This window comes from Impatiens glandulifera, chromosome 1 (assembly GCF_907164915.1).
Source record: "Impatiens glandulifera chromosome 1, dImpGla2.1, whole genome shotgun sequence".
Classification (NCBI taxonomy): Eukaryota; Viridiplantae; Streptophyta; class Magnoliopsida; order Ericales; family Balsaminaceae; genus Impatiens; species Impatiens glandulifera.
Genome location: NC_061862.1, coordinates 105,057,037 through 105,129,125, shown reverse-complemented (window position 1 = coordinate 105,129,125; position 72,089 = coordinate 105,057,037). Strand labels below are relative to the sequence as shown.

At 30.2% G+C, this 72,089-nt stretch overlaps 1 protein-coding gene and 1 pseudogene across 1 annotated transcript; both read left to right on the top strand.

Annotated features, from left to right (window-relative positions):
- The first annotated feature begins 32,859 nt into the window (after positions 1–32,859).
- LOC124919492 (protein FATTY ACID EXPORT 4, chloroplastic) lies at positions 32,860–40,494 on the top strand. Its single transcript, XM_047459737.1, has 4 exons — positions 32,860–33,263; positions 33,368–33,432; positions 40,000–40,087; positions 40,174–40,494. The coding sequence occupies exons 1-4, from the start codon at positions 32,972–32,974 to the stop codon at positions 40,281–40,283; spliced, it is 555 nt and encodes a 184-aa protein (XP_047315693.1). The 5' UTR covers positions 32,860–32,971; the 3' UTR covers positions 40,284–40,494.
- Positions 40,495–60,357: 19,863 nt separating this feature from the next.
- The window catches only part of LOC124939327, a 20,148-nt pseudogene continuing 8,416 nt past the window's right edge, over positions 60,358–72,089 (top strand).

Genomic DNA, 72,089 nt, shown 5'->3' with positions numbered 1-72,089 from the left:
AGATGTAGATGTTTATCCTTTCGACAATCGTGATGAAGACGACGATCCAAGCGAAACGACGTCATTTCGGGCGAATTTTTGGAGAACGCGAAGCACTCCATCACCGTTCCGTCAGCGCGCGGGCATTACGTCCGTGTTGGAGGAGATGACATTGAGCGACCGTTTGATGATCCGTTATTTCGTGTACGCGTCTTCTTCTGCTGCAATCATTTTTGGATAAAGGGACATATTTTTTTTTCAATCAATTCCTATCCTCGTTTCTTTTTTGCGAGATTGAAATGAACTTTGATCCTTTTAAATGAATCATGATGTATTTGGATTTAAAACGTGTTCTAAATGAATTTAAGACCATGCATCAAACATTTATTTTCTAACCATATGCGTTTAACCTTTTCAACAACAATTAATTTTGTAACCGATATTATATGATCCTTGAAATATGATGAAAATAACATCTCCTTAAAAAATCAATCTATCATTTAATTTGAGACTACAAGGTTCATTTATTATCTTTTTAAATCCACGAGCTAAAATTAAACTAATTCCTTGTCTTTTTCTTAATATCAAAAAATAATTTTCTATTATTCCAAATATGTGTACTAGCTCCTCAATCTATTAAACATAATTGTTTTGAATTGTTTAAACTATTCATTTATATTGTAATTTTATATTCATTATAAAATGAAGGATAAGTATAGAAAACATAAATGGTTTGAAGTTGATTTCAGTATTTTTAGCATACAAGTTACCTCAGCTCTAGTATTCCTTTCAATTAAACTTTTTATTATGTCGCGCATTATCTTTATTTGATATTGTGAGAACACTGTTTTTCATTGTTGTACTGAATTTACAACATTTTCCTTTTGTTGTTATCCCTTCAATATGAAAAGTCAATTAGTGTGAAGCATCCCTCTTTAGAATGATATATTTTTTCTTTTGTCATTGTTGTAAGTTTTACTATCATTTTCTTTGAATCTCGTTGAGTTCTCTTTTTGAAGTCTCTTCCTGTCATAACAAATTATAAGTTGGATTGTTGGATGTTGATGATTTATCAAATTATCCAACATTCAAGAACATCTTAAAGGCCTCATATACACTCGATAAAAGATTCATAACCATAATACTATCATTTAGATTCTCATAAGAATCATCCATACCCATCAAGAATAGCACCATATTATATTTTTCATGCCTAGCCGAAACTTGTTTTTCCAATTTGCATCCCACACAAGTTTTAATTTGAGATTTATCACAAGAACATATCTGATGCGGTTTAAGATGCAATAACTCATCACAGTTTAGATATACCTTATAATAATATTCTTCTAAATCAAGATCATCCTACTTTGCTATGCGTTTATTCTTTTTGACTCGATACAAGGTCGAGTCATTGTTTCCTTCATACATCGCCTTCACTTCCTTCCACATCTCTAAGGAAGTAGTCGTCCTCTGAAAATAAATTCTCTTATTTTTGTTGAATGTGTTAATTATCCATGACCGGACCATTACATCAATCATTTTTTAGTGAATAGTATCTTGAGGTACAATGAGGACTATGAATGATCCATCATTATAACACGTTTTCATTTTTTTAGTAAGTGTCAATTGTATGTTGGTAAGCCATTCGAATTAGATTTGGCGGGTCAAAACTATGTGAGTCAAAATTACTCATGAAATATCGCTGAAATGAATATAAAGAGGATCAATGCAGTTTCGTTTCAGTTTCGTTTCAATGGTGTCATTGGTGAAAAAACTTGAACAAGAACTTGAAATGGAACTTAAACCAGATCAACTAAGGAAGTGTTTGATAAAACTGAAAAAATAATATTTAAATTCTAAACACTATATTTTAAGTACTTAATGACTTAAATATATATAGATAAAAAATTGAATAACAAAAAAAAAAATTGAATCAACTAAGGAAGTGTTATAAAATTGAAAATTAATATCTGAATTCTGAATACTAAATTTTAAGTACTTAATAACTTAAATATCTGGAGATAAATATTTGAATGATCAAATAAAAACATCTAAACTTTTAATACTCAATATTTGAATTTGTTTGATAATATTAAAAAAAATATTTAAAAAAATATATATATAGACTATTATACCCTTATATATTAATTATATTGGTTAATAATCCCAACACATTAAATTATAATTTTTATACATTGAATATTAAATATTAAATAATAAAAATTAATATTAATATTTTTTTAAATTATATAATAAATTTTGAATTTATAAACTTTTCATCTTTAACATATATAAGAGAATAAGAATATATATATTCTCATTTTTCTTTTTTATTTCATAATTAGTTTATATTTAATCAAAATTTTATTTTCTAAACAATATTTGAAATTAATCTCATAATATTAAAATTTTATGAATTATGATCAAAGAGAAGAATAAAGATGTCTATGTGTACTTACATGGAGAAATAAATGAAAATTTTAATACAATTATATATATATATTAATAATTTTATTAAATTTAAAAGGATGAGTGATATTTTGGTAAAAAAAAAATTAAGCGGTGTTTATGTTTTTTTTAATTTTAAAGTAAGATTGATATTTTAGATTTTTATTTTTAACATATTTTCATTTAAATCTATAAAAATAAATAATTTTAAATATACGTTTATTAAATAAACTTATATTAACTAAATCATTAATTTATTAAATTAAATGATAAGTCAAGTTCTCAAAACTTTGTGTCTAAACATTTTGTATGATCTTTATAATTTGGGTTACATGAGTACAGGGCTCGTGAAGGAGATTTTCGTTATCGAAATCGAATGTACCATCACTTACCAAAGATTCTTGAGAGTGCAAGATCACCTCATACTCCCATACCATGTTAAACTTTAATCAAGAAATTGAAACAAGATGAAGTAATGTTATTAATAGCGAGAGCATGAATATGTTTTGTATCTGCCGATCCTCGTGTTATAAAATAGAAATTAGTCCTTGAACTAGTGATACATATTTTTAAAGGTGAATAAACCTTACAAGGTAGTCATTTGTCGAAAGTTAAGATACATCAAAGATACTCCAGAAATTGAAAAAGCGAGAAATTATGGTCTATCCAGAAGTAATTTTAAAGCTGAGTTGAGATTACTCACTCTTGAATTGTGTAAAAACATATGTTCCTCCTCAAGAGGTTTGAAAAACTGAGAATTAAGCTCCATTGTGACATTCTTTGGACTATTAGAATTGCTATGAATTTGATATATGGTGATAGAACGAAACATATTGAGATTGAAAGGTTAGAAAATTAATTCTTTATACTGACTTCAAATTGCCGACATTCTCATCAAATCCCTACATAAAACAACCTTTAAAATTTGTGTTCCAAGTAAGGGATGCACAATGTAAATATTATTATTTTATGTAGAAGTTATTGGGGTTAGTGGAAGTTATCATAACCACCCACTAACACATTGTTTGTTTATGTTTATCCATTAATACTGCTCTAATGATTGTTATAAGAACTTCATGAACAACAACGGACCAATATAGATCAGGTGGCATAGCATTAATTAAAATAACATAAAACCTGAATTAAGACAAATGATATGGTTCATTTTGACCGATAGCTTGAAATATTTCATGATCTGCATTAAAAAATATTTTGACAAAAGATTTCATAACCAAATTTTATAAACCTCAGTTGTAAGTGCCTTACTGAAACTAAATCATATTTTATTACTATCATAATGTTTTTGGAAAACCGTTAAGCCAACACCAATCCTCATTTTAGGTCAAACGAAACAATTAAAATCTTGAACAAATAAAGAAACTTTGGCAAGCATTTGCAATCAAACTCGTAAATACTTCTCCTCAAACATATTTGTTATTCTACCTACATCTAAGAAGACTTTTCATACATATATGAGAATTTCAGCTTTTTAGCGTGTAATATCTGCATCTTTTTCACCAAATTTTGAACCTTAATTTCATATTTCTCGTTGAAAGTATCTTAATCTTTTTCACAAAGTTTTAGTAGATCGGCTTATAATTCTTTATGAAGGACAATATTTGCATGAAATTGTAGCTTTCCAATATATTTATTAAAGAAATAATTATAGATTTGAGTATGAAGAATAGAACCACAAAATGACATGAAAGAAGCTCTTCAAATCAAATTGTTTTACTCAATCTAAAGTAAGAAAATAAATATGTCTATAAATTAGCTAAATTGTATGAAAATGCCTATTTAAGCCAACTACCTCCAATTTCAAATTGTTCCCAAGAGAACACAATGATAAACCAAGAACAATCTAAAGATTTATAACATCAAACGCTAATGTTTATTTTTCTCTTTGTTTTCTATTTAGTCGGATAGATTACGAAAGGACATACACCACGTTTGTCTAACCTAATTCAAAGTAGTAAGTCCTACTTAAATATTCTTGGATGATATTTCAGAAAAGAAAATTGAGCCTATTAATTAAAGTCAAAAGGTTATTGATCAAATTAAAAAAAACTCAAAAAATCTACTTTGTGTCTTTTCTTAAATATGGTAAATGGAACATCATCCTCTTTTAAGATTATTTAACACTGCATATCTCATATCTAGTAGAAATCTGATCAATGAACACTAACATTAATTTAATTTAACAACGGGAGAAAGATAAAGATAAAAATCATTCTTACTAGCTGATTGAGTGGGTGTTGAATACCCCTACCTAGCTACAAAAAGAATAATCAACTTAATTAGTAAGTTTTAATTGCTTTGTTACGAGATACAAAAAAGTTATGGAGAGTCACTTAAATTTTTTTTAAATATAATAAAAAAAAAATAGTTAATCCGTATATTTGTATACATCTTCAAGTTACAAAAATTAATACTATAAACTGTTGTTATTTTAATAACACGATGAGTAAAAAATTAATGTCACAAAAATTATCCTAATAGGATATCAATATGTTGTTATAAAAAATTTTAAATATAAGATAAAAATACAGTCAACCACTATTTGTTCTTAATTATATCTCTTAAAAATAACAAATGACTTGTGCACAATGTTAGCAAATGATTACCAAGAAAAAATTATAATCCAACTTTTATGTTATTTTTCTTAATTAAGTCTCTCAAAAAAGAATTTTCATAAATAAAAATAAGAAAACTTATTATTTAATAATATAGTTTATAAATAAGTGGTTAAGAAAATGGTCATGAATGGATTGCAATCATGAAGATTTAGATTTGGTGCCAATATAAATAACTTAATCAATATACAAATTAATACACAATACAAAAAATATTATTACAAAATTATAAATATAATTCAATAATAACGAGTGATTTAATGTTTTAAATATTATTTTAAACGACGTTAATATTAAATTTGAGTTATTTGAATAAGTAAAATTAAAAAACATTATTTAATTTTTTTTTGTTATTATCACATCACTTATTTTATTAATTAAAATATTAAAATTTTATATTTTATATTTTATTATTATATATTAATACATTTTAAATCTTTTAATTAAAAATAAATTTTAACTTTTCAAAATTATTACCGATAATTACTTTTTAAATAATTTTTTTTCTTCTTAATTCGAAACAGACCATCTTAAAATCACCATGTTCTATATCATAGAAAACAGTTTCATTTCTCTAAATGTAGAATAAAGTCTTAATAGGTTTGGATTTTTAATAACTATAACTTAAATTAAATATTATTTTATTCTATTATTTTTTTTAAATTACTTAATTTATTAATAAAAATATTTTAATTTAAAAATAAATAAATTATGTTATTCTTATATATTAATATATTTTAAATTATTTTATTAAAAAAATTGTACCTCAATAGTAACCTTTTAAATAATCAATTACGTGTCAGGCCTAAGAATTACACTGTAGTCATGATCGTTCATGTGTCTTCTTTCATTTCTAATGACAACACATTGTCGGCACTGGATCTATTTTAATTGGGTTGGTCTGATAATAAATTATTAAATAATCCAGGGCTTCCTGTTTGTTTTATAAAATTAATTAGCATTTTGGTTATTTAATATTTTATTAATTATTTATTTCTAAATATTTATTGTATGAAATTAATATTTTTATAATTTAATATTAGATTTGTTTAATTATAGAATATTTTAATTATAAATTATTTTACTAGTAGGCTTGAATTTTATATAACAGCATGTATTAACATATAATTTAAAGAAAACAGATTATATAAATAAGTCATTTAAGTTAATTATAATACAATTTTTTTTAAATTAAGGACCACTAGAATTACACCCTACAATCATGGTCATCTTCTTTTGTTTAAAGCGTTTTCGATAAAATCGAATCCGTAACATTTTAGTCTCTAAAATCAACTTTTTTCTACCGAGCCACTCTTTTGAGATAAAACATAAACTTATTTTTGTAACAAAGTTATTATATTTGCTTGGTATAACTTGAAATATATAAATGAAATTAAAAAAAAAAGTTAAGAGCAATTTTTTTTCTTTAGGGTATCACAAATCTTGAGACTGCTAATGTCTATTTAAAATAATAATTATAATTCGTTCTACTGATTTGGAAAAAAATAATCGGTTTGACTTATTATTGATCAAAATCATGATGAAGATGATACATGTGTTTTTCGCACCAACTTCGTCGATAATATTAATCAACACAAATCAATTTATAGTATTACAAATATATTTACTTTTTATATTTTATAAAACTTTTAAGTTTATTTTTTTATAATAATATTAATTTGTAATATATTATATTATATTATATTATATTATATAAAATATAATATAATTTTTTATATAAAAATTTATTTTTAAATATTGTAATACAAACGGTGGTATGCGTAAACTCTTTGAGACTGAATGAGGCGGGATTGCAGGAACAATAATACAATAAATTCTCAAAGTATAATAAAATGGTATAATAACTCAACTTTATGATTTGATCTTCCAATTGTCATTCATATTGCTTATACTTATTTAGACTCATATGAAGATTTAAATGTGTGAGCACCTTTAATCATTATTTTTTTCTGTAAAAATTAAGATGTAATTGTCAAATATAAAGTTTTTTTTTTTTAAATTTGGTTAGTAAAGAATATTTGTAATTGAACTTAATAATTTATATGTACTCAAATGTGTGTATATATACAAATTATTAGTTGTTATTTATTTGATTTTTTTATATTTTATCTACTCTACATCATTTCTTACTAAAACTAATGTCGTACAATTATAGATAAAATTAGTTTAAGACGGTTTAGTTTAGACATTTGAATTTTTCTATTTTGGTTTAGATTTGTAAATTTTATTAAAATTTGTTTGTATATAAATTTTTTGTTAAAATATTTCTATTTAAGTTGAATAAGAAATCCAACTCTTCAAATAAATAAGAAATCTTATTCATCCATTCAAATATTAACATTTTGCAGTAGGGATCGTTTATTATGAGATGGTTGTTATGTGATGGTAATGGGCGGGTTAATAATTATAAAAATATTTATAGTTTTACCTACACATGAGAGGCACATAATTATCTCGTAACCTAGGATCCCATTTGATGTTCATTTGAGATTTTATATTACGAGATGACCTTTGTGCACATGGGACACATGACCATCTCGTAAGGATCCCAAATGAACATTAGATGAGATCCTCTATTACAAGATGACCTTATAAAAGGGTACAAAAGTGTTTGACACTAGTGAAAAAGGGACCTTTATCGATAGAATTTAACGAGAGTTTTATAAAATTCTCGGTAAAGGTTCCGACAGACAGAAATGTTTCATTATTAAAATTAATTTCTGAGAGGTGTATAAAACCTTCGGTAATGTTATTTTCACCGAAGTTTTTTACAAAACTTTCCGTAATACCACCAATTCCAAATATTAAAATAATTCTAAGTGTTGGGATGTGCGTATTTGCAAAGGTTTTTTAAATATCTCTCGGTTTTGGCTCTGGTTTGCAAAAGTTTTTCAATAAACTCTCAATTTTGGCTCTCCCCAAAAAACAGAAAATAATTTTAAGTATTTGGATGGGGTATTTGTGAAGGTTTTTCAATAAATTCTCGGTGTTTCTCTCCTAAAAAATTATAAAACAAATTTAAGTGTTGGGATGGGGTATTTGCGACGGGTTTTCAATAAATTCTCGGTTTTGGCTCTCCCCCAAAATTAAAAAATAATTCTAAGTGTTGGGATGGGGGTATTTGTGAAGGTTATTCAATAAACTCTCTATTATGGCTCTCCCCAAAAAAAACATAAAATAATTCTAAGTGTTGGGATGGGGATATTTGCGAAGATTTTTCAAATATCTCTCGATTTTGGTTCTCTAAAAAAACAGAAAATAATTCTAAATGTTGGGATGGGGGTATTTGCGAAGGTTTTTCAATAAACTCTCGGTTTTGGCTCTCCCCAAAAAAACAGAAAATAATTCTAAGTGTTTGGATATGGGTTTTTCAATAAATTCTCGGTTTTTGCTCTCCCCTAAAATCAGAAAATAATTTTAAGTGTTTGGATGGGGGTATTTGTGAAGGTTTTCAAATATCTCTCGGTTTTTGCTCTCCCCAAAAAAATAAAAAATAATTTTAAGTGTTTGGATGGGGATATTTGCGAAGGTTTTTCAATAGACTATCGGTTTTGACTATCCAAAAGAAATATAAAATAATTCAAAGTGTTGGATAGGGGTATTTGTGAAGGTTTTTCAATAAACTCTCAGTTTTTGTTCTCCAAAAAAATAAAAAATAATTCTAAGTCTTGGGATGCGGTATTTGCGAAGATTTTCAATAAACTCTCGGTTTTTAACCTATCAAAACTGAAAGATATTTAGACATCTTTCGATATTTCACTTCTTCATTTTTTTAATTTAATTGGTGTTTAACTTTCTAATTAACTTGTCTAAACTTCTAACTAATTATAATCATGTGTGTGTTATTTTTTTAAGTATAGGGATTTTGATTAATTTAATAAATGTATACATATATATGATTGTGTTTGATTATATAAAGAAATGTATATATATGTTTGTGTTTGATTATAATAAGTATGTGTGTAGAGTTTGATTATAATAAGGATATATTTGATGATATGAAATGTGTTAAATGAATGTTGTTCAAGCTAATTAGAAAGTTAAGGACCAATTAAATTAACAAATGAAGAAGTGAAATATCGAAATATTTCTAAATATCTTTCAGTTTTGAATGATAATACCGAGAGATATGCCTATATTTCTTAGTATTTGACCTTAGGCTAAACGGTCTAGGAGTGGTCAAATGAAGAAAAATGGGAAATTCATGCCCATTAAGGTGTTAAGATACTCCCCTTTAATAGCAAGATTATAGAGACTATACATGTCCTCTAAAACGGCTTCAATGATGAGATGTCATAAGGAAGAAAGAGTTGATAGTGATACGTTGAGACATCCGAATGAATTAACTTGGAAAACGTTTGATGACAAATATAAAGATTTTGCGTCGGACTCTCGAAGCGTGAGACTAGGTTTATCAAGCAATGGGTTTCAACCCTTTGCAAATGGAAAAAAGTCATACAGTGTATGACCGGTTATTCTCGTTCCTTATAATGTGTCATCCACTATTTGCATGGATTCTAAGAATTTCATTCTATCTATGTTAATTTCAGGCCCAAAAAGTCCGGGAGATACAATTGACATATTTCTCCAGCCATTGATCGACAAGTTGACTGAACTGTGGTATAGTGGTGTGAGAATGTTTGATGCACACACTTTGCAATACTTTAACATGCGAGCGGCGTTGATATGGACCATTAACGACTTTCCAGCGTACGCAAATTTCTCAAGGTGGAGTACGAAAAGGAATTTTGCTTTTCCTTGTTGTAACAACGATATTATATCTCTTCAATTAATTAATGGTTAGAAAAAATGTTACATGGGTCATAAACGCTTCCTTCCACCAAACCACAAATACATTAGGGATAAAGAGTTGTTTGATGGTCGAACAGATTATAGAGAGCCCTCGAAATTGTTAATGAGGCAAGAAATATACGAGCAAGCACGAGACCTAGAAGACACAGTTCATACTACTGATCATAGTAAGAAAACCAAGATATATCATGAAACACGATGAGACAATTGGAACCAACTTATCATTTTCTTCCGTTTGCATTATTGAAGATCACTATTATTGAGACATAATTTGGATGTGATGCATATTGAGAAAAATATTTGTGATAGCGTGTTAGGAACAATGATGAATGTGAAAGAGAAGACTAAGGATGGTCCTAAAGCCCGTAAAGATTTATAACACTTAGGCATAAAACAATGGTTACATCCTATAAATGATGAAGGAGTGGTTCATTATCCAGAAACGTCTTTCACTTTGTCCACTGATAATAAAAACGTGTTTGTAAGTTCTTGAAAGATCTTAAGTTGCCTAATGGTTTTGGCTCAAATATTGGAGGTTGGGTGAATTTGGAAGATAAGAAGATTACAGAATTAAAGAGGTCATGATTGTCACATTTTATTGGAATATCTTATTCCTTTAGAAACCCGTTGATTACTTTCAGATCACGTGTATGATGCTATAGTAAATTTGTCCCGGTTCTTTCGTTTGTTGTGCTCCAAAGAGTTGATTGCAGCAGATCTCGAACAATTATACTTGGATATTATAACGACACTTTGCAAATTTGAAATATTTTCCCACCATCAATCTTCGACATCACGATGTATCTCTCGGATCACTTGTCATTTAAGGCTTTTCTTGGGGGGGTCTATCCAGTATCGATGGATGTATCCGATAGAACATTATATGGGTACAATGAAAAGATATTTGCAGAATAAAAATCATCTCGAAGCTTCAATGAGCGAGAGCTATCTTGTAAATAAGAGTATTGGCTTATGTGCCAGGTATATGGAGGAGGAAGAGAAGAACATTCACAAACTTCAATCTCGGGCCTTTCAATATTTTCATCGTTGTAAGACCTATCCAACGTAAAAATATACAACTTGGATTATAGCGATCGAGTGACGACTCATTCATACATTTTGAAAAATTGTCCCGAATTATAATATTTTTACATGTAAGATTCAATATAAAATTATAGTACGTCTTATTATTTAGCATTAAAGAGTATGCTATTTAATATTCAATTAATTTATAACGAGTATATGCAATATTGCAATAACAATGAGTCCCGTGGAGAAACGTATGCCACTTATTTTAAGCATAGAGTGAGTAAATTCAAAAACATATCTTATAACTTTATTTTGATTTTACAATTAACGAATAAATTTCGAGAATGTATATATAGGTCGCTCAATTACTAGAAGATAACGACATATCAAGAAACCTTAAGATCTTAGGCGAAGGTCCAACTATGTACTCATATATGTATGTTTGGTGTAAAATAAACGGATACAAATTCTGTACAGAAAAACACGATGAAGGTTTGACCACTCAAAATAGCGGAGTGGTTGTTAAAGGTACAAAGTGTTAGATACTATGTCATACTACGGAATATTAACAGATATAATCCAAGTACAATACTTTTCTCACAAACGAGTTGTCTTATTTAAGTGTAAGTGGTTTGATACTCATTCTGGGGAACGATGAGTGAAAGTGAATAAATATGACTTCGTAAGATTAATGTAAACCGGACTTTAAAACCCCAAAGCCAGGACCCGTATATATTGGCGAGTCATGCAAAACAAGTATTCTATGCCCCTGATATGACATCACGACCCGGTTGGAAAATTGTGACAAAAATAAATCAACGGTTTACAAATATCTAGTTAAGATTAATTAGCTAGATTAATATTTTTACATTAATGTTCTTACTTTAATTATTCTCCAATTTATTAATGATATGTGTTTGCACGCATGATGGATGGTGGTCACAAACAAACTACTTGGGGGTGTTTACGAAAACACCGAAGACACTAAACAGGTCATTCCAGAAACTCATTGCACGGGCAGATCACCTTAAGATCCAAAGAAAGTCTTCCTCTTCTATAGACATAGTGTATGTTGTGGACCCGTTAGATATTATTGACCCAGCAGGTGGCACACATGATGGGGATGAGGCTGAAGAGTTTATTAAAAGTACTTTTTCTGATCAGGAGTGTCATGAGGAGGATTAGGCGGAGGATCTGGAGGATCGGGAGGAAGAGGATCATGAGCACCAATCCACTCAGGACCCATCATCGACATGTAACATTTTTACACATATTTATTGCTTGTATTGATTTACACATAATATTGAATTTGCTATTTTTGTAGAATCTTCCACCTGGAAGAGACGGGGGAAGAACAAGAATATCTCTCTATTTAGGTGGCCACCGGGGTCAAAGATTGTTCTGACTTTCAGAGAGGTAGATGGGAGGCCCAGTGTTGATGGCAGACATATGTGGTCTAGATATTTGGGGTTGGTGGTGCGGGCCCCCTTAGCCATCTCACACCGTGTGCTAAAGTGGAAGGCATTAAGTGCTGACCAACTAGATTCACTTTGGTTTGCTATGACGGTGATAAAATACTTATACATTTGTCATTCAAATTTTTTTGTAACATTTGAATGTCTTATTTTTCAGGATCTGTTCAAGAGTACAAATGGTCATATTGATTAATATCGAGCGACCGAATTGGCACACACCAGGCAGATATGGGATAGGTGACACTCTGATTTGAACATAGATTATATACGGGTTCATCACGGAGATAAGGCAACGGTACTTGCCAATCCCCCATGAGACTACTATCCAGCTGATTGGGAGTTCATGTGTCGGAACCATTACTTCACAAATAAATTTAAGGTACGGTTCATAATTGAAATAAAAAACTAATAACACTTGTTCTAACTTTATTTTTATTTCAAATACAGAGAAACAATAGTATCAATATTGAGAATATGAATAAACTGACATTCCCGCATCATACGAGAAGTATGTCGTTTTCACAAGTGGAGGAAGATTTGGTATTTCAAATAACTTAATATAAATAATTTTACTAGTTTTATAAATCATTTATTTGAACAGGCGGCTGAAATAGGACGGGCCCCCACTATCGTTGAAGTTTTCAAGAGGACTCGTACCCCGAGAGCTACAAAAGAAAACCCCAACCCGATCCCGGATGAACAAGCGTAGGAGAAGATTGTAAGTTAAATTACTTTAATTGAAAAATTTATAAATTTATATATAGCTTATATAAATAAAAATTAATTTCAAATGTGCAGGAAAAGATGGAAGAAGTAAGAAGCAACAAACCAGATATCTTCGACTTTGACTTGACGAAAAAAGTGTTTGGACACCAAATGCATGGGACAGGGGATCCGGCGTCCGACCCACACTTTCAAGAGGATCGTCTGAGTGGTAACAACTCTCAACGACCCACTAATTTGTTGATAGAGGAGAATGAAAAGCTTAAGGCAGAAGTGAGACAAATGACGTTGACAATGGAGGACATTCAAAGGAGGGATATGGAAAGAGCACAAAAGCAGAGTAAAATGGGAGATGAGAGAATGCAAATAATGCAAAGAATGGAGAAATATGAACAATAAATTGAATTCTTAATGAGGCAGTATCAACCCCTCCCCCACCATCTAGTTAGTACATTGTAGTTATTTTTTGAACAATTGTAAATGTTTTGGTTTGACTAATAATAAGTGGTTTGACTGATTGAGTTTGGTTTAAAATTTTGGAATTATAATGAGCTTTTGGTTTATGAATGTTATTGTATATGTATTGGTTTGGCTGAACAGGTTTTGGTTGCGTACAAAACGATCGACCTATTTGAGCCATTTACAGGGACAATACTAAGAGATAATAGATAATCTCTCGGTTTCTCTTATGAGGAAAAAACCGAGAGTTTTTCAAATAACTTTCGGTTTTTCCCTCGCAAGAAAAAACGAGAGATTATCTATTATCTCTCAATTTTACTTGCGAGGGAAAAACCGATAGTTTTTTAAATAACTTTCGGGTTTTCCCTCACAAGAAAAACTGATAGATATTATATAATCTCTCGATTTTTCTTACGAGGGAAAAACTGAGTTTTTAAAATAACTCTCGTTTTTTCCTTGCAAGAAAAATCAAGAGATATTAGATAATCTCTCGGTTTTTCTAGCGAGAGAAAAAACGAAAGTTATTTTAAAAATTCTCGGTTTTTCTCTTTGGTATCTAAATCGAGAGATTCACAAAATCTCTTGATAAACACCTAATTAGATTTATTGAAAGCGACAATACCGACGAATGCCGAGAGTTACCCAAACTTTCGATATTATAACTATACCGACATATATAGAGCCATTACCAAAAAGATGTACTCTTGGTAATGACATTTTTTTTACTAGTGCGAGTTGATACCATGAGTTTGAAAAACCCAAAACATGAATATTTGAATATTTTTGCTAGGACAATTTTGTTTAACTAATTGTTATTATTAACTTAAGAGTGGTTTTGTCTTCCATAATTCTCCTTTATTGAGTTCTATGAAATTTAATTTTTTTTATATCATTTTCTGTATTTTTTTTATATTTTAAATATTTTAATTTTATGTATTATAAATAAATTATTATTATTTTTCCTCAAATGTAAAGTAAGGACTTGTTCGACTTAAGTTTTTAATTTAATCTCTACAAAATCAAAATTTCAATTAATTAATTATCATCCATATGATAAATCACTCATTTCAATAAACAAAATACTGAAATATTTTTTATTTTAAATTATTATTTTTATTTTATTTAAATATATCAATACATATTAAATCTTTTTATAAAAAAAAATACTCTTCACTTTTTTAAAATTATCAATTATCATTTCCTCTATATTATTCGATTAACCCCATTCCAACTACGCCTACTATATTTGATAGAGTTGTCGGTGGCCTATGAAGATAGGGAAAGACAGCTTTTGACTAATGGAGTACCTCCATATCTAATTAATAATTGCTACTATTTTCACTTTTAAGTGTCAATTCACTATTCTAGATTTTGTCTTTTCATTCATTGCTTTGTAATAAGTTTGTGAGAAATTTTTTAATGATACTTTTTTTCATGTGTCGGTTATACATATTTAATTGTTTGATCTCATCAAAGATATGGAGAAGAGTTTTTCATCTTTAGAATGATTGGTTGTTTAGATTTTTTATTAAGTATTTAATTGATTAACTATCATAATTTTTATTTGTATTTAAAATTTAAAGTAAGATATTTTATATTTTTTAATGATACTTTTTTCATGTGTCGGTTATATACATATTTAATTGGTTGATCTCATCAAATATATGAGGAGAGTTTTTCATCTTTAGGATGAATGGATGATTGATTGTAGATTTTTTTTATTGAGTATTTAATTATTAATTATCATAATTTTTATTTGTATTTAAAATTTAAAGTAAGATATTTAATAATTTTATTAAGGAGTTAAATAATTGAATTAGTATAATTTTTGTTATGATTTTTTAAAACTTTGTGTGAGATATTGTTTCTATACTTAGAATGTTAATTTTTTTTCTTTACTCTTACTATTTATAGGAAGGAGCTTATACAGAATTTGAAATTATTATTATTAAAAAAGAATTAGGTACTTCAATTATATTTATTGTTGTTTTTGGCACAATTAGAATCCCACATCGGAAGATAATGGGAGTGAAAGAAGTTTCTTAGTATATAAAAGAAACTATATTCACAATTAGCATAAATCCCACATCGGAAGATGATGGGAGTTGGGGAAGTTTCTTAGTGTATAAAAGAAACTCTCCCCTCTTTGGTTTATGGCACCCAAATTTGTATCTCTTCTTCCTTATTAATTGATAGCCTTAGTGCTCGGAGACGTAGGCAATATTTTGGCCGAACTCCGTTATCAAATTCTGTTAGTGTGTTCATTATTTTGTTTTCTTCTTTTGTGGTTCTGTCAGGGTTTTCCCCAACAAGTGGTATCAGAGCCGAAGGTTCGTCCTTGGCATGGTGGAGTCTTCAAAAGGGGCGTCAACTCCTTCGTCATCCTGGACGAGGACATCGATGTCGAATTTGAAGTTTGCGGTGGAGATCTTTGATGGAACTGGGCATTTCGGCATGTGGCAAGGTGAGGTTCTAGATTGTCTTTTTCAGCAGGGTCTAGAGGTTGCTATTGAGGTCGGAAAGCCAGATGGTATAGAAGAAAAAGAGTGGAGTATCATGAATCGGTTGGCGTGCGGAACAATTCGGTCGTGCCTGTCCAGAGAGCAGAAGTATGCTGTGAAGAATGAAACTTCTGCACAGAAGCTGTGGCAAGCATTGGAGGACAAGTTTCTGAAGAAGAGTGGTCAGAATAAGCTCCTTATGAAGAAGCGACTGTTCCGGTTTGAATGCCAATCAGGTACTACGATGAATGAGCATATAACTAAGTTTAATCAGTTAGTAGCGGATTTGTTAAACCTTGACGTTAGGTTTGAGGATGAAGACTTGGCTTTGATGTTGCTATCGTCCCTTCCTGATGAATTTGAACACTTAGAAACAACGTTACTTCATGGGAAGGGAAATGTTTCTCTTGATGCTGTAAGTTCTGCTTTATATAGTCATGAATTAAGAAAGCAGGATAAAAGGAAAAACAAAGTAGATACAGCAGATGAAGCATTGATGGTCAGAGGCCGTCAGCAGAACAAATCAAAAGGGAAAGGAAGAAGATCTGAAAGTAGAGTTGCCAAAGATGAATGTGCTTTCTGTCGTGAGAAAGGACATTGGAAGATTAACTGCCCAAAGTTGAAGAAGAAAGAGAAAAATTCTGAAGATGCGAATGTTGTAGAAAACAAAGGTGATGCAGATTCAGAATACTCTTTATCGATGTCACACAAACCATCACATCCTGATGCGTGGATATTGGACTCAGCCTGCACTTATCATATGACACCAGTTCGAAAGTGGTTCTTTGACTTTAAGGAGCTAGATGGTGGAGTTGTTTACATGGGAGATGCTAATACATGTAAAATAAAGGGGATAGGTTCAATCAAGCTGAGGAATGATGATGGATCCACCAGAATTATTAGAGATGTTCGGTACATACCAAATATGAAAAAGAATCTCATTTCTTTGGGGGCCTTGGAGTCGAAAGGCCTACATGTGAAATTGGAAAATGGAGTTCTTAAGGTAATATCTGGAGCGCTAGTGATGTTGAAAGCTATCAGGAAGAGTAATAATTTGTATTACTATCAAGGTAGTACAGTTAATGGGACATCATGTGTATCAACTTCCGGGAGTAGTAAAGAGTTAGAGGCAACAAAACTATGGCATATGCGATTGGGGCACGCTGGTGAGAAATCTATGCAAACTCTTGTCAAGCAAGGATTATTGAAAGGTACAAAAGTTTATAAGTTAGATTTTTGTGAACATTGTATTCTGGGAAAACAAAGGCGAGTAAAATTTGGCACTGCTATGCATAATACCAAGGGTATTTTGGATTATGTGCACTCAGATGTCTGGGGACCTGCCAAGACTCCTTCTCTTGGAGGTAGACATTATTTTGTTACTTTTATTGATGATTTTTCCAGAAGAGTTTGGGTGTTTACTATGAAGAACAAAGATGAAGTGTTTGAGATTTTTCTTAAATGGAAAACTCAAGTTGAAGACGAGACAGGAAGAAAGATCAAAGTTCTCCGGACTGATAACGGTGGAGAATACAAGAATGATCCATTCCAGAAGGTATGCCAAGAGTGTGGCATAGTTCGACACTTCACAGTCAGAAAAACACCACAGCAGAATGGAGTATCGGAACGTATGAACAAGACATTGGTGGAGAAAGTTCGATGTATGTTGTCTAATGCTGGGTTAGACAGGAAATTTTGGGCAGAAGCTGTGTCATACGCTCAACATTTGGTAAATCGCCTACCATCATCTGCACTTGGTGGCAAGACTCCATTAGAGGTATGGTCTGGAAAACCTGCAACTGATTATGATTGTTTGCATATTTTTGGTTCTATTGCATATTATCATGGAGTTGAATCAAATTTGGATCCACGAGGAAAGAAGGCTCTTTTTATGGGATTTACTACAGGAGTTAAAGAGTATCGCCTCTGGTGTTTGGATGCAAAGAAAACCATTATCAGAAGAGATGTTACTTTTGATGATTATTCAATGTTGAATAAGGTAACACCAGACAAGATTGATTGTACTCCGCAACAGGTGGAGTTTGAGCAGATAAAGATAAGCCCAACTAGAAGTGACTCTCCGACGACAGACGAAGAGTTAAATGAGGAAGAGGTTCTGACCCAAGAACCTTCAGAACAAAGTGAATCAATTGCTGTGAATAGGCCAAGACGAGTTATTCAAAAACCAGGTCGGTTTGTTGACATGGCGGCCTATGCACTTCTAGTCGTAGATGATGTTCCATCCACTTTTCCAGATGTCAGTCGAAGTACTGAAAATGGAAAAAGGAGAGGTGTTATGGAAGATGAGATGCAATCTATTCAGAAGAATGAGACATGCAAGTTGACACATCTACGAAAAGGGAAGAAGGCTATTGGTGGTAAATGGATCTTTGCTAAGAAAGAAGGATTTCCTGAAAAATTTGATGTTCGCTACAAGGAAAAATTGGTAGTTAAAGACTACGCTCAGAAGGAAGGAGGTGATTATAATGAGGTACTTTCTCCTGTTGTTAAACACTATTCCATTAGAATTTTGTTGGCCTTGGTAGCGCAGATGAATTTGGAGCTAGCTCAACCAGATGTGAAGACCGCAGACATACACGGTCATTTGAATGAGGAAATCTACATTTATCAACCAGATGGATTCAAAGTTGCTGATAAAGAAAATTGGGTTTGCAAGTTGAACAGATCATTGTACAGGTTGAAGCAATCGTCGAGACAATGGTACAAGCGACTTGACAAGTTTGTGATGGAGCACAAGTACACAAGAAGCAGATTCAGTTCATGTGTGTATTTGCGCAAATTGCAAGATGAGTCTTACATCTATCTACTCTTGTACGTTGATGGTATGTTGATAGCATCAAAGAGCCAATATGAAGTTGACAAGTTGAAGGTTCAATTGGGTAAAGAGTTCGAGATGAAAGACATGGGGAAAACCAAATCTAATTGTTTAGATTTGGTAAACATCTTCCGCGTTTGAGTCGGCGCTGAAGAGCGCCAATTGGAAGCACTGAAGGACTATTTTTAATATTGAAGAATTAGTATTTGGATATTGTGCCAAGGTGGAGATTTGTTGTTTTTGGCACAATTAGAATCCCACATCGGAAGATAATGGGAGTGAAAGAAGTTTCTTAGTATATAAAAGAAACTATATTCACAATTAGCATAAATCCCACATCGGAAGATGATGGGAGTTGGGGAAGTTTCTTAGTGTATAAAAGAAACTCTCCCCTCTTTGGTTTATGGCACCCAAATTTGTATCTCTTCTTCCTTATTAATTGATAGCCTTAGTGCTCGGAGACGTAAGCAATATTTTGGCCGAACTCCGTTATCAAATTCTGTTAGTGTGTTCATTATTTTGTTTTCTTCTTTTGTGGTTCTGTCAGGGTTTTCCCCAACATTTATAACATATATAGAATTGGTTTATCTCATTTTCACCACTTAAATTTGAGTTCATATTGTATTTTGTTTTGTGAGTCTATCTTTAGTGAATCGTTTTGTTATTTATATTCATTCAATGTGTTTGATGATATTTTCTCGAGTCAATATTCGTCTCCTCTTTATCAGCAAAAATAAAATAAAATTATAGTATCTAGAGGGGTTGTTTTTATATATATTTTAATAAAATGTTAATGATTTAATTTTTAATGTAAAACCCTTAAAATGTCTTTATATATGTTATTTTAATTTTTACTCTTTTAAATATATATATATATAATATTATTAATTATCATTTATTATTTGGCACAATATTTTTGTGACTTTAGTGTAAATGTTAACAACAACTGACCACGGATACAGTTTAGGACTGAGGTGGGCTTAAGCTCATCCGTTTTATATATATAGTTTTTGTTGACAGAAACGGACTGCAAGAAGAATGGATAACTAGAGTTTTTGTTGACGAGCAGGAAGAAGACGAGCCATAGTTAGCTATGACATACCGCCTATAATTTACTACTTTCTTTTTTTACTTTTGTTCTTAATGTTATTCATTTTCTCTTTTATATATATATATATATATATATATATATATATATATATATATATATATATATATATATATATATATATATATATATATATATATATATATATATATATATATATATATATATATATATATATATATATAACTTAAGTTTAAGTTAAAATTTTGAAGGATTATTTGAAAAAAATATAAAATTATGATTTGAATTTTTTTTTTATTAGATTAAGATGAATTTTAAAGAATATTATGTAAATAATTTATTTTTTCATATAAATGATGTTTGAAGTGGTCAATAGAGAAATAAATATTTGTATTTTTATAAAAACTGGATATATGAAAAATAAAATTATATTTTATCTCATAATTTTATATAATTATTAGTTATAAATATATAACTTATTTATTTATAAATTTAGAAGTGTTATAATTTTTTTTATCTTTCATATATTATTTTTATGGTGTAGTGTAAATGAGTTTGACCTTCAACTATTTTTTATTTTTCCAGGTATACCTTAAATTATTATAAAAATTTTGATTTTATGTGACATAATTTTAATGAATGTTATATTAGTTGCCTACTAGTTAATGTGAACAATTTTAAATTCTATTAAATTAAATTTGTTTTTTTTTTTAATTTTTAAAGTTAATTTTCAGTTTTTTTTTATTTTATTTTTCAAGCTAATCCTAGATATAATTCCTATGGATCCATCCATTCTTACGTTTAAAATATTTGGTAGAATTTTTTTTCAATAATGCTTCATTAATGATTCATTTAGCTTGATTTATTTCAATTCTCATTATTTAAAAACTCAAATTAGTTCATTCTTTTAAGTCATCTCAATCAATTGTATTATGGTTAATTGAGAATTATAAATTCATAAAATTTGATATTTAAATTATTATTTATTTATATTGATTTTGTAAGTGTTATTATATAATTTTACTAATTAATTTATTTTTAATAGAATTCTTAATTAAATTAAATGAAAATTAATTAATTATATATATATATATATATATAAATAACTAATTTTAATATTTAATTTTAATTTATGATATATTATTAGTTTTTATTATTTGATATTTAATTTGTTTTGTTTTATTTTTATAAATGATTATTATTATTATGGTTATTAATTTCAGTTTTATCAATTCATATTTTTTTACATAAAAAAGTTAGTTTTTATTATTTTTAAATTTATTTTTATTCTATGTACAATTTAGCATTTTCTATGAAAATATTAAAATTTTATATTAATAATCTAATTAATTAAATTTTATTAATAATAATATAATTGATTGATATTTTTAATTTAGATATGTATTAGTTGAAAGTGTAAAAAATAAATTCAGTTGTTAAGAAAAAAAAATCATTTTAATGTTATTCTAATAAACAAATATTTTACAAGAGAATATTAATTTTTATATGGATTAAAACTAAAAAAATGAATTAAAAAATTGGAAGCAAACAAACACAAATTTTAAAATCAGTTAAAGAACCTAAGATTAAAATAAAAAAAAAAGGATTATAAAAAACTAGAATTAAATAATTAATTAAAAACACTAAAAAATCATTTAAAATTTTAAATAATCAATTAGAAAACTGGAAAAATCAATTTAAACAACAAAAACTTTAATATATATATATATATATATATATATATATATAATAAAAATTAATTTACAATTTAAATAAATAAATAAATAAAAACAATAGCCATATTAATTATGAAAGTTAGTGATAAATATATTAGTGATTAATATCCGAGCAGATATATTTTATGAATTTATCTTCAGATAAAGAAAAAGTTATCATTCCCTCTACTCACCACTCCATTTATAATAGATGTAATCGGATTGATTTTGTACTAAGTTTATTTATTAACTTACTTACTTTATTTCTATTAACTTTGAATTATTTGATATTCATTTGCATTAATATTCAGTGATTTCTAAATTTATTGTAATGTAGATGTAATTTTTTGTCCTTAGAGTCATGGATCCAGTCTTCACTATAAATTATTTTAAAATAAAAAATAATAATAGTAAAAAAATAGGATAAGTTTTAGTTATTTAGATGAAAATAAGGTATTTTAGTTACTAAATAACATAATAAATAAATAACATTTAGAAAGGAATAATGTTTTCCGACTTGGACCTCATGGGCTTTGTTGTACCCTTAGCGGGCTTTTAGATTTTTATAGGCTTTGAATGTATGTTTTTAAGTCATTAAAATAAAATTTATTTAAATTAATTTAAGAGAAAACTCTAAAATAACTAAACTTTGCCATTTTAAATTTAAGATAATACAATTTTATGGTTTTACAAATTTATAAATAATTTTAATTTTACGATTTTATATATTTTATATTAAAAATAATAATTATTTATTTATTTAAATTAATTAATATAATTAAGTTTATAAATGTAATTTTTTATACTGTTATTTACTTATTATTATTTTTAAATATATAAAATTTTAAAATTTATTAGGTATAAAATACTTAATTATATATATAAATAATAAAAATAATAATATATAACTGATATTTTTAAATTAAATTATTATTATTATTAGTAAACTTTAGATTTTACTAGTTTATAACTAGATAACAATTTTTAATAAATTTTTGATTTTAATGACCCTAAATTGTACATTACTAAATTAATTTATTATCATATATATTAATAATATGAAAAATGAATTTAGAAGAGAAGATGATGTGACACAATCTCATTATAAAAAAATAAAAATAAAAAATCCTCTTTTTTTATCACACTTTTTCATATTTCCAACTATTAAGGTGATGTCACATTTATCTCTCTAATTTTTTTCCTCTATACTCTTCTTCAAATAAATTTTTTTTAATTATAGGAAAAAATTATTAATTTATAATTATTTAAAGTAATGTAATTTTTTTAAAAATTTATTAATAATTTAATTAAACTTAGATGATGTACTCATTAAAACTAGTATATATGCAAATATAAATAATCAATCATACAAATAATCATCCTAATTCATATTAAAAACATGATTTTAACAGTAATAATGTCTATAATTATTTATTTTTTAAGGAGTTATGAATCTTTTTTATTAACTAAAAATAAAATTATAAAGAAAAGTATTGTGAGTCAACTGATTATATTTAATTATTGTTATATTTATAGCACAAAATTAATGTGAAAATAATATTTAAAATTAATTTTCTTAAAAAAAATCAAGTCATTTAAAGTAATAATAATATTTATATCATAAATATAGTAATAATAATATTTATATAAAATGTGATGCTTAATTTAAAAAAAAATTGAATTGTCGGGTCGAGAGTTGTGATTATTTTGAATATATATGTTAAGTTAAATGGATATTTGGGTTTGATTGTGGGTTGATCCGCCCATAAACTTAAAACAGTTAAAAATAAAATTAAAAATGATACATGTATGTTTCGAACTTGTAACCTAACAAAACAAGTACAATCTTTTAACCAACTAGACTAATAAGACTTTATATTTTTAATTCAACACTAACTTTGATTAACGCAAGACATTTTAACAATATAAATCCAACTTTTTAACTAACTAATTTATATATATATATATATATATATATATATATATATATATATATATAATGATACTTAATTTTTAAAGTGTCTGGATTGCGGGGTTGAAAGTTGTGGTTAATTTGGATATATGTGTGATAATAATGAATATTTGGGTCGTATTTTGAGTTTACACGCCATAAACTTAAAACGGTTTAACATAAAATTAAAAATATTATAGGTATGTTTAGAACTTGCAACTAACAAAACAAATATAAATTTTTAACCAACTAGGCTAATAAGACTTTATATTTTTAATTCAAGACCAAATTTGATGAACGCGAGATGTTTTAACAATATAGGTTCAACTTTTTAACTAACTAATATATATATATATATATATATATATATATATATATATATATATATATATATATATATATATATATATATATATATATATATATATATATATATATATATATATATATATATATATATATATATATATATAATGATGCATAACTTTCAAAGTGTTCGGATTGCCGGTTAGAGTGTTGTGGTTAATTTAGATATATATATGTGAGAGTAAATAAATATTTGGGTCGGATTGTGGGTTGACCGCACATAAATTTAAAACGGTTAAAAATAAAATTAAAAATGTTATAGGTAAGTTTCGAACTTGCAACCTAACAAAACAAGTATAACCCTTTAACCAACAAGACTAATAAAACTTTATATTTTTAATTCAACACCAAATTTGATGAACGCGAGACGTTTTAATAATATAAGTTAAACTTTTTAACTAACTAATATATATATATATAATGATGTTTAATTTTAAAAATGTTAGGATTGTCGAGGTCGAGAGTTGTGATTAATTTTGATATATATGTGAGAGTAAATGGATATTTGAGTTGGATTGTAGGTTGACCTGACCCGCCCATAAACTTATAACGGTTTAAAATAAAATAAAAAATGTTATAGGTATATTTCGAACTTACAACATAACAAAACAAGTACAACATTTTAACCAACTAGGCTAATAAGATTATATATTTTTAATTCAACATCAAATTTGATGAACACGGAACATTTAACAATATAAGTTCAACTTTTAACTAATTAATCTATCTATATATATAAAATAATGCTTAATTTTCAAAATTTCCGGATTGCCGAGTCGAGAGTTGTAGTTAATTTGAATATATATGTGAGAGTAATGGATATTTGGGATGGATTGTGGATTGACCCGCCAATAAATTTAAAACGGTTAAAAATAAAATAAAAATGCTACAGGTATGTTTCGAATTTGCAACCTAACAAAACAAATACAACACTTTAACCAACAATGCTAATAAAACTTTATATTTTTAATTAAACGCCAAATTTGATGAACGCGAGACGTTTTAATAATATAAGTTCAACTTTTTAACTAACTAATATATATATATATATATATATATAATGATGATTAATTTTAAAAGTGTTCGGATTGCCAGGGTCGAGAGTTGTGGTTAATTTAGATATATATGTGAGATTAAATGGATATTTGGGTTGGATTAGGGATTGACCCGCCCATAAACTTATAACGTTTTAAAATAAAATAAAAAATGCTACAGGTATGACAAAACAAGTACAACATTTTAACCAACTAGGCTAATAAGACTATATATTTTTAATTCAACACCAAATATGATGAACGTGGAACATTTTAACAATATAAATTCAACTTTTTTAACTAATTAATCTATATATATAAAATGATGCTTAATTTTTAAAATGTCCGGATTGCCGGGTCGAGAGCTGTGGTTAATTTGGATATATGTGTGATAATAAATGGATATTTGGGTCGAATTTTGGGTTGACACGCCCCAAAACTTAAAACGGTTTAAAATAAAATTAAAAATACTACAATTATGTTTCGACCTTGCACCCTAACAAAACAAGTACAACCTTTTAACCAACTAGGCTAATAAGACTTTATATTTTTAATTCAACACCAAATTTGATGAACGCGGTATGTTTTAACAATATAAGTTCAACATTTTAACTAATTAATATATATATATATAATGATGCATAATTTTCAAAGTGTCCGGATTTCCGGTTCGAGTGTTGTGATTAATTTGGATATATATATGTGAGAGTAAATGGATATTTGGGTCGGATTGTGGGTTGACCCACCCATAAATTTAAAACGGTTAAAAATAAAATTAAAAATATTACAAGTATGTTTCAAACTTGCCATCTAACAAAATAAGTACAACTCTTTAACCAACAATGCTAATAAAACTTTATATTTTAATTCAACACCAAATTTGATAAACACGGAACGTTTTAAAAATATAAGTTCAACTTTTTAACTAACTAATATATATATATATATATATATATAATGATGTTTAATTTTAAAAGTGTTCGGATTGTCGTGGTTGAGAGTTGTGGTTAATTTGGATATATATGTGAGAGTAAATGAATATTTGGGTTGGATTGTGGGTTGACCCTGACCCGCTCATAAACTTATAACGGTTTAAAATAAAATTAAAAATGTTACAAATATGTTTCGAACTTACAACCTAACAAAACAAGTACAACATTTTAACCAACTAGGCTAATAAGACTATATATTTTTAATTCAACACCAAATTTGATAAACGCTGAACATTTTAACAATATAAGTTCAATTTTTAACTAATTAATCTATATATATATATATATATATATATATATATATATAAAATGATGCTTAATTTTTAAAGTTTCTGGATTGTCGGGTCGAGAGTTGTGGTTAATTTGAATATATATGTGAGGGTAATGGATATTTGGGTTGGATTTGGGTTGGATTTGGGTTGACCCGTTCATAAGTTTAAAACGGTTAAAAATAAAATTAAAAATGCTACAGGTATGTTTCGAATTTGTAACATGACAAAACAAGTACAACACTTTAACCAACAAGGCTAATAAAACCTTATAATTTTAATTCAACACTAAATTTGATGACCGTGAGACGTTCTAATAATATAAGTTCAACTTTTTAACTAACTAACTAATATATATATATATATATTTATAATGATTTTTAATTTTAAAAGTGTTCGGATTGTCGGGGTCGAGAGTTGTGGTTAATTTGGATATATATGTGAGAGTAAATGGATATTTGGGTTGGATTATAGGTTGATCCGCCCATAAACCTATAACGGTTTAAAATAAAATTAAAAATGCTACAGGTATGTTTCAAACTTTCAACCTAACAAAAACAAGTACAACATTTTAACCAACTAGACTAATAAGACTATATATTTTTAATTCAACACCAAATTTGATAATCGAGGGACATTTTAACAATATAAGTTCAACTACTTTAACTAATTAATCTATATATATAATGATGCTTAATTTTCAAAGTATTCGGATTGCCGGGTCGAGAGTTGTGATAAATTGGATATATATGTGATAGTAATGGATATATTTGGGTTGGATTGTGGGTTGACCTACCCATAAACTTAAAACGGTTAAAAATAAAATTAAAAATGCTATTGTTATGTTTCGAATTTGCAACCTAATAAAACAAGTACAACAGTTTAACCAACTAGGCTAATAAGTCTTTATATTTTTAATTCAACATCAAATTTGATTAACGCGGGACGTTTTAACAATATAAGTTTAACTTTTTAACTAGCTATATATATATAAATATATATATATAATAATGCTTAATTTTCAAAGTGTTCGGATTGCCAAGTTGAGAGGTGTGGTTAATTTGGATATATATGAGAATAAATTAAAAATGTTATCACATTTTAACCATAATTTATTTTTCTCAGTTTTATATCTTTACTTATGCAAATGCACGGGCTACGTGCTAGTAACAAATAATTAACAATGTCTATATAATTACCCTTTTTTTGCAATTATGATCTCTTGTAGGGGATTCTCCTGTTTCCTCACCAGGATGGATAAATTAATCATTTTTTATATTATTTAAATATGAATGTTTTCCCTCCTTGTTGGTTAAATTATCTTCTTATATTATTAATTTTTAAGTTTAATTATATATATATATATCATTTTTAATCTTATCTTTTAAATTCAGCTATTTCACACAAGAAAACTTATACAACTGTATAGGTTCCACTTTTTAAGGAATTCAAATTGCTTCGATTTCCAAATATATATATTATTATTGTAACCCCGAAAAATCCTTATCCTGAAAAAACTTGAGGTTCAAAAATTTTCAACATTTGTTTACGTGTCAGAAATTATTTTAAAATAAAATATTATTTTAAAAGATTTTAAATAAATCTTGATAGAATTAAAAATTAATTATAAAAATAATTAATTTGAGTTCAAGTTTAAATAATATTCAGATTTGTTATAATCAAATTAATATTTGATTTATTGAAGATCTGTATTTAAATTAATTAAAAAGATAATTTATTTGAAACAAAATCCTCATTTGATTTTTAAAATCAATAAAAAGTGCATGTATATAAACGTATTTTTTACCATAGTTTAGTTTTAGTTCAAAGTTTGGTGATATTCGGGAAAGGGCTTTCGCGCTTTATTCTCTGTACCCGTTTTAAAAACAGTCTCTAATTTATAAAATCTTGGCTTTTGAAATTGCTTGTATAACATTTTATTTAACCAATTATTCTTTCGGTCCTAGTCATGCACAGATTTTTGTGTATTTAAAAATTGTAACAATAATATTTAAATGTTAGTACCCGTTGTCGATGACTACAGAGGAAAATACCTAAAGAACATTAGTTTAAAATGCATTAGGGTTTAAAAATAAATCCCAAACAAACTTTTATCAAAATATTTTTTATAGAAAATATTCCAAAAATATTTTGAAATCGTATACTATGTTTATGGATTTTTAGAAAATTCTTTAATGTCCCAAAATTAAAAAATAATTTTGAAAATTGAAAAATGCAACCAAACAGGCCCTAGGACCAATGTCGGTTCTGGGTTCATTTTCATCGGTCGGGGGTTAAGACCCTTGGTCATGGATCGGGAGTCCCTCAGTTGGAGTGCAAATTCTCGATTAGGGTGCGAATTCTCAATCAGGGTGCGGAAGTCCCTCAGTCAAGGTGCGAAAGCCACAGGTCCTAGGTTCGGGAGTTCTCGGTCGGGTGAGAAACTCCTCGATCCTAAGTTGAAAAAAAACATCGGTCGGACCTCTCGGTCTTGGCTGAAAAGCCTTGGTCCTAATAAAAAATTCTCGGTCGAAAGCCTCAATCCTAACCGAACATTCTTGGTCGGATCTCTCGGTCCTCAAGAACATAAAAAATGCAGGTTTTTGTTATTTTGATTAAGGTTTGGATCCTTTGATCCAAGGGCTTGGTTAGCTTCACAAATCTCCCATGAACATTAGAAACATCATCCTAATATATCATTTGACCTAAGTGATGTTTGATTTTTTTTAAATAGTTTGAAGGCCAAAATCGGGTTTTTGGTTTTAAGCTATAATAAAGTGTAAGGAGCTTACCAATATTTTTCTTATACTTCATATGAATGATTGGTACAAAAACATGAACACTAGTTGTTCATTTTGACCAATTCAATAACTGAAAATTTTAATTTATTTTGAAAATTTTGATTTTGATCAAACATGATCCAAATAAGTGTCCAACTCATTAAAAATATGTTGGGAAGCTTTATGGCTACTGTTCTTGAGGATTAACTCAAGAATAGAAAATCTGTTTTTTGATTTTTCTAAATTCAAATTTGTTTTTTTGTTTGTTTTAGATCGATTAATCGATTCTAGCTTTCATAAAAAGTATGTAAATGATACTAGGATCGTTTTCCAATCAAGAAATATAACAATTAGGAAGTATATAAACTAATGAAAACTGAAATATAAAAATTTCAATTCCAAACTGGAAGATTGAATTAAATGGTGATTGGAAGCATACCAATGATTGAAGAACACTCCTTAGACCTTATGGAAGCTTTTGAGATGTCTGATTCCGAGTTTTAAGGTGTGAAACATAATTGTGAAAAATCCAGAAGCTTTGAGCTTCAATGACGGGTTTCCTAAAAATTTCGATTTGAGGTTTGGGATGTCATCTCCTAGTTTTAGAATTATCAAATGAGGCTATTTATAACATCCTGAAGTTGGTTTTAAGATCAAGTGGGTTTGAATCAGTCAAACACTCATGATGTTGTTTATGTTGTTCTTCCAAGCAGTTGCTGATATGAGTCGTAATTACGATCTTAGATGTAGGGGAAATGATCACCGAAGTAGGGTGATCATTTCACCTTTTGAATGGAGTCAAACCATCTAGAAACGACGAATTTCTATCTTTGAGAAATCAAATATGGCTGCGGATGATTATCCATCCGGCGATCGCGTTGAAGACGAAGATCCAGGCAAAATAATGTCGTTTCGAGCACATTTGACGAACGTTGGGTTCTCCATTGACGTTCCGTCGCGTTTCAACTAACAGAGCTAACGCGCGCGTTAGCTAATTGTCTGCTTCACGGATGCGCGCTCCTTCCGTCTCAACGGGCGACACGGGCAAAGCTGAGGCGTTGGATGAAAATCCAGCGCCTATCCGATGACTATGGTTCCTACTGCAACAATTCTCTAGAGTTTTGGCTACACTGGACACAGATTTAATTTTTATTTTAAAACCTTAAGAGTTTATTTGAAATTGATTTTTCTTTCACCTTTTTCTTTTATTTTTAAAATTTTAAAATACACAAAAGAAATATGAAATTTATTTTGTCAATTTATTTAAATTTTGTATACATTTTGGTTTAATAAATAATTTATTTGGGATAAAATAAATACAACATTTATCCTAAATTGTTTATTTTAATTCTTTTGATATTTTAAAATTAATTTGAGATAAAATGTGTACAACATTTATCCCAAATTATTTAATTTATTTTTTTAGCCATTTCCCTTAATTAATTTAGAATTTAATTATTACAATAATTAATCCAACTAATTGTTTGATTAAGTTTTGGCTTTGGGTTAATTATTTTGAATTATTCATTCGAAAATAATCAAAATAATTATTTTTAATTTTATATATTGGGTATGGAAACTTTTAGTGCTTACAAAGTGACCCCCTCGAATCAAGTTTGAATACAAAAAACCGTTTTTAAAAACGCAAATTTGAGTATGACATAACACTAAGTTTTTTCTTATCCAAATTATATTATTGAGAGTGATGGAAAGATAGAACCTGTAGCAAGCTCTCGTTGGAGTGACTTGATGTTGCTATTATATCATTCTTCGAGGTACTTTCAAGCGTTGATTAATGATCTTTCTTTGGTGATTATTCTAAAAATGATAATTCCTGGAATCCTGTTTATTAAATCTTAACAAAATATAATGATATCAAAGTACTTATAGGCATTTGAAAAAATAATTCCTATCTAGCACTAACATCACTAAAATGATTAAAATCTGATCAACCATCCGAATTGATATTCTAAATAATCCAACCAAATCAAGAATCACCCACCAACCAATGGTTTTATGGCAGCCAAACCAATGTCGAAGTTTTAGAAAACTATGGATGAATATAGGATGACAATGAGTATATGTATACCCGATACCCGTGAGTACTCGATGATTGGGTTCGGGTATTTTAAATTGGGGTCGGAGTCGGGAACGGGGAGTAAAAAATGGTATTCAATAGGTTCGGGTTATGAGTCGGGGATTGTTAGAAACCCAAACCCAATGTGCGATACCCGAATATATATATATTTATTGATAAAATTTAAATGACTTTTCAAATTCCACGTCAAAACTCATAAGTCATAACCATCATTAAATAAATATATTAATTATTTTATCATTACCCACACATCACGTTAACATCATTTCATTTATTTGTAATAAGTGTTTTCTCTCTAAACAAAACTCTTAATCTTCATATTCTTCATTCTTCACTTTTTATTTTTCATCTTCATCGAATCTTCTTTAACTTCTATCTTCAACCTTCTCTCTAGTTTTGTACTTTTCATCTCTACAACATAACTATGCAAGTAAGTAATGTTTTCATTTGTGTTTTTAAATTTTCAATATTACTTGTTTTAACCTTATTTTATAAGGTTACGTGTTCTTCAACTTTTACAATCTTATACTTATTTATTAACTTAATCTCTTTATTTTCTAGCTTCTTCTTTCCGTTTTAATAGCAACAAAGTTGACTTCTTATGTAACTTTTACACGACTATAATATATATATATAGATAAGTAATATTTTTTTTATTATATATAAACTCTTTGTTTAAGTAAAACACAAGAGATTTAGACACACTCTCATTATATATAATTATCTATCAGTTATAACTCAGATTAATAAAACCACCTTAAACATTATATAAATTTTTTAATTTCTATGGATTTTCATAACTCACATACTAGGATTGTAATAGAATATTAACATTATCAATTTTTTTTAAATAATATATAATTTATTAAAGTAATACAATAAATAAATTTATTTTTATAAATACAAAAATAAAAGGTCAGGGTTTTTTAAGGCACCTAATCTTTTAAATAATTTTAAATTATAATTTATTACTAATTTTAAATCACTTTATAAAATAATAAACTTATTATAAATATATTTAATACTTTAATATGTTAAATTATATTTAGGTAATAAAAGTTTAATATATTATTTATTTATTAATTTATTAATTTATAAATATTAATATATAACATATAAGCATAAAGAATCATGTTAACGTTGATTATGTTGATTGTTTAACCTGATTATGTTGATTGTTTTTTTTTATTGATTATGTTGGTTGTGATTTATATGTTTCTAAGAAATGTATTAAGAATTTTTTTATTTTTTTATTTTTTTAGAAAACTGATTTGATATGAATAGTTTTAGGTTAATTATTATATTTTGTAGTAAAATATTATATTTAATTTTATATAATTTTAGTTTTAATTTGTTATTTAAGATATTTTTTTTAATATTTAATATTCGTGATGGGGTACTAATCGGGAATCGAGTATATGATGAATCGGGATAATGATATAAATAGAGATACGGTTTGAGTTAAAATCAAATTCGGAGACTTACTTCAGTAGTAGTGTAGGTATCGGTTGCCATCTAGGGTAAAACTGTATCTATCAAAATAATGACCGATTTGAAACGGTTCTCTTACGTCAAATTTTCAGATCGACCCGTTTGCCCATCTTCCTTCCATTCGGATTCATTCTTTCCGTGGGCGCAAAAGTGTTTCTAATTTTTTTTAAAAAAACTCTGAATGCTCGAGAAATGGGTTGTCATCAGTGGCGCCGAAGGTTTTAGTGTTATCAGAGAGTTCCTGCTAGAGAGGTTTTAGTGTTAGGGAATAAGAAACACAGACCGAGAGAATGAATTCTGTTTTATACCCAACATCTGTTTACCGTCCACTCACGGCAAGATCACCACTTTCTCCAACGGGTGGTGATAAAACCGCTTTCTTTGGCGTTTCTTTGGACAATGGTCCTTCAATCGCAACTCTCAGACCCACACGCCGAAGGAATTTCTCGAGTTGGGTACTTAAATCTGTTGGTTCTAGAGATAAACGACTTCTTTGCTGCAAATCTCAACTCACTTCAGACCTAGCTCCTGCCGTTTCTGCTGTCTATGGAACTCTTTTACTTACTGGAGGTCTTTTTGCCTGTAAGTTTTTCTATTTACTTACTGGGTTTGAGCTGCAGTTTTTGCTAGTTAGAATGTTGTTGTGGAATCTTGTCTAAAACTACATTCTTTGTGCTGGTTAATAGATACGAAGTCTGGAAGCAAGGGATCACTGTTTGGTGGACTTACAGGAGGATCTCTTATGGCCATTGTATGTATATAATCTACCTGAATTCGTTTTTATTTTTGAATGTCATTACTTATCTATAAATTCCCTTACTTAGAGGAAGAGGTTTTGAATACCTTTAGTAAAACTTGACTGAATTTTCCTAACAAAACCATAGATAAACATCAGCAAATACTTTGCTGGAAATTGTAGTATATGCAGTTATTATTACAGGTTGTCTAAAACTAGGTGAGATAATAAATTTGCTTTTTTAAAAATGATCTGAATGTAAAGACTCAAACAGATGACTTTGTGGGGCTTGAGTTTTTATGCTCAGTATCCTCAAATTTGAATATAAGTTTTGTGATATCTAACAGTTTAGATTTTGAGTCTACCAAGTTTAAGAGTTTGTGATATCTAACAGTTTAGATTGAGATCTTCAGTTTCTTTCATACTGAGAATGAGAAAATTTAAATTCTCTTTTTGCAAGTGGCTTGCTTCTTGTGGCTCACTCTAGATTTTCATTTAATTTTAAATTCTTGGTTTATGAACATGAACTTCCAGCTTCTTGTGTCTTTGTTACAAACTATATAATGAAATTAGGGCTATAGAAGAACTCAGAGAGAATTGAGAAGGGAGATGAGGGAAGCAGACTAACTTCTCACTTGATTTCAAATACTCATCATTTATACCTACTGATACTCTACATTTCCTGACCATATTATACATTTTTATAGTAATAATGTTACTCTGCCCTTTTGAAATCATTGACCCCAAGGGCGGAGTTGTATAATTGTACCACTTGTCAGTTTTCCTAAGTCATATATTTTTATTAAAAGTGAGAATTTGTTTCATTATTCCATGATAAGTGCAAAGATCACTCTTGTCCAGGAAAAAACCAGGAACTGTTACAAACTAAGTTATGACAATATTTGTCATAAGTTGATCAAAAATACCGAAAGAGAAAAGACATCAAGATACAATTATCAAAAAGAACAATATCAATCAAAAGTGCAAAGATCACGTGGTTAGAGGAGAAAAATGAAACGGAACTCTCTTTATAGTCCCAATTTTAGGCAGACTCCTTTTCGACTCTCATCCTTAACCCCACTATGGAGCTTATATGTCTCACGCTCAAGCATAGATTTTGCCTCTTCTTTTGTTTGTCCTTGCTTCTATGGGCCACTCTTTCAAAAACATTCTCACTCGAATTCATTCTCGTAATTTTTCCCCACTCCACGAGAAGTTATCTCGAATGGACAAGTGTGTCCCCATTGTTTCATCATATGGCTCACCCATTCTTCTTGGTCATCCTTTGAGGCTGTGGGAGGTCTGTCATAAGTCGACTTTGTGCGACCTCACAAATACGACGGTAGTAACATCATCAACCACCTCTCAAGCATTGTTTCCTAAGTCATAAATATAATGAAACACTTATTTCCGTAGTTGTTTACATCATAATAGTTGCAGGAGAAGATTTTTACTCTTACATTTCAAGAGAGTAAGAAAGAAAGAGAAGACATCACACGTTCATATGATAAAAGTGAAACTAAGGAGTCCATCCAATGTTAAGAGGGGACTAATCCTAACAAAAAAGTTGGTATTGTAGCTCATTCAACGAATCAATGTAACATAAGAGAATGTATCAACACCGAAAGAGAGATGAAGAAATAAAGGAATATCTAGAGAAGAGGGCTCGTGAATCCTCTAACAATTGAGCTGAATATGGATCAGAATGAGTTTTTGGAGCGGCCATGTCATCAAATTCCCCACAAAAGCATATTCAGTCAATAAAAAAGGGTAATTTTCTCAATATTCAACCTAAAGCTTCTAATTTTCTAACATGGAAATGTATCCTTCATGTAAGAGATAACATGAGGAAAGGTTTATGTTTCAAAAATTGGAGATGTATTTAGAATGATCTATGGCTCATTTTCGTGTAAATTGCACAACTTATGTTCAAAAACCCATCAGCTTGAAATCTTTGTCCGCTTTCCCATCTTTTCCCACCCTCTCTTTCTCAATAAATCACTACTATTCATTTTTCTCAATTACGAAAACAAAGCATCATTTGGAGATTGTCCAATTCAGAAGATGTCACAAGCAAATCCGTCTACATGAAAATCCTTCAATGTGAAACAATTTTGTCATCCTTTTCTGCGTCGAAGCTCCTTTGGAAAACAAAACTTCATGGGACATTGAGATTCTTTCTATGGAGATTTGTATCAAGTTCAATCTCATTCAACTCAAATGTCCTTAAAATTCGTCTTCCAATGTTCACTTTTCATTGAATTCTTTGAATTGCCGAGGCATCTTTGTATTGATTGCTCCTTAAACAATCTGGCTTGCATCTCCATGGGTGAATCTTGCCAATTAAATATCCCAACAGACTTCTTCCTTCATCCTGTTCTGCCTTCCCATCACAAACCCACCCTCTTAACACTTTCATGTATTTGGAAAGTACTTAATGAAGCAATCCACCAAGAGATTATTTACGATCCACTCTCTTGTTATTCTCTCATTCTTTCAAGATTAAAATTGACATGTGTTGGAACGTGTTACTTATATGTTTATGTTATTAGTTCGATTATGATTGTAAACCTAAAGTGTGGGGGTTTGATCATATGTTTATGTTATCAGTTCGATTATGCTGACATTGTAAACCTAAAGTGTGGGGGTTTGATATAACTTTCATGACACAAATATAAAACTTTTATGGTCACATGTTTATTCAATATTATATGCAAGAACTTAGCAGTTTTGGCTCTTACATATCCGTAGTTGGGATTTGTCGTTTATTCAGGGTCGTAACAATCACATCTTCCATCTCCATTTTTACCGATGTATGGTTTACTAATTAGGCTCATGGGCCTTAGAAACTATTGGACAAATAGCTTTTCCCTTAATAGGAAGAACCTAGACGATTTTTTGATGCATTCTTTACTTTTTGTAAGAGAAAAGTAATAAGAGAAGAAAAGAAGGAAAAAGAAGCGTGCAAAGAAGTGGAAGAGTCAAAAATCTTTTTTTGAAATTTAAATAAGTGAGAAAATTTGGGAAAATGAAAAATTAAACAATTAATATAAATTTTTTTTTTTAAATAGCGTTGCCTTTTGTTGCTTTTTGAGGGAATAGCTTTCGGCGCTATATGAGCTATAGCGACAAAAACGGGGGCTATTTGAAAGTGCGTAGCCTATTGCGCCTTATAGCTACATATGGTCGCTACGCTATTCTCTATAGCTAGCGTTACGGGGGCTATTGACAACTATGATTTATACTATTTATTTATAACTACCATTTAATTCCTAACACTTCTCAATCCTTCTCTTCCCTTATAGGCATTAACCTTAAAACCCTTTTCCCTTGTATCATTAATCTCTCCTTCAATTCATTCGTCCACAAACGACAATAGACGAAGGTTCAACTGAAACTCCCAAGAATTTGGTGGTTCTTCGAACCATATAAATTGCCCAAATTGTTTCCATTAGACTATTGAGTGGTTCTTCAAATCACAAAAATTGTCCCAAAATATTTCCCAATTGTAAGCGTGGTTCTTCAAACCATAATAAGTACTTGCATCTCATCCATGTTTTATGTGATAAAATTTTCTAAAGCAAGATTTAACATCTTGTGGTTTTTGAACCACAATATGGACTTCGTGCTATGTATGCTTAAGAAATGTGATCAAAAGCCAACATCCTATCTTCAAGTCCCAAAATATCTTTAAATATTCCTTCAAATTCAGCTTCTCCCAAGTGAACCCGATAATGATCGTCCTTTTCAACGTAAACAATGTTCTAAATGGCGGTAGGCGGTGGCGAGGCGGTAAGTGACTGCCTACCTGCCTTGGGTGCCTAGGCGGTTGAAATATTTTCACTATATAAGTATAAATAAATATAAATATAAATATAATAAAGATATTCTATAACTACCATTTTACCAAAAGTCCATATTAATATTCATAATCTATCAAACATTTAACAAAAATAAGATTATAATCATAATTAATTTTCTAACAACGTTTGTTCGTGGCGTTGTCCGTCACTACTTGAACAACATGTTGATGTCAAATTTCATTGATATATTTTCCCATACTCGAAATGTAAGTCCTAGTGTGAGTTTCCATAGAGCCCAAAAATAAAGTGCCTAATTTGCAATTGACACATAAATTCATAATACTTCTTCTCTTACGGTCTGTCCATGCATCTGTCATTATTGAACACTCAGTTTTCAACCACCCTTCTTCATGTAATTTTAGAGATAATTTAATTTTCTCAACAAAATATTGACTTGGGGTTTTGTAGCCTAGCCAAATTGTCCAACTGCTTCTACAAATTGTCGAAAACTTGAATTGTCAATTGCATGAAAATGAGTTGCCTCATAAACCCATCTAGCAAGATATGCATGCACATCATTTGTAAATTTTCACTTAAGTGCATCATTTATACTTTGTTCCTTACTTTGTTGGATCAATTGTGGATGTCCACTTATCAATAGGCCCAAGGTGCTTTGATTTTTTCCTTAAATAATTTGTCTCCATTGTCAAATCATCTTCAACATCTATATTAACTTCAGCTCTTCTAAATTTGCATGCTTTTTATTTGAAGAGGAGGTAGATGACCTGAAAAAGAGGTAGAAGAGCTAAAAGATAAAAATCGTGCAAATGTAGAAGAACTAAAAGAGAGCTGAAATTAATATAGATGTTGAAGATGATTTGACAATGTGGACAAATTCTTTAATGAAAAAGTTAAAGCACCTTGGGTCTATTGATAAGTGGACATCCACGATTGATCCAACAAAAGTAAGACAACAAAGTATAAATGATGCATTTAAGATAAAAATTTACAAATGATGTGCATGCATATCTTGCTAGATTGGTTTATGAGGCTAGAGTTCCTTTTCATGTAATTGAAAATTCAAGATTTCGACAATTTGTAGAAGTGGTTGGACAATTTGGCCCTGACTACAAAACTCCAAGTCAATATCTTCTAAGAGAGCCACTTTTGAAGCAAGAAGTTGAGAAAACTAAGTTATCTTTAACAATACACGAAGAAAAATGTGGTTGAAAAATGAGTGTTCAATAATGACCAATGCATGAACGGACTGTAAGAAAATAAGTATTATGAATTTATGTGTCAATTGCAAATTAGACACTTCATTTTTTGGTTATATGAAAAACTCACACCGGGACTTACATTTCGAGTATGTGGGAAAATATATCAATGAAATTGGACCTCAATACTTTGTTCAAGTAGTGACGGACAACACTCAATCAAACGTTGTTAGAAGATTAATTATGCTTAGAGTCTTATTTTGGTTAAATGTTACTATTTTAGATAGATTATGAATATTAGTTTGGACTTTTGGTAATGGTAATTATAGAATATCTTTATTATGTTTATATACTGAAAATATTTCAACCGCCTAGGCACACCCGAAGCAGTTACTTACCGCCTCGCCACCGCCATTTAGAACATTGCGGGTACGATACAACAAAATATGTATCATTAACTTTTTGTAGGTTGACTAATCCAATACGGCTCGGACACGTTTTGGTGAAATTGTAAAAACAATTAAAATTTTGGGGACTAAATTAGTCGTTTTCTTCTTTTGACCTACTACATTCCATCTTCTTCACGGTTCCTCTTGCCTTAGCGTTTCATCTTCTTCACAAATCAAACTATGATTGTTTGTTTGCCGCCGTCCAAATGTATTATCAATGATTAATATGAATTTCTATCTTTATTTATATTAATACTAAATTTATATAAATATTATATTTATATATTTTTTAATAATTGGCGTACCTAAATGTATCGTGTCTTGTATTGTAAAAAATTGCCTGTAACTACATTTTATCTCTCTCAAGCTGAGTTCCCAACAACCACTTCCATGACCAGTGAACAGGCACTGAAGTGTTCTATATTCATTTGTCCAGCAGCATATATTTATTTCGTGACCAAATCCATACAAATTGTTATGTTTCCTTGTTATTCAATTGCAAAGATAATAGGGATGATTGTTCCGGAGGGTTGATTGTTCAATTGAGATGCCCTGCTTGAAATCATTCGGGAGGTTTCAACACCCTCATTTTCTGCTCTCTTTATTCAAGTGCAGAAATAACTAGTTAAAAATAATGAGGCTATTGTACATGTGTTAATGACTGGCAATCTGTGCAAATCAAATGAATTTCTCTAATTGGACTTAGAACTTCTCAAGATTCACTATATCGGATTCTTTAACTGCCATTAGGCTATGTCCAATTTCAAGTCCTTAGTGTGTTTGATGACTTAAAATAAGCAATTGAAATTTTAGTCCCAATAGAATTGTATGTATATGGTTTTTTAAGTGTCAATTTCGTTCTTCTCACTATGGAAATACAATTATATGATTTCCCCCGAACATAATAATTGAATTTCATTCTTACAAAATTGGAATTATACTTCTAACTATAATTCTAATTCTAATTATGCATATCCAAATATTGCCTTATTGTATTTAGTTAACTATGAAAACCTTGAATCTTTCTTCCTCAAACCCCATGCTAAGAATGCAAAATCATTTCCACCTTAAATATCAAGTTCTTTTTATAATGTGAAATTGTTTATGATATAGGTTTACGTCCTTTCACAATCGCCAGAGACAAAGCAAATAGGGTATGCACTAGGGTTTGGAAGCTCTCTTCTTTTCGCATCTATATTTGGTATGCTTTCTCGACCTTCACATTGTTTGATTGCCAAAACTTCCTTCTATCATAGCAATTACACGGCTTTCTCTTCTTTCTTGCAGGTATACGTTTGGCTGCTACTCGTAAAATAGTTCCTTCAGGCCTTCTTCTAGCCATATCTACAGGTGCCCTTGCTGTCTTTGTCTTGGCCAATATGGAAGGCACCGTCTGAATTTATAAGGACTTTAATTAGGTATATTTGAACCGAAATCTAATATCTCTTATAATGAATTATCAGACGGCCTTATACATCAGTATGGTTAGTCTCTGTTTTTTGTGGGATTTGAGACTTTTTCATGGGCAGCAAGAACCAATAAATTAGATGCAGTTCTATTTTACATCGCTTTCTACATGTTAATGGCATCACATTTTCTTGTGCGTTATTCTAATTCCTCTTTTTTATAAAGTTGATGCTACACGATAGAAAGGTTGAGGATGATGCATATATTCTATTTAGGAAAGAAGTTTGTTTTGCTTCCTTCAAGTGCATCAAAAGCTGTTTTTCTTTCTGAACTTACATTAAACTCGTTTTTGTTGGGAACTTTTAAAAATGACTCAAATTACTCTTCACCATCATTTCTGTTATATTTCTTATCCAGATGGGATCACATATGAAAACTGAATTCAGTCTAACAGAGATTTAAAATTTTATTAACAGTTTCTCATTCGGGTGAAGTGTTTTCATATATGGTCTTAATTCTCTTTGTAAAGTTCAAGAACACAAGAATATGACAAAGTTAACTAGGAAATGACAGTATGAATTAATATGAGTCATTTCTAATAGTTCATCAAGGAAAATGAGTTTCTGTCCTATTTATATCTCTTAATCCTGTAGATGCATCTTGACTTCATGGCTAATGGCTACACCGCCACAGGAAGCTGAACAAAGAAACTTCTTCCTAGTTCATTGGGTCAACTATGTTTGGAAATTTTAGAAAAGTTGAATTCCAAGAACCCTAGGACTACAATTGGCCCCAATTAGAAATATTTTTATTTTTGTTTCTTTATCTGGATATGGATACGAAAACGTTAGGATATTTTTGTTTCTCTTTTGAATTTAAAAAGTTTGCACAATCCCTCATTTCAACCTATGGTGTTTTAGTGGTAATCAAATTCTGAGACCTTTGTTCTATTTGGTAAGACTCTTCTAGCTTAACTATCCTAGGGTTGTCTGATTTATTATACATGTCGAATGAAATGATGATGCTGTAAACTGAAACACTCAATGCATTTTCATTTTGATTCCCTCTTCTATAGCCTTGAGATTTCATTTGTTATCCAAAATAGTTGTCTCCACTTTCTTAGGGTACCCCACTAAACGCTTCAATAGGATAATCGCAAACTGATATCAATCTAGGTAAAAGGTTAGACAGACGTCTCATATTGTTTTAGCAGTGTAAGGTTATTTTTGATGTGATTTGAACATGGTCTTATGAAGAAGAGTATAGGTCAAAACATTTGATTGTAAGTTGGATCTATCATGGATTACTACTACATAATGCCCCTCCATAAAGGCCGAAAGAGATTCTTGAAGTCAAAGGGAAAGTATAAGAATCAAATAGAGGTATTGAATTGCCCTCATTTGAATAAATGTGTCGGCCATGTGTCCTTATGGAGAAGTTGAAAATGAAACTTTTTTTTTTTTTTTTTAAAAAAAGCTTCCATTTTGAAGTGGGTGCAAGCTTCTGTTGCTATTGCTTGCTTAATGGCTTTATAGGTTGGCCTGCCTTTGTCATAAGTAAGTCTTTAAAGCATTTATTTTTAATGTTATATAAGTCCTTCAATTATGAAATTGTTTTGATATTAACCCGTTTAACAATTTTAAACGAGAATTTATGTGTGTTTAAACACCTTGCTAAATAAGACCATTTTGTCTACTTAATTATTTTATTTTATTTTGTTGTAAGTTAAATAAGTGTTTGTGGTGTCAAAAAAATAAAAGATGTCGGTGAACATTATTTTAGCTAGGGGTGTTTTAGTGGATCTCTACTCGAACCGAAAAAAGTTTGATGCATTAAATATAAAATTTGGATTATATAAAACAATTTATTAAGGTATGGTATATTGTCTGTTTGTTTAAAAAAAATAAAAATGATTTGAACCTTCAATCTAAATTACTCTCTCTATATATATAATATTTAAAAGGAAAAATATATATTTAGAAAAAAAAGTTTGCTCAATGTTCGTAATGGAAAAATGCTGTCAACTTAAAATTATTTAAAACATCTAATATTTGTTTATTTATGTTTTTAATTATTATTATTATTCATTAATATTTTATTTTATTTTTTTATTTGTTTTAAATATTAAAATAAACATATCTAAGAATATGAAAATTTAGGAATGATATTGTTCCCAAGTTAGTGTGGGTTATTGTATTTATTACTTCAATTTAAATTTGAAGAATTTGTCTATTATCTTATATATAATATTGCTGCAATTACTCAACTATTATTTTTTAAAATTTTAAATAGTTACTAATAGACTTAATTTCAATGGTGTCTTTATATTAAACAAAATTTATTAAATTTGAGGATTTATTTTGAAATTGTTATTTTGTGCAAGTCCATTTTCCTTTTTCTTTTTTAATTTTTAATTTTTTAAACTATTTTGAAGTTAATTTGAAAACACAACATAGAGTCGAATATTAAAAAAAAATAAAAGCCCATCCTATAACTAGTTCATCCGAACTATAAACCGATTTATTATGATGTGTAGACCAATTTTATTATGAACCGACCTAATCGATGAATTGGCTAACCTAGCCTTTGTCCTTATGGGCCAACACTGATTAGTACATAAATATTTTACATTTTCATAAATTGTGTTCATTAAGAAGTTATTGAAGAAACAACAATATTTTTTATCCCTTCTAAACAACTTAAAAGGAAATGAATAGTTAATATATTAATGATAATTACTTATTTTACAAAGTAGAGTTTCTCAAAGAAATTCAGCTTGGTCCAATGAAAAAAAAAATGTGTCTCAAATTTAATGGTTAATATAAAAAAAAATGTTTAAATGTATATACATTCAGATCTTATTTATGGGTTACTCAAAAAGGTGTTGAGATCATCATGTGGAGGAAAGCTCATTGGTAGGATTTTCTCACATGAATGAAGGAAATGACATAAAGAAGAAAAAAAAAGAATGAATGGGAGGATTAAAATGAAGGTCAAACACTTTTTGTCAATTCCCTACACAACACAATAATCATTTTTGAATAAATATATGGTTAAAATGCTCCTTTGGTTGCCCTATTGTCATCATTAAACGTGAACAATAATGTTCTTTTTGTCAAACACTACTACTTTAACTTCATTAATACTATTATTACTCACATTGTTAATCTTTTAAGTTTGTTCTCCTTAATCTTGATTAATGATCACTTTCAGACAATTATGTATGGTTTACAGGGTGGATTAAGGATCCTCTCAACTTTAATTGATGATGGTTTAGATTATTTAACTATACATTATGTGGGTTTGCTTAGGATTTTGAGTGACCATGATAAAATTAAATAATATATATATATTATTCCCACCCATTATATAAAGATTTGAAAGTGGGGGTGGTCGCCAGGATCAGGAGTTTTTTTTTTGTTCTTTTTAAAGATAGATTAAGAATTGGATTCTAGGGGATGGGCGATTGTGCGGACGCGATACGCGATCTGAATCGGTTCATTTGAATGTTTTATTCGGGTTTTTGACTAACCGAAAAAAAAACTAGTAACACAAACATTAAAAACAAAGGTAGAAACCAAAACACTTAAAAGTATCGAATGTCGCGGGTCTGATGTATCGAAATGTGGGTGTCTCAGATTTTCTTTAGGAGAATTATTCCTTCATATTATTCTGTACAGGGAATATTAGCTAGAAAGAATGAATACCAATTGTAATTTAATGCATGTCTTCTTCATGGGGCTCTAAATATACTTCTTGGCTTTGTGGATGTTGTTTTTTCCTCTTGATATCAATGATTTTAATGTAGTCGTGTCAGTTTTTAAGACATTAGAGCTGATTTTTGTGTGGGATTATTTGAAATCGTTTTCAAATAATAACGATTTAAAGTGTAACAAATTTATTTTTATTATTATTATTTTGAAATAGCGACTATAAATATATAAACAAATAAGTTCATCGCTTGTGTTTTTAACTATACATCTGGTTCTATGGTTTGGATTAAAGAACTTGGCAGTTGGCAGTTAAGTTCATAGATTTAATTAATTAACTATACATCTGGTTCTATGGTTTGGATTAAAGAACTTGGCAGTTAAGTTCATAGATTTAACTAAAATTAAAAATATTTGAAAACCCATCTAAATACTGAATAACATGTTTTTGTCAGTTTAAGCATTTTTCATTGATAAATAATGATGGTAGTTAAAGTAATTATGAAGATTATTGTGCGATGCACAATAAAATAAATTTAATAAAAAATTAATAATAATATATATTTAATATTTAATTTTTTTAATAAATTACGAATATTATATTAAAATAAAAAATAAAACAATCTCATTCTATATTTTATTCACTTCGGTAAAACAACTTATCTTCTCACATATCTCCTCACATATTTTTTTCTAAATAAACCTCTCCTCTCGTGACCTTACACTTTCACTTTGGTATTTGATTCATATTTTTTAACATTTAATATCGTGACTTCACACTTTAATCAATCAAATATTTGATTAATATATTTTTAACCACTTTCAATTGATACCGTCTTATTATCCATTGACAAACCACATCTTAATCACATTTGGTTAAAGGGTTGTACTTGTTTTGTTAGGTAGTAAGTTCGAATTAACATACATATAATATTTTTAATTTTATTTTTAACCATTTTAAGTTTATAAGCGGGTCAACCCACAATCCGACCCAAATATTCATTTATTCTCACATTTATATCCAAATTAACCATAGCACTCGACCCGGCAATCCGGACACTTTGAAATTAATAATCATTATATATATAGATAGATTAATTAGTTAAAAATTGAACTTATATTGTTAAAATATCCCGCATTCATCAAATTTTGTGTTGAATTTAAAATATAAAGTCTTATTAGCTTAGTTGGTTAAAGGGTTGCAATTGTTTTTGTTAGGTTGCAAGTTCGAAATATACATATAACATTTTAAATTTTATTTTTAACTGAAATAAATTTATGAACGGGTCAACCAATCCGACCCAAATATCTATTACTCTCGTGTGTGTATATATATATAGACATATATATAGATATGTTTTACTACAATAAATATTACTTGTCGAAACTGTTTGTTTATTTTCATTGTTTCTATTAATTTTCCTTTTTATACGTATTTCAATTATCATATTCTACTTAATTATTATAAGGATGATTTTTTAGATTTGTTCTCGGAAGTCCGTCGGGTTCGACACCTTCTTAAGAACATCTGTGACTCAATAATTTCTTGGATTTCATGGATTTATTTCAATTCTTTCTAATGTCTGGCTTAATTTCGTTGTAAATATATATATGAACTATTTTCACTAACAAAATGCAAGCCTTAGTTAAAGTGATCGTAAGCTAGTCCGGATATTTTTGTCATTTTACAATTTATTAATACCCTAGGCTGGTAAAAGGGTTACTTTGTTTTTGGGAGATGGAAAGAAAAAAGTGGTAATGGGGTGGAGGGTCCTCCAAATCCATTAATTTATAGCCTTAGAAAATGGTAGATGGATTGAGAAAAAGATAAAAAGAAGGTTCAAGAACAAGTTTAATATGATCATAATTAGTACCTCTCCAAAGCTTTAACAATATTCACCTTTGCTTTTTCCATTTCCACAACACAATAATGTCCATGAGAATTTTATGTATGATCATTCATCATTTGAAAACGATCTCGAAAACGACCCATCTTTTGTATCCAAACTCTTTAAATTCGAAACGCTAGTAATCATCCATGCATCTTACCTTTGTTTGTTACATCAATTATAATATATAGTGTATGAGTGCAAACAGCTGGTCCGACTTTGAATGAATTGTGTGATTAAATAAAAATTATATATATAATAAATTGATAATATTGGAGTCAAACTGATTAAGAATTGGCAAGAAGTCTTACAATGAAATTTGTGATAAAAAAACTAGTTACATTCAAAATACATTTAAAAAAATATATATAGTTGTCACAAAATTATTATTCAAACAAATAATAATATTTTAGTTTAATGATTAATAATTTGAGTCAAACTAAAAGAATTGGCTGAAGATGATCCCAAGGGATTGTTTGATTTTGGGTAATGGAGACATAACTCGGTTTTGGGGTTGGTCGCCAACCACGGGATTTTATACATAGCGACCAATAAGAGATTTTTGTTTATCGTTTCAAAATGAGGGATTCAAATCGGAAAAACGTTGTGAGAATATGAAATCGCGTAGAAACAACGTCTCTATAATAGAATAGTTAGAGTGGTTGAACGCATCTTCGTACCAAAAAAATGTGCTATAGATGATTGAGATATTGCTTGAAGTAGATGGTTCTCTCTCAATGTAAACTTCAAATTTCTCATATAACATATTATCTTTTGTTAGAAAGAGTTGAAAAGACAAACTTCTTGTGAATAAATGAATTAGGGTGGAACTAATAGATACTAACAACAAATTATTGTAGAATTCATGTTAGCTCTATTACTAAATTACTGGTGAGGGTCGAAAATGGAATGAGGTCAATACAATTCATTTAGGAACAACGGGATAACAAATTAGTTGTGTAAAGTCATTTGAACTTTAATAACAACGAATAGTATATACGTTATATTAATGAAAAGTTTTCGATCAATTTTTAGTGGAGATAGATGATGATAATAAGAATACCGCAAAAATATGAAAAAGAACTCAATACAAACATTACCCACAAACAAAAAATAATTCAATTAGAAACCTCAATCAATTGATTATCATCTAAGTGAATCTAATTATACTAATTGTATCATAAATCACATGGTTGCATGATCAACCCTTAAAATTGCATTCAAAACCAGTCTGTAATATTAAATAAGATTATTGTATATACAATTTATACTCTCATATTAATAAAATTAAAAAAACATAATTTTGGGAAGAATTACTAAAACAAACAAGACTGTAGCCTAAAGGCTGATAAAACTCCCTCAGAAGCCAACTACCCCAAGCTGACAGCTTTGTCAGTAAGTAGAGATTTTTCTGATAATCAAAATTAAGGTTGTATTAATTAATTAACTAATCCTAGACCAGTGGGAGTAAACCCAGGGGCCAAGCAAGAAATAATTAGGACTACCCTATAATGATTGATTATATAATTAATTAGATATTAATTAGCACTAAGTAAGCTCAACTAATCTGCGTGGGGAATCTGGCAAAGTTAAGCAATTTGGTTTTGTTAGCAAAGAAAGGAATCTCCATTGATTATACATATTTCCATCTTGAATGCTTTTTTTCTTGCATCAACTAATCTCCCACTGATTATAATTAATTATATTTTTAATTGGGACAATTAATTAAAGTTGGTATTAGTGAATACTAAATACTTAATGCATGTTTAATCATGTCTCTTTAACCTCTCTTTACTTTTAAAATACAAATGGGTTAGAAAAAGAGAAGGAATGTTCTATGTTATGCGAGTTGTTGTCCTTTTTTATTATTTATTTTAAACAATTGCACTTTCACTAATTCTCGTCCAAACAATAAAAGTTGTGAAAAAAATTTAAAATTGTGGGAAAAATTTATAAGTATTATAGGCGCACTTTTCTGACAAAATGACATATTTGGTTACTTAGAGTTTATTCCGAATGAATTTTTAATTTATTTAAAAAGGTTGAGGGGGATTAATTTTGAGAAGATGAATATATTTTTTTAATAAAAATATTTAAAATTTAATCTTAATCTCTTGCCAATCTCTAGAAATGTTGTATTATTATTATTATTATTATTATTATTATTATTATTATTATTATTATTATTATTATTATTATTATTATTATTATTGTAGGTTATAAATTTTAATTTTTAATCTCGTTTAAAATGACTATACTAGAATGATTTGTTTTTTTAAAACAAATATTTTTTTAGTATGAAATGTATAATACTAATACTATACTAAAATCTTATACCATAAATATTCAATATGATCGGTATGTTACTTGTTTCTTACCGATATTTCAGTATACCCAAATATCGGTATGGTATCTTTAAAAAATTTTCCTTTATAAAAAATTTCGATACGGTTATACAGTATGAATAAATATTTCTACAATATCTGTCTTCTCAATCGGATGAAGAAACTAGATGCAATGCATGTTTCTAGTCAAGTAAACGCCCTTATTAGCCATCTTACTTAATGCGTTACTGAATAGATTGTGGGTGGGGTTTTGACGTTAATGGCTCCTGTGTCCAAAGAAGACACAATAGAGATCATAGCGACAAATGGTCTATCCAGGTTTTCTCGGCGAAGATTGGAGGTTGTTGTATACGAGAAGAGATGCCAAATTTTTCTCCACAAAGCCTTCATAATTGTGTCGTGAGGCAGCCTACAGAGATATCATCCCATCATTAATGTTGGAGCATTCAAATCATTTTGGTAACTCACCACCAATAGAGTTTGTGAATAATGTCAATTTTATCATCGAACTATAACATAATATTCACGTATATTACTGAACTAATTTTTGTTCGTTCATACCATTGTAGTTGAGTTTAATGTTCATCTATGTCACTGCTGGACAAAAACATTCAAATCCGTTAAGTTTTCCGTTAAATGATTACACGTGTGATTGACATGTCATTTTTTAAAAATTAATATATATTATATTTTTATTTTTATTTTTATTCACTATTTTAAATAATAAAACTTAATTTACATTTTAAAGGTATTAATCAAATAAATTATATATTTTGAGAAGCATTAATAATAATTCACTTTATTTTAATTAATATATTTTTAACATTTATTTTTATTAACATTTCTAAATAATAACACTAATAAAAATAAATGTTAAAAATATATTAATTTAAAAAAAAGTGAATTATTGTTAGTGTCTCTCAAAATGTCTATATTGTTTGGTTAATGCCTCTAAAAATATAACAGTTTTATTATTTAGAAATTATGAATAAAAATAAAAATATAATATATATTATTTAATAAAAAAATATATCAATCACACGTGTCATCATGTAACGGAAAACTTAACGGAATTTGATGTTTTTGTCTAGCAGTGACATAGATGAACATTAAACTCAACTACAGTGGTACGAACGAACAAAAATTAGTTCAGTGATATACATGAATATTCCGTTATAGTTCAATGGTAAAATTAATATTCTTCCCAATAGAGTTTACTTTCAATTTGGTTCGAATCATTTTTTCATTGTTCCACGACTCTTAAGCGGGGGAGGGTCCAAATTGGTTAAATAGTGAGGAAGACTAGACATAAGGTTGCTTGGTTCAGCGAAAGCCCCCCTAAGATCGTCACACCAATGCAGTACACGATTCTACTTGAGCATGGCATCTTTGTCGTGTCAAGTCTCGTAATGGAATCCTTGAAAGCCCATGATTCGGGAAACCTCGATAATAGAACGGATCACGAAAGATGACGATAACAATAAAGAAAGGCATAAATTTAACGTGATTCACCAAAATAAAATTTGACTATGTCCACTCATAAGAGATAATATTATTAAGTAGAATAGAACAAAGATAACGACATAATATTATATGGTTATGAAACGAGTTTATATAATATTCGGTCCCCGAAACCCTAACAAATACATAATTGAGACGGAAACGATACTCTCAAGACAAAAACTTCAGTTTTCTTAAGTGTCTGATTGCACATTTAAATAAGTCTCGACTAAGTCAACAAAAATATCTTGTCTAAAACTCTTCAAAAGGTTCCAAATATTGTCACAATATTTTTCTAATTGTATTATTATAACAAAAAATCATATTTCCTTTGTGTTAATCTTATTTCCTCCTTATATCAAGATTACACATCAAAATATACCAGTTTCTTAGTACGTCCTAAAATTGGTCCGCTCAGATATTTTTTTTATCGGTTTTTCAAATTTGCATTTTATGTTCAAGAATCGCCACTTAATCTTATCTTTTAAAAAATCAAGTAATAATACTTACAGAAATTCCTTGAAGTTTGGTTATTGATTATACGTGAGAAAAGACATTGACGATATGTCCCACATGCCCGTCTAAACGACGGTCTCTACTACGAAACTACTGGTTATGTATGAAAGACATGACATATTCACACTAAAATGATAATTTAAAATATAGGCATACTTATCAAGTTGAAACCTAATTCTAGCTTACTAGGTAGGTTCATGTGCGATCCACACAGATAAAAATATATTGTTAAAACGTCCCGCGTTCATCAAATTTGGTGTTGAATTTAAAATATAAAGTGTTATTAGCCTAGTTGGTTAAAGAGTTGTACTTGTTTTGTTAGATTGCGAGTTCGAAACATATCTATAGAATTTTTAATTTTATTTTTAACCATTTTAAGTTTATGGGCGGGTCAACCCAGAATCCAACTCAAGTATCCATTTACTCTCACATATATATCCAAATTAACCACAACTCTCGACCCGGAAATCCAGAAAATTTTAAAAATTAAACATCATTATATATATATATAGATTAATTAGTTAAAAAGTTAAACTTATATTGTTATAACGTCCCGCGTTCATCAAATTTAATGTTGAATTTAAAATATAAAGTGTTATTAGCCTAGTTGTTTAAAGAGTTATACTTATTTTGTTAAGTTTCGAGTTCGAAACATACCTATAACATTTTTAATTTTATTTTTAACCGTTTTAAATTTATGGGCGGGTCAACCCAAAATCCAACCCAAGTATCCATTTACTCTCACATATATAATCAAATTAACCACAGCTCTCAACCCAGCAATCCGGACACTTTAAAAATTAAGCATCATTATATATATAGAGATAAGTTAGTTAAAAAGTTGAACTTATATTGTTACAACGTCCCGCGTTCATCAAATTTGGTGTTGAATTTAAAATATAAAGTATTATTAGCCTAGTTGGTTAAAGAGTTGTACTTGTTTTGTTAGGTTGCGAGTTTGAAACATACTGTTAGGGTCTCCAAATTAAGGCCTCGGTCCTAGAATAAATTCCAGCAACCTTTCTCAGCACCCTTTCTCGGTCCTATTGTGCACATGGGCCAGATTTCTATTTATTGTTTTAATATTTTGTTTTGCTTTCCTTTTCTATTTTACAAATCGAATTCTGTTATCTTCTAAGTAGTTGTAACCGAATATTCTGGGGCAAGACATCACCTATATAAGGCGGCTGATCTTTCTTCCCTAAGGACCCATGAATGGAATAATGAAGATATGAACTTCACCCCCCATTTGTCTATTATATTTATTATGGACTGTTTGGTATAGACCAACATTATTTCTCTTCTCACCCTTGGTTCTTCTATCCCCTCATCCCAAATTTTCTATTAAAAACCTTCTGCTGCTCTTTGATTATAGATTTTCCACCGGTCTTAGAGATCAAGAACTTGGTTCTTGAAATCAAGAACCCATAAACATACCTTACGAAACAAGTCGTAACATTCTTGGTATTAGAGCAAGAAGATCCTCAAATAAAAGAAAACCGATAGCAAACAAAGATGGATGCTCTTAAGACCTTACTCGAAGGCCTGACCTAACAATATGCCTCCATGTAAGCTTCCCTGCAACAACACATGACCGAACAGGCTGCTGTGCACAATGCCTTTCAGCAAAATATGGACACAAGGTTCAATGCTGCTGGAAAAAGCTTGATAGCATTGAAAGTGGTGCGTTTAATAATGGCCAAGATCCCCACACCCGACCCTATGTTAATGCTTCTTACTACCTTCCTCCAACCCGGCTCACAAATGTTAATATTCCCAAATTTGATGGGACTAATTTAGAGGGCTGGCACATATTTTCCGAGCAAGTCTTTAAGGTGGGAAAGACGAATGATGCCACAAAACTAGACATTGTCCGCACTCACTTTTGAAAAGAGGCAAGAACGTGACATAACTCATATTTGTAGAATCGCAACCATATGGAAGCCTTGACGTGGGGTGTATTCAAGAGAGATCTCTTGCTGCGATTCGGTCGCAGACCCTTGTACAGCGCTGAACCGCCGCTGCTTCCCAAACCATGCAATGTTAACACGGCCTGGCCGAGTACAAACCGGACAACCGATCCCAAGGAAGACTTGTGTTATACTTGCAATGAAAATTGGGAGCCCAATCATAGATGCAAATCAAAGTTATTCATGGCCCCGACTAATCAGCAAGAAGTCCAAGAAGTCAATGAACCCGTCCAAGAATCAGGTTTTTATGACTCACCTTTGCTGCTTGAGACAGTGGACGAACATGTTATTTCTTTGCACACATTCACGGTCCAACAGGGTATCCCTCAGTCACAGGTCAACATAATACAATGCAACCAGCTAGAAAAGACCTTGGAAAATTATAATGTTGCTGCCATGGTACAAATAAAGAGTAAAAACGAATGCCAAATTGTTTCACTTGTTTTGGAAGATACTCTTGAAAATTTCCAGCACATAATCAAAGGGCTCAACCAGCAACCCAACAACCGACCACCAGCCAGGAAGGTTACTAGAAGACATGGCTATGTTGTTGCACATGTGTTGTTGGTCTAGAAAAAGGACTGGGCTTGGTTGTTTGAAGACATTCTAAAATATAATCGGAAGGAAAATGGTCCTTTTGCTGCACCTGGCTTGCTGGGCCGAAGGAAGGACTGGATATGGATTTTTATTAACACCCTAGTGCTTGATCGGAGCTGGAAGACTGAAGGCTTTTAAAGAAATGCGGTCCTACACTCCGACACTTGCTGGACTTGCTGAAAATCTGACCGGACAGCAAGAGAAAAGAGTTCTCTTTGAAGATAGGGGCATGCGCATTAGAGGCTCGCCAGGACACGGTCTTTTTCATCGAGGGCGACGAATTTTGAAGGTGGAGATAATGTTAAGGTCTCCAAATTAAGGCCTCGGTCCTAGAATAAATTCCAACAACCTTTCTCGACACCCTTTCTCGGTCCTATTGTGCACATGGGCCAGATTTCTATTTGTTGTTAATATTTTGTTTTGCTTTCCTTTTGTATTTTACAAACTGAATTATGTTATCTTATAAGTAGTTGTAACCGAATATTTTGGGGCAAGACATCACCTATATAAGGCTGATCTTTCTTTCCCAAGGATCCATTAATGGAATAATGAAGATATGAACTTCACCCCCCATTTGTCTATTATATTTATTATGGACTGTTTGGTATAGACCAACAATATTTCTCTTCTCACCCTTGGTTCTTCTATCCCCTCATCCCAAATTCTCTATTAAAAACCTTCTGCTGCCCTTTGATTATAGAATTTCCACCGGTCCTAGAGATCAAGAACTTGGTTCTTGAAATCAAGAACCCATAAACATACCTTACGAAACAAGTTGTAACACATACCTATAGCATTTTTAATTTTATTTTTAACCGTTTTAAGTTTATGGGCGGGTCAACCCAGAATCCGACCCAAGTATCCATTTACTCTCACATATATATCCAAATTAACCACAACTCTCGACCTAGCAATTCAGATACTTTCAAAATTAAGCATCATTATATATATATAGATGGTTAAAGAGTTGTACTTGTTTTGTTAGGTTGCGAGTTCGAAACATACTGTTACGACTTATTTCGTAAGGTGTATTTATGGGTTCTTGATCTCAAGAATCAAGTTCTTGATCTCTAGGACCGGTGGAAATTCTATAATCAAAGGGCAGTAGAATGTTTTTAATAGAGAATTTGGGATGAGGGATAGAAGAACCGAGGGTGAGAAGAGAAATATTGTTGGTCTATACCAAACAGTCCATAATAAATAATAATAGACAAATGGGGGTGAAATTCATATCTTCATTATTCCATTCATGGGTCCTTGGGGAAGAGTGATCAACCTTTTATAAGTGATGTCTTGCCCCAGAATATTTGGTTACAATAACTACTAGAAATAACAGAATTCGGTTTGAAAAACAAAAAGGGAAAGTAAAAACAGAATATTAAAACAAAAAATAGAAATCTGGCCCATGTGCACAATAGGACCGAGTAAGGGTGCCGAGAAAGGTTGCTGAAATTATTCTAGGACCGAGGCCTTAATTTGAAGACCCTAACATTATCTCCCCCTTCAAAATCCATCGCCCTCGATAAAAAAGACTGTGGCCTGGCGAGCCTCTAATGCGCATGCCCCTATCTTCAAAGAGAACTCTTTTCTCTTGCTGTCCGGTCGGATTTTCAGTAGGTCCAGCAAGTGTCGGAGTGTAGGACTGCATTTCTTTAAAAGTCTTCGGTCTTTCAGCTCTAAAATCAGTCCTTCTTTCGGCCCAGCACGCTAGGTGCAGAAAAATGACCATTTTTTCTTCCGGGCATACTCTAGAGTGTCTTCAAACAACCAAGCCCAATCCTTTTTCTGGACCAGCGACACATGTGCAACAACATAGCCATGTCTTCTAGTAACCTTCCTGGCTGGTGGTCGGTTGTTGGGTTGCTGGTTGAGCCCTTTGATTATGTGCTGGAAATTTTCAAGAGTGTCTTCCAAAACAAGTGAAACAATTTGGCATTCGTTCTTACTCTTTATTTGTACCGTGGCAGCAACATTTTAATTTTCCAAGGTCTTTTCTAGCTGGTTGCCTTGTATTATGTTGACCTGCGACCGAGGGGTACCTTGTTGGACCGTGAATGTGTGCAAAGAAATGACATGTTCGTCCCCTGTCTCAAGAAGCAAAGGTGGGTCATAAAAACCTGATTCTTGGACGGGTTCATGGACTTCTTGTATTTCTTGCTGATTAGCCGAGGCCATGAATAATTTGGATTTACTGCTTGGCCAGGCCGTGTTAACATTGGATGACTTAGGCAGCAACGATGCTTCAACGATGTACAAGAGCTTGCTGCTCATTCAGGGCGCGCATGTTGCTTCTTGGACAGTGCTGACATGCTTAAGATTCATTATTTGTCTCATGGGGGTGTCGTGTATAAGAGGACCGAATCGTAACAAGAGATCTTTCTTGAATACATCCCACGGCAAGGCTTCCATATGGTTGTGATTCTGCAAATATGAGTCATGCCACGTTCTTGCCTCTTTTGAAAAGTGAGTGTGCACAATGTCTAGTTTTGTGGCATCATTCGTCTTGCCCACCTTAAAGACTTGCTCGGCAAATATGAGCCATCCCTCCAAATTAGTCCCATCAAATTCAGGAATATTAACAATTGTGAGTCGGGTTAGAGGAAGGTAGTAAGAAGCATTAATATAGGGCCGGGTGTGGGGATCTTGGCCATTATTAAACGCACCACTTTCAATGACTGTCAAGCTTTTTCCAGCAGCATTGAACCTTCTGTCCATATTTTGCTGAAAGACATTGTGCACAACAGCCTGTTCGGTCATGTGTTGTTGCAGGGAAGCTTGCATGGAGGCATATTGTTGGGTTAGGCCTTCGGGTAGGGTCTTAAGAACATCCATCTTTGTTTTCTATCGGGTTTCTTTCATTTGAGGATCGTCTTGCTCTGATACCAAGAATGTTACGACTTGTTTCGTAAGGTGTATTTATGGGTTCTTGATCTCAAGAATCAAGTTCTTGATCTCTAGGACCGGTGGAAATTCTATAATCAAAGGGCAGCGGAAGGTTTTTAATAGAGAATTTATGATGAGGGGATAGAAGAATCGAGAGTGAGAAGAGAAATATTGTTGGTCTATACCAAATAGTCCATAATAAACAATAATAGACAAATAAGGGTAAAATTCATATCTTCATTATTCCATTCATAGTTCCTTGGGGAAGAGTGATCAACCTTTTATAGGTGATGTCTTGCCCCAGAATATTCAGTTACAACAACTACTAGAAATAACAGAATTCGGTTTGAAAAACAAAAAGGGAAAGTAAAAACAGAATATTAAAACAACAAATAGAAATCTGACCCATGTGCACAATAAGACTGAGAAAGGGTGCCGAGAAATGTTGCTGAAATTATTCTAGGACCGAGGCCTTAATTTGGAGACCCTAACACATACCTATAGCATTTTTAATTTTATTTTTAACCATTTTAAATTTATGGACCGGTTAACCCAGAATCTAACCCAAGTATCCATTTACTCTCAAATATATATTCAAACTAACCACAACTCTCGACCTGGCAATCCGGACACTTTTAAAATTAAGAATCATTATATATATATATATAGATACCTAGGACTCACGTTCATTCTAATCATAAACATGTGTCTATATCAATGGTAGTGTATAGGTATAATAAATACAAACAAAAATATATGTAATGGTAGAAGGTGAAAAATGAAAAAAACTTGAAATCATTAAAAAATTGAAGTTAGCATATAAGGTGGTCAAAAATGTTATAAGAATCATGTATGAATTTTTTTATTTTTTTTAGAGTTATGAAACTCATAAAGTTTGAAAAAATATATAAAATATTCCAAACGAGTCTTAAAAATAGAGATAACTGGTAGAATGTCAAGATAAATATTTAAAACTATTTAATACTTTTTATAGATTTAATAGAATTGTTTAAAGGTTTGAATAATAGAAAATGACTAAGACCATCTCCAACTAGGGCTGCAAATGAGTCAAGCCGAGCTCAAGCCAGTTTGAGCTCGAGCTCGACTCGATTAAGTATTTATTAGGTCGATTCGAATTCGAGATCGAACGAGTTTATAAATTTGAGCTCAAACTCGACTCGACTCGAAAAACTAGACTAAAATTAAAATTTCAAATATTTATGTAGAAAAAATATTTATTTTAAATTTTAGGTTTTAATATTAAAATAAATAAAAAAATATTATTTATTATCAGGTTCAAAAAAGTTCGACAAGCCTTCGAGTAAGTATTTATATGAGCTCGAGCTCAAGCTCGTGCTCGACTCGGATATTAAACGATACGGCTCGCGCTAGACTCGAATATTAAACGAGTCGGCTCGCGTTTGACTCAAACTTGGTCAAAATTATACTCAAATTGAGTTTTGATCGAATGACTCGCAATCGACTTAACTCATTTACATCTCTATCTCCAACTCAATTGAATTCTCATGCCCCAAATCATTTTTTCACTCAAACCCAACTGCATACACAAACTCATTTTGAGTTTTCCACCATTTTCTCCTTCCACAAAACACAAATATGGGTTTACATTATTCATAAAACCATTTTTTAATTTTATATATTTAATTTTTTATATAATTTTTTTATATGTTTAATTAATTTATTATATGTTTAACTTTTATATATTTAATTTTTTATATAATGTTATTATATGTTTATTTTTTTATATATATTTAAATTTTTTTTTATATTCTTATATTTTTGTTTAAATTATTAATTTAGAATTAATTTTATTATAATCTTTTTAATGGGTATGAGTTTGAAAAAAATATTGTCAAGTTTAATTTATAAATTTGATAAATACAGGTAGTATTAAAAAAGTTAAGAAGTTGATGTAAAAAAGAATATTATGAGAATATTCTTTTGAATATAAAAATGAGTTTTTAGGTTTGAGATAAATTATTATTTGATTTGACACTTACTTCATTTTGAGTTTAATAATGAGTTTTTGGGTTAGAGATTGTCTAAAGAAATGAGGATGAGAAGAAAATAAGACATAAGCTAGGCTTGTGCTTAGGAATGATGCTAGCCTCAGATAGAATCTAAAGGTTGTGTGAAGTTAAGGAGGCTCTACATGAGGCAATGGATGTGGAGCAATTTCAGGAGAGGTATGACTCAGACTTAATGAATTGTGTCCTTTAATTTAATATGCAATGACTAATTTTGGATAGAATAATTATTGGAGATAATTTAATCCAATTATTTTAAAAGTTGTAGTGCTTTGCTAAAAGTCAACTACTATTAATAAGATAAAACATATACCTATTATAATTTGGTCATATTGATATTGAGATCACACATTAAGAATTGACGGATTATACCAAAAGAATGATGGCTGTTTATTAATAAAAATATTAGATTTTATTAATAATAAATATATTATTTATTTGTGAAATAAAATAATATATGTAATTAAAGGAGTTTTATTATACAATTATGATTTTAAAAGAATATTATTTATTTATGAAATAATTAATTTATAATTAAATAGTTTAATTATGGTGTTAAGATAAAAAAATATATTATTTATTTATGAAATAATATAATATATTTAACTAAGGGAGGATTTACATTATTTTGAATCTTCTAAATATAGAGCTTATTTATATGATAATTAGGTCAAGAGGAATAAAACGCGAGGCAGAAAAAGTGAGACTTAATACAATTACTTACTTGAAGTATTTGTGAGGTACACAAACAATCACTTTTCTGGAAAAGTATTGTAAGCTAGATTACCATCTTTCTAACCAAGCAATATTGATTGTTGTCATTGTTAATTTGTCGTAGTGACTGAATGCAAGAAATTTTAACCAAGCAATATTGATTGTTGTCCTTGTTAATTTGTCTTAGTGACCGAATGCAAGAAGTTTTAACTGAGCTCGTGTGACTAATTAGAAGAGCAACATGTGGGGCTCTTATCTCCTTCAATACCAACATGACTGAACTAGTTTCAAGGGCTCGAATCTCTAGATGTATGTGCTCTTTTTTCTTTAGTCATTTTTCTCACAAAAGAAGGATTTGTCTTCCGTCGAAATACAAGTCTCAGATTCTCGACCATCTTCAAGTAATTGATCCAATTCCACGGTCGCAACATCCCACATATGACAATCTCCATTATGCATTTTAGGAAAAAAAAGTAAAAAATATATTTTCTTGACTTAATCATCTAAACTCATAATCAAAGCTACAAATCACTTTCTCAAGACATTTAGAACTTACTTACGCTGACCTTGAACCCTCATTAGACACCAATGATTACGGCTAGAGCATATTGAGTTATGTAGCCTACATTTATAATAAACTCTACAATAGTTAATTAGAGTTTATTAGGTTTGTATCTGTGTTTGGGATTAACCAAGAGTTGTTTAAGTTTTATTACCTGAATATTTACTCTATAAATAGGTTATTATTAAGGGTTTACATTGACAATACATAATTAAAGAGAGATAAATTGTGAGGGAAAAACTATGTATTCCTTCTTCTTCGTCATAGTAAAATCTGGTGGCGACTGAAGTGGACGTAGCTCATTTGAGTGAACCACTATAAATTTGTGTCTTTTTTCTTGCATTTTTACAGATCATTTCGAGCAGGTCAGATTTGGGGATCCAAATCCTAACAGCTAAAATTAGAGTTGATATGCTAGATTAGAGCATTGGAAACGATGACAAGCGAGAACAGTATAAGACACGTGATTGGAAGATTTGATGAAACAAATTATGCATTCTTGAGGATGTAGATTGAGGATTATCTCTATGGAAAGAAGCTTCATGTTCCTTTGAATGAGAAACTAGAGAAGATAGATGAAGTTGAATGAAAATTTATTGATAGTCAAGTTTTGGGAGTTGTCCAATTAATGCTAGCCAAGACTGTTGCTCACAACGTAGCAAATGAGAAGATCACCATGGGTATGATGAAAACTCTATCTGATATGTATGAGAAACCATCTAGTAACAACAAGGTACATTTAATAAAAAAGACTATTTTAATTAAGAATGGTTGATGGTACTTATGTCACTACTCATTTAAACGAATTTAATACAATTGTGAATCAATTGCTATCAGTCGAGATTGATTTTTTGAATGAAGTTAGTGACTTATTTTTATTAACATCTCTAATAGCTAGGAACCTGTGAGGACAACAATTAGTAATTCGGTTGGAAATGCTAAGCTGATATTGAAGTTAGAGATCGTATTCTAGCTGAAGAGGTTCGTAAAATTGATTTTGGTGAAACGTTCAAAGGTTCTGCTCTGAATGTTAAAAACATGGGTAAAGGTAATGATAGAAATTTCAACCGAGGTAAGAAAAGATCTATATTGAGGAACATGAAGAGTCAGTCCAAGTCTGGGCGAAAATTTAATTGTTGGAATTGTGGTAAACAATATCACTTGAAGAGGAACTACAAAGCACCGAAGAGAAACGGTGATGATAAAAATGATGCAGCCAACCCAATTACATAAATTGTCACTAATGTGTTGTTTGTCTGTTGATAGCCCGATAGATTCATGAGTTTTGGATTCGAGAGCGTTTTTTCACACCACTGCCCAAAAAGAATTAATGGAGACTTATGTGGCTAGAAACTGTGGGAAAGTTTATCTCATAGATGGTGAGCCATTGGATGTTGTTGACATGGGGGACATCAAATTGAAGATGACAAATGTTTTTTTGATGATTAATAAGGTGGGCACATTCCAGGTTTAATGCGCAATCTGATTTATGTTACACAACTTGATGAAAAATGTCACAATTTTAGTTATAGAAATGGTGCGTGGAAGGTGACTAAATGAGCAATAGTCGTTGCTCGAGGTCACAAAACTGGAACGTTATACACGACTTCAACATGTAGATACATAGTTGCTGTTATTGTTGATGACTCAAAGAACATAGAGTTATGGCATTACATGTTAGGCCATGTGAGTAAAAAATGGATGAAAATTCTTTTGAAAAATGGTCAGATTTAAGAATTGAAGTCTGTTGAACATCAGTTATGCAAAAACAGAAATGGGTGAGTTTATTAAAGATTGAGAAGGATCTCAATAAAGAAAGACTATAGTTGGTATACACTTATGTGTGTGGACCTGTACATGTTTCTTCTATTGGCAAATCATACTACTACGTGACTTTTATTTATGATTCGACAAGAAAAGTATGAGTTTACTTTATGCAGCACAAGTATGAAGTATTTGTTATTTTCAAAAAGTGGAAGACTTTGGTTGAAAATAAAACAAATTAGAAGGTTAAATGATTGAGATCCAACAATGGTGGAAAGTACATCAGTTGAGATTTAAGAGAATATTGTGTTGTAAATGGGATAAGTATGGTGAAGAATGTTCCACAAACGCCTCAAGAGAATGGAGTAGCTGAACGGATAAATTGAACATTAAACGAGCGTGCTAGAAGCATGAGATTTAATGTTGGGCTGCCTAAAAGCTTCTGAGCAGAAGCTATCAACACCGTTTCCTACTTGATAAACGGAAGACTCTTTGTTCCTCTTGAATTCAGAATTCTTGAAGAAGCCTAGAGCAATAAAGAAAATAAACATTTCTTATTTGAAAGTGTTTGGTTGTTTATCACATGTTCATATTAATGAATGTGATAGGAGAAAGCTTGGTCCAAAGTCTAATAAATGTTTTTTTTATTGGTTATGGTGATATCGAGTTTGGTTATCATTTCTAGGTTAATTAAAATCAGAAGATCATTTGTAGTTGAAACATTATCTTCAATGAACAGGTTCTCTACGAAGAGTGTGTGGGAAAGACATCAAATGGTGAGTCCAATTTGGAAAAGACTGGTACGGTCGATTTGAGAGATTTTCCAACTAAATATATACCGATTATCAAAGAAGACCAATGTGTTGCTGAAGAAAAAATTGTTGAGAACGTGACCCTAGAGGCAAATAAGCAAACACCAGATATATAGTTGAGAAGATCGTCACGAAATCGAAAATCAGTCGAGAGGTGATCCCTATCTCTATACTATATCTTGTTGACAGATAGAGGCGAACTTAAATTCTATGAGGAAGCAATACAATCTGATGAATCAATTAAGTGAGAGTCTACAATGAAAGATGATATGGACTCTTTGATGTCGAATTAGACTTGGGAGCTCACTGAGTTACCAAAGGAAAAAAAAATACTTCACAACAAATGGATCTTTAGGATTAAAGAAGATCATTAAAAAAACATGAGGTACAAGACAAGGTTGGTTATGAAAGGATATTTCAACAGAAAGAAGATATTGTCTACAATGAGATTTTCTCTTTAGTGGCCAAATTGATGACAATCAGAATTATTTTGAGTTTGGTTGTGAAATAAGACATTAATCTTTAACACATGGATGTCAAAATGTTTTTCTTCATGGTGATTTAGATGAAGAGATTAAATGCGACAACCACGAGGATTTGAAATCAAATGAAAAAATGATCTTGTGTGTAAGCTTTAAAAGAGTCTATATAGTTTGAAAGAGGTTAAGAAGCTCAATAGCTTCATGAAGTAACAATTTTTTGAGGTGTGAAACTGATCATTGGTGCTATATCAAAAAGTTTGATAAATCATACATTATTCTACTCCTCTACGTTGATGACGTGATGATTACTGGAGCAAGATTATATGAAATTAACAAGCTAAAAAAGGAGTTGTCTGAAATGTTTGCAATGAAGGATTTAGGCGCTATAAAACAAATCTTTGGTATGAGAATTTTCAGGGATAAAGAAGTTCTCAAAATTTCACAAGAAGAATATGTGAAGAAAGATCTTAGTAGATTTAACTTGTACGATATAAAACCAGTTACTACCCCCTTAGTTAGTCACTTCAAACTATAAAAAGATTAATCGCCTTCAACTGAGGATGAGAAAATTTACATGACCACCGTTCTGTATGCCTATTCTATTGGTTGTATTATGTATGCGATGGTTTGTAAAAGACCAAACATAGAACATGTAGCGGGAATTGTTAGCAGATTCATGAGGAACCCGGATAAATAACATTGGGAAGCAGTATAGTGGATACTACGATACTTAAGAGGAAGTGTGGGTCTTGCTTTGTGTTTTTGAAAGTCTAATATGAGTTTGGAAGAATATGTTTATGCTGACAATTTTAGTGATGTTGATAGTAGGAAGAGAAAAACAAGGTATATTTATACTCTAAGAGATACTACAATCAGTTGAGTTTTAAAATTACAGAAAATTGTTATTCTTTCTAGTTGTGAGACAGAGTATGTTGCTGTGACAGAGACTACTAAGGAGATGATGTGGTTGCAACCCTTTTTGCAAGAATTGAGTCAAGACTACGAGAGAAGTGTGTTGTGATGCGACAGTCAGAGTGTCATTAATTTGGCAAAGAATCCAGTTTATCATGAATAGACGAAGCATATACAAGTTCATTATCATTTCATCTGACTAGTTTTAGAAGATGAAGTATTAGCTCTTGAGAAGATTTTCGGGAGTAAGAATCCAGTTGATATGCTAATGAAAGCTATGATAAATGAGAAACTAAAGTTGTGTGCAACTTCAGTTGATCTTCTTCGTTAAGTTATCGGATGGAAAGCCGCTACCGATCGAGAGATGATGAAGTTAGTCTTCAAGTGATAGATTGTTGAGTTATGGAGTCTACACTTATAATAAACTTTAAAATAGTTAATTAGATTTTATTGGGTTTGTATTTGAGTTTGAGCCTGACCAAGAGTTGTTTAGGTTTTATTACCTAAACGTTTACCATATAAATATTTTATTATTAAAAGTTTACATTGACAAGACATAATTCTAGATAAATAAAGTGTGAGGCAAAAACTTTGTTTTTTTTCTTCTTTTTCATAGAGAAATCCGATGGCGGCTGAAATGGACGTAACTCATTTGAGTGAACCACTATAAATTTGTGTCTTCTTGTGTTATTCTTTTCTTGCGTTTTTACATATCAATTCAAACATGCCAGATACATGTCAGATTTGGGGATCTAAATCCTATTAGACCATGGCCTAGAAAATAAGATTTGGTTAGAACAATCCAATTTATGAATCAAGGCTCCAAATTTGATTCTAAGACATTCAATGTCTTATTTATGACATTTAGAATATAAACCAATCACCTAGAACCCGTCATTCAACTAATTTACACCTTTATTTTCCCCCAAAATTTCATTTTTAGTTAACTTTTTCCTTATTTCTTGAAGCTATGTGAAAACGTAATTACCATTACTTAAAAATCTATGCATAACTACTCTAATACGTATATTAAGCGTTTTTGGATATAATCTCGAGCAAGAGTTCGAAGATGATGATCCAAGAAAATTGGATTTTGTTTCAAATTTGGTAAAATCGGGTTTAGATCGAATTAAGAGAATCTAACTCGGTGGTTAGCTTTTAAAATAAATTTAGAACGTAATTACACAATAAAATCGAACAATTACATGGTATATAAAGATAAAGGAATTCAGATATTTGAAAAATGTAGTTGAATTAAGAATTTTTATTATAGAATGATTTAGAGTTTACACTCGCTCTATCTCACCAAGGTAGCTGCCCAAATGGTAAGATTAATATTGATTTAATTTTTTATGACATGTTTTAATTTGTTTATATTTATATTTTTGTTTTTGAGGGTGATCATGATGTTTTATTAATTTACTCTGTAGTTTTATTTTGTTGAAGAATTTGTAATCGCTTATGTCACAACTTATTCTATATATATAATAATAATGCTTAATTTTCAAAGTGTCTGAATTTTCGGGTCGAGAGGTGTGGTTAATTTGGATATATATGTGAGAGTAAATGGATACTTGAATCGGATTGTGGTTGAACCGCCCATAAACTTAAAACGGATAAAAATAAAATTAAAAATTCTATATGTATGTTTCGAACTCGCAACCTAATAAAACAAGTACAACCCTTTAACCAACTAGGCTAATAAAAATTTATATTTTAAATTTAACACCAAATTTGATTAATGCGGGACGTTTTAACAATATAAGTTCAACTTTTTAACTAACTAATCTATATATATATAATTATGCTTAAATTTCAAAGTGTCTGGTTGTCGGGTCGAGATCTATGGTTAATTTGGATATATATGTGAGAGTAAATGAATACTTGAGTCGGATTGTGGTTGACCGCCCATAAAATTAAAATAGTTAAAAATAAAATTAAAAATGCTATATGTATATTTCGAACTCGCAACCTAATAAAACAAATATATAACCCTTTAACCAACTAGGCTAATAAGACTTTATATTTTAAATTTAACACCAAATTTGATGAACGCTGAAGGTTTTAATAATATAAGTTCAACTTTTTAACTAACTAATCTATTGATATAATGATGCTTAATTTTCAAAGTGTCCGGGTCGAGAGTTGTGGTTAATTTGAATATATGTATGTGATAGTAAATGGATACTTGAATCGGATTGTGGGTTGACCCGCCCATAAACTTATATGAGACTTTATATTTTAAATTCAACACCAATTTGATGAACGCCGGACGTTTTATAATATAAGTTCAACTTTTTAACTAACTAATTTATATATATAATGATGTTTAATTTTCAATGTGTCCGGATTGCCGAGTATAATTTTCACTTTTTAACTAATAATCTATATATATACATAATGATGCTTAATTTTCAAAATATCCGAATTTTCGGGTCGAGAGTTGTGGTTAATTTGGATATATATGTGAGAGTACTAGTTTTTGTTATATGTTGTCACATTTTCATGTCTTCTTCGGCTGCATTTAGTGTCCCACTAACCATTTTGACGTAGTTGAGTTTTAAACGTTTGTTTAAGCTGTGATTAGAAAAATTTATTAGAACTCTTTTCATTTAGATTTCTACCATTTAGAAATAACTTTTACCATTAAATTGATTTTTATCCTTTTAAAAAAAATATACACAATCTATTCAAACTTTGTCAAATATAAGGTGGGATATATAATCTTAATATAACATTAATCGATCTAGGTCGAATATATAATTTATAGTATAAATTGAACAATTAATTGGTAATTATTTGTTTATAATCTATTATAACAAAATGCGAGAGTTTTCATAAACAATAAAAAAAACACATATTTTAACGCGGTTCACCAAGATAAAATATGGCTACGACCATCCATAAGAGATATTATTATTAAGGAGATCATAATAGAGATTACATCGAGATAGCCTAGGGTTATGACATGCGTTTAAATAACACATGGTCTCTCCCAAAATCCTAACAGATACATAAGTGGGACTAAGAGTGATGATCTCAAGGCAAAGACTTCAGCTTTCTAAAGTGATCAATTGTACCTTTAAATAAATCTTAACTAGGTCATTACCAATATCTTGTCTAAAAGCCTCTAAAATATTGTCACAATATTTTTCTAGTTGAATTACCATAACAAAAAATCAGATTTTCTTTTGTATTAATCTTATTTCATAATATCTAGATTATACACAAAAATGTATAGTTTCTTTTTGTTTTACTCAACAAATCTTCACATTAACATGAATTCTCCTAAATGCCCTAAATGCATTACTCAATGCTAATATCTCTCTAATCTAGAGTTGACTGGATACATTAGTCAATGACGGATGACCTAGACGCATTAGTCGATGTCGGATGGTCTGGATGCATTCGTCGATTCTGGATGGCTAAGATATATTCGTCGATGTTAGATGGCCTAAATGTATTCGTCGATATTGTATGGACCAAATGCATTCACCAATACCGAATGGCCTAAATGTATTTGTTGATGTTGGATGGCTCATATACATTTGTCAATGTCAGATGACTCATATGCATTCGTCAATATCGAATGGCCAAATGCATTAATCAATATCGAGATAGCCCAAATGCATTACTCAATGTCAAGATAGACCGAATGTATTACTCAATGTTTGATGACCTAGATGGCCAGATGCATTACTCAATGTCAATATGGCCTATATGCACTACTCAATGACGAGATGGCTCGGATGCATTAGTCAATGCCAGATGATCCAAATAGCCATATGCATTACTCAATGTCGAGATGACCTAAATACATTACTCAATGTTAGAGATGGCCCATATGCGTTAGTTATGCCGAGATGGTCTAGATGCATTAGTCAATACCCTATGACATAGATAGTCATATGCATTACTTAATGTCAAAGATGTCCCAAATATATTACTCAATGCCAAAGATTGTCCATATGCATTACTCAATACCAAACATGACTCTCATATGAAATACTCAATGCTAGAGATTTCCTAGATGAATTAGTCAATGTCAGATGACCTACCAAATGGCCTAGATAGCCCATATACATTACTCAATATCAAAGATGACTCGGATGCATTAGTCAATGTTTAAATGGCCTAGATGCATTACTCAATGCTTGAAATGACCTAGATACATAATCAATGCCAAAGATTGCATGGATGCACTATTCAATTCCAAAATTTCACAAATGTCCCATATGCATTATTCAATGTCATAAATGGCCCAGATGTACCATTGATGCAAAATAGTGTGCAACTTCATAACTAAAAATAGTTTCTTTATAGGTGGATGGTTATAACGTATATACCTCCTCCATAATAACTTGTAGTAGTGTATAACCAATCATGTCCTCATAATGGTATCTTTGAGGTGGTCCGACTTCAATGCTCCTTATTTGTCATTCAACTACTCTAATGAATACCTTCTATTGATCTTTATAGTAGAGAACATGCAATTCGCTCTCTCCAATAATATATTATTCATCTTCTTAGCCACACAATTCTTTATGGTGTATGTCTGACTGTGTGATGACGAGCAATCCCTACATCATTGCAGAACTGATCAAACTCAGACGAAAATACTCTTTGAAATAATTACATACATCATTCAACTTAGGATCTTTTTAAGTAGACAACTTGTTGTACTTTTTCTTTGTTCCTCGCCCATTACCTCCGCTAGTAAATAACCTTAAAGCTTGACTGTCTATAATTATACCAACCGCCTTATAGCGTAGATCCCTCGAATCAAGGGCATGTCTAACATTTTCCAGACTTACTGTATCTTCTTACATTCGTAGGTTGAACAGATGTTGCTTTAGAAGCAACTTGTTTGTGATCGAATTGGTTATGTAGAGACTCTCCAACTTCAACCATAACACATCGACATTCTCCTTCTCTAAGATCTCGATGATGGCATTATCTTCAAGACACAACATAATTGTTAAATGTGCCTTCTCCTCTAGAATGACCATCTTAGAGGTTATTTCTGTTAATGACGATAACTTTAGAGGCCCCGCAAACTTTATTGTTTAAGTAGAGCCTACATCTTGATATGCCATAAACTGAAGTTGTTTCTCCTAGTGAACTTGTCGATCTTAATGCTTATTACTGCCATCTCAATTGAAATAAAAACAATCGAATTAACCTCGCTCTAATAATATTTTATTGTAACAGAAATATGAGAGATGACGTAAACAATAAAAAGCACACAGATTTAACATGGTTCACCAAAATAAAATTTAGCTACATCCACCTAGAAGAGATAGTATTAATATTGAGATCAGAATAAGAATTACATAATGATAGTCTAGAGTTATGACACGAGTTTATAAAACACTTAGATTCTCATGAAACCCTAACTGATAGAGAACTAGAACTAAAAGTTATGTTATTAAGGCAAAAACTTAAATCTTCCTAAAGTGCTCAGTTGCACTTTTAAATAAACTCCAACTAGGTCAATATCAATAATATCTTGTCAATAAAACTCCAAAATATTGTCACTTTTAAAAATATTTTTCTAGTTGTATTAGCATAACAAAATATTAGATTTTATTTTGTGTTAATCTTATTTTCTTATATCAAGATTATACACTACAAAATATAAATTATACATTAAAATATATAATTTTCTTTTATTTAATATTTTCTTTTTCACTGCTCAATAATTTTATTTTTCAAAATATACTAATTTTTGGAGGAACTAATAAAGTTTCAAACTATAAAAGCAATAAGGATTATTTATTTATGTTTTTAGATATTAACTTGTTAAATATGAATTTTTTTTATTGCTTATTTCTTCAAATACAAATATGCAAAGAAATCTATACATGTTGCTCAATTGGTTTACAGTTGCTAGTACGGAGTAATTTGACTTTGCTAGTATTTTTTAACAATTTGTTCAAATTTGGAGTCATTATTTCAAATTGATATTTTTATACTTAATTTTATTTAATTAATCATTTAAAGTTAGGTAACAAATATTTAAAAAACTAGATTCAGGGATGGATGTATATGACATATGTCTAAAAAACTATTAAACCGACTCCTAATATAGAGTCATATGTGGAGGCTTAGTATATATATATATAATATAAACTGATATAGTATAGTCAAATTTATATTTATCAAATAGCCGAAATAATCGATCCTATCAACGATTATTTCCCAATAAAACTCAAAATCATTTTGAAAAAGACCTACCTAACAATGATAAAAAAAAAGAAAAAAAAGAATATCAATAAAATATCAAGTATAAAATGGGTTGTAACTAATATCGAAATTTATAAAAATATAGGATTAATATGACGAATTTTTGTCGTAAACTGATCGTAAATTAATAGTGTAAGCACTAAACATCCAATTACAATTTATAATATTAAAATAATTATTTTGATTTATTTTTAAATAAACACAATTAAAATAATTATCCCATACAAAAAAAAATAGTTTAAATAATTAATTAAGTTAATTATAGTGATAATTAAAGCTTAAATAATTAAAGAAAACTGTCAAAATAATAAAATAAAATTATTTGGGAAAACATTTTATACTCATTTATCTAAAAATAATTTTAGAAAAAATAAGGGACAAAAATAAATAATGAAGAAAGAATTGTTATATCCATTTCATTTAAAACAATTATTTATTTAACCTCAAAAATATACAAAAATAAATAAATAAATAAAATAAATTGGTAAAATATTTGGTATAATTATTTTAATATTTTGTGTATTTAAAAAGATCAAAATTAAAAAAAAAAAAAATCAATTTAAAATAAATCTTTAAGATTTTAAAATAAAAATTAAATATGTAATCGGGTGTAGCCAATAAAAGAAGAAATAACTGAATTAGGACCGCGTCTCTCGGATGGACGTTGGAACTGCATCCAACTCCTCAGAATGCTACATGTAGCCGGTTGTAGTTGGAGAGAAGCGTGTGTGCGAGGCAATGGATTGACTAACGCCCCGTTAGCTAGGACGCTAACGGACCGCTTAAACGCAATGGAGTTTGACGGAACGCTGAACCGCGCCTTAAATGACTACGGTTTGACCTCTGACTTTTTTCTTCATATTGACGTTATCTGGATAACCTTGAAGATCTGTGGTTGATTGTGCCAAGTTGGAACTCAATCGTTAGTCCATCATTTCGGCTCATTTAAAGCCTGAAATGATCACCCTACGTTGGTGATCATTTCTCCCTATCAAAATAGGGATGATTCATCCCTATTCCGGCGACTTCAGCCAAGAACAGTCAAAAGTCATTAATGGATTTTGGCCGATTCAGGCCACTTGATGCTTCCACCGACTCAAGGACAGTATAAATACACCCCCTGAGTCATTCTAAATCTAAGGACCAACTCATAACCTTCAAATAAAAAATTTGTCATTAAAGCTTGAAGCTTTCAGATTTTTTGAATTTTCTGTTTGAGACCTTAAAGCTTGGATCTAAGCTTTCAGAAAGTTTCCCTAAAGATCAAAGAGTGCTCTCCAATCCTTTGTAAGGTCCCATTCACCCTCTAATTCATATTTATAGTTTAAATTTGAAGTTTTTATATTTCAAATTGCATAAGTTAGTATGCTTGTTGTTTATGATGTTTTATGGTTGAAAATTCATTCTTATGAGATTTAGAAACTATCTAGATAGGATATAACTGATCAATCGATCTAAATAACAAAAATAATTTGAATTTTAAAAATAAAAAAATGGGTTTGTTGTTCTTGGGTTAATTCTGTTGAATCACGACCCAGAAAACTTCCCAACATGATTGTAATGATATTGAGAAACTATTTGGATCATGTTTGATCAAAATCAAAATTTTCAAAATTATTAAAATTTTGGAGTTTTTGATTTGATTAAACACGCCGTCAATGTTCTTATTTTGGTACAAATCAAGTATATGTAGTATAAGAAAGTTATTTGATAGCTCCTTACACTTCAAAACAACTTTAAAATCAAAAATCCGTATTTTTAGTACAAATTGTTTTGAAGAAATTGATCATCATCCAGGTCGATCCATACCTTGAGATAATGAACAACATGTTTCTGGGAGTTTTGTGGAGAAACCCAGGATCTTGGATCAAAGAATCATAGCGAAAAAAATGAATTTAAAAACCTACACTTTTGGGTTCTTGAGGACCGACGCTTGTTAGCCTAAGACCGAGGATCCTCGGTTCGGACTATAACTTAGGACCGAGAATTTCAATAGGATCGAGAGGTTCGACCGATGTTCTTGAGCTAGGACCGATACTTGGAACTGAGGATTTCCATCCAAGACCGAGAGGTCTAACCTAGGTACGAGAGGTACAACCTTGGGACCAAAATTCCCAAACCTTAGGTTCGACCTTGGGGTTGAGAATCCCAAGTCTGGACTGAGAGCTCCCGAACCCAGGACTAAGGGACTTAGCCTAGATCTATCCTAAGACTGAGATATTTATATACCTCGACCGAAGGACTTAGCCCTAGGCTAGCCCAGGACCGATAGGGTTGTACACCTAGACCGGTAAGATCAACCAAGGATTGAGAGTCCTTAGCACCCAGACTGAGGGACTTCGACACCTAGACCGAAGATCCCGAGCCTCAACTGAGAGGCTCCTTAACCCGGATCGAGGGTCTTTTGACCTCAATCGATAAAAACGAATCCCAAGCTTAGGACTCTGGTCATAAGGCCTGTTTGGTTCCACCTTATTCAAAATGCAATTTTTTTTGTAATTTTGGGACACCAAATCATTTTTTAAAAATCCCAAAATTTAGAAAATGCATTTAAATATTTTTTGATATTTCCACCAAAATATTTCGACAATGGATCGTTTGGTGTTTATTTCCAAACCCTAATGCCTTTAAAAATGACTGATATTCTTCAGGTATGTCCTCCCTAATTATCATCTGCAATATGTACCAACATTTTAAATATTGTTATTTCAATATTTTAAATAACGCTAAAATCTAGAAGCATGACTAGGACCGGAAAATTAATATGTTAAAACTCAAATGTTATATAACCGATTTTCAAAAACCAACTTTATAATTAGAGACCATTTTAAAAACGGGTATGAAGG

What these genes read in the sequence shown, in the direction of transcription:
- LOC124919492 (XM_047459737.1), top strand. Translation starts at nt 32,972, where the DNA reads ATGAATTCTGTTTTATACCCAACATCTGTTTACCGTCCACTCACGGCA. An exon ending in TACTGGAGGTCTTTTTGCCT is followed by an intron (nt 33,264 to 33,367) that starts GTAAGTTTTTCT and finishes GCTGGTTAATAG; the next exon opens with ATACGAAGTCTGGAAGCAAG. An exon ending in TCTTTTCGCATCTATATTTG is followed by an intron (nt 40,088 to 40,173) that starts GTATGCTTTCTC and finishes TCTTTCTTGCAG; the next exon opens with GTATACGTTTGGCTGCTACT.